The sequence below is a fragment of the Clytia hemisphaerica genome, unplaced genomic scaffold (genome assembly GCF_902728285.1).
Source record: "Clytia hemisphaerica strain Z4C2 unplaced genomic scaffold, Clytia hemisphaerica genome assembly, whole genome shotgun sequence".
Lineage (NCBI taxonomy): Eukaryota > Metazoa > Cnidaria > Hydrozoa > Leptothecata > Clytiidae > Clytia > Clytia hemisphaerica.
The window spans coordinates 582-64984 of record NW_027103388.1 but is presented as its reverse complement, the minus strand read 5'-3'; the positions used below and the strand labels follow the sequence as shown (position 1 = coordinate 64984).

Sequence of the window (64403 nt, the reverse complement as noted above, 5' to 3'; positions counted from 1 at the left end):
CAAAAATCATAGGGTTAAAAATTAATGAAAATTTTAGCTCGAGAAAACGAAGACCTGTTGTATATTTTTGGAAAGCTCTCAAAAAATTAGGATTATAGATATATTGCAAGTATAGGTGATTTCAGTACCTAACTCGAGATATTGAGCTCCAAAAAGCGCAAAAACTGGACAAAATAGCTGTTTCTGGCTGAAAAACACGGTTTTCAAGGGTTAATATCTCGAGTTAGGTACAGAAATCACCTATACTTGCAATATATCTCTAATCTTAATTTTTTGAGAGCTTTCCAAAAATATACAACAGGTCTCCGTTTTCTCGAACTAAAATTTTCATTAATTTTTAACCCTATGATTTTTGCCTGAGACCGTCATATTTGTCCGAAAATCACACCAAAGTGTCCGAAAAAAAATTGGAAACATAGTAATTTCGATTCCCCTACCCCTTAGCTTTCCAAAAATGTATAACAAGTGCTTCTAACAAAACAGTCAAGCGATTCCAAAAAATCGAACAAAATTCCCCCTACTACAACATGACTTTTTGAATTTGACAAAATATCATGGGACCCACCCCCTAATTTAGTACCAACACCAATCTGACAAATTTGAGTTTAAAGCTGCATCCCCTCCCACACAAACAGGGTACTAAGAGAAACTTCAAAAAAACTCATTTTTGAAATACTCTTTCTTCAACACAACACAAATAGAAAATGACTGAAAACTGACAATATAATAAAAACAAACCCAATGAAGCTAGCAAAATCAATCTGAATCAATATTATCTGAATATAATTGATGTGCAAAAACTAGGAGAAGCTATTATTAGTACATAATTTTAGAACAGAATAGATTCACTCATTACCAAATGCTATCACAGAAAAAATGCTTTTGCTTCAGGCTAGATCAAAAATAAAGCTTGAAAATATCGAAAAAAGTCCAATATAAACAAACTTCAAAGTCATTTAAACTTATTACTCATTTACAGTCATTATACTCAAAAGCTAAAACAAATCCAATTGAAACCTGTTTAGACTGATATATACCCCGGGGTATTTTCTAGCTATAAGGGTTAAAATTAGGCAAGTTTTGCTGTCATTTTGATATGTATACCAACTTTCTGAATCATATTATTTAAAAAAAGGGGTATCCACCCCCTATTTTGGTATCAATACCAACTGAGGATAACTCTTTTTTCTAAAAAAAGGGGGACCCACCCCCATCAATACCAACTTGACTTTTCAGACTTTAAAAGGAAAAAAAGACACCACCACCCGGCTATGGGTCTGGTATCTGGATGTTGACCCCCCCTGTGAAGATGAGTATCGAAGCCAAAGTTGAAATCTGATTCTACCAAACCTGAAAGATATCTAAAAATGCATGATTTTTACGCTGAAAATCTAAAAAGAAATGCAAAAAGTAAATCAATTTAGAATTTCAAGTTTTTAATTTTGATTTTTTAAATATTGCTGATGGTTTTATCTTGAAGCTTGCCCGATGTTTTTGATAGTGGTTAAATTCCTATTATTTTATTTTTCCTAGTCTTAGATAGTAGTAAAAAATGATTGATGATTGGAATGGCGTCAAAAAACCTCCCAAATCACATCAAAGATGTATAGTAGTAAAGATCATATGTGGAAACATTCAAGTTGTGAGTGTTCTTTTTCTACGTGTTTTATGTCTTTTACTTTGTTAGATCGTGACTTTTTATCGATGAAATCATACCTCGAGCCATGCTCGTGTTTTTGATAACTTTTATTGAAGTTGAACATCCTTCGAAATGGAATGACAATCGAAACGTGTCGCATTTTTTAAATTAACGGGTGACCTTAGAGCCAGGGGGGGTACTAGGGTTGGTGAATGAGGGGTATGTGCGGACGGGACCTCCGAAAACCGACCCTTAGAGAGACCAAATTTTAGTGAAATAGTGACCCTTAGAGAGACTTTTTCGAAAAATTTTTCCCTGATTTTCAAAAATTTCCTACCCTTAGTGAGACTTTTTTGTAATTTTTTCTCTCAAAATCAAAATTTTTTTTCTAAAAATCGTGAATTTTTCCAACCCTTAGAGAGACTACTTTGAAATTTCCTGATTTTTTTAACCCTTAGAGAGACTTTGAAAGGTGAAAAACCCGACCCTTACCGTCCGCACATACCCAGCACCTATTTTTGCCTAAGTACCCCCCCCCGGGCCTTAGAGAAAAAAATTACATGACTTGAAATTCTAATATTTTAATGTGCCATTAGAGTGCAAAACTTTAACTATGTTTTCAAAATTCTTATATAGACCCAATGGAAGGTTCAAAAGTAAACCCGCAGAAAAAAAAAACGTCAATTTTACCAAGTTAAAAAGGAAGATAATGAATTTGTACTCGCCTAAAATTATGTCAAATTTTTTCTAGGCCACCTGGTATAATCTCACTATGGTCAGAGAATCCCGAGATACTGTTCGCGTATTGAGTCTTCTTTACCCAAAATAATCCGTTTCAATTATGATTTAATTCAGGGAAGATTGACCAATTATCATTGCTGAGATGGATTGGTTTTGATCCTGGCAATTGTTGGTCTTCAAATCGTTGCAGTTAGAGGAACATTGCAGTGATGGTAAGGAGCTCTTCTTTTCAGGCCTGTCAAATAGAAATCGGAAACACTTCCATAATGCAAAGTTGGGAGGAAACGATGTCAACGAAAACTCATTTTCCTGCTATGTTAGTGAAAAGGGACTTTGGGACAGAATACATTTCCCTTTCCAAAGAAAGCTGTAAATTTTCCTGATAGTTTTACTTTCCTCAAAAAGGTTTAAAAATTTGTTTTGGATACTTCTCATTGTCTAGAGAACCGATAGTGAAAGTATTTCGATTAAAGTCAGATAATAGTTTTAAGTTTGAGATTAAAAGAAGGCGATCTTTATCTGACGCAATACAAAACAAAAATATTCAATACTGACAATGCTTTATTAAAAATAAATTTTCATCGTTAAAACATTTTCGTGAGTATTGTTTTCATCTTTACAATATTTTCTTCGAGCACCACTGGAGGAGGAGGGTATGGCAAGAAGTGCTTAATAATTGAGATTATCACAATAATAAAATATTGAGTATTTTTATATTTGTCTAAAGTTTCTTGAGTGGAGTTTGCTGCTAGTCTAGATTGAAACTATACAGGAATTATTTTCTACTTTTTATTATCTTGAAATACAGATTTTCTAAACAATGGTACTACAGATGTTTCGTGAGCCTAAGATTACCTTAAAAGAAGAAGTTTTGGCAGGAAGAAATTTTGGCGTGAGCTCATTCGTCAATTTTAGTGCAATTTAGCGGAATTTATTTTGGCGATTTAATAAGATTTCGAAATTAAGCGATAATTTTGGCGAACGACCCATTTTTAAGCTTAAAAAGGATGAAAAAGGGGTTTTTAGGAGAAAAAGAGATTAGTGTGAAAGAAATTTGAATTTGGCGAGAATTAATTTTGGCGAATGGTCATAAATATAAATTTGGCAGGAAGAAATTGTGGTGAATTTGGCAAATTTTTGAGGCAATTCGCCAACTTCACCAAAATTTCTTTCCGCCAAAATTTCTTCTCTTAAGGTAATTCTTTTTTAATGGACTCTCCTTCATAGATCACAAATTGTGTACTATTTGAATAAGTTTGAGAATGGCATGGTATCGGCTATTGTCGTTCTTTTTTTTTAGTTTAGTAACTAACTCGCAGCATTGAACGATCAATATTTGGCCATACTACAACTTTAACACGACTCGACTGTCTTGACAACCTATTTTTTTCTAACGAAAATAGTTCGTCTTTTTTCACCGCTTTCTGTGTTTTTCTTTTTGAAAGTTTAAAGAGGTTTTCAGCCGAAAGAGAAGATTTTGTCGAGTACACAAGAGGAACCGTTGCATTGTATATTCCTTTGAAGTAAGTCACCAAATTATTAGTTTTCAGAAGTTTAAATCTCAGAATTGACCTTTTAAAGTCTATAAATACTGCGCTATAAAGGATAGACCTTCACCTCAATGTTGTTTGCAATTCAGGCAACACCATTTAGAAAGTTTAGCGGAGATAACTCAAGAAGAGTAGACTCGAAGAGTTTAGCGGTGATAACATTCTTAGAGGGATATCCAAAAATTCTGCTTTAAAACTAAAATGCAAAGAGACATAACGTCATAACCGTAGCATAGGGCAATCATGAAACCGACAGTCATTTTTGAAGAATAGAATTTTTACTTTTTGAAAATAATAGTTTTCGCTGTTGAGGCACCTTATTCTACGTACGAGAAACGAAACACGGAATTCCGGTATTTTGGAGAACGAAAAATCACAACTTTGATAAAAATTGTGAGAAACAATAAATCAATTTCAAAATAACCTATTGAAAGAATGATTTAGGCTTCTTTTAAGTGCTTGAATTAAATTATTGCTTTATTTTCACAATTGATATCAAACTTGTGATTTTCGTTACCAAAATTCCATGTGTCAAGTGCTTCAGGAGCCTCCGATAGAAATACTTCAAAAATCTGCCTCTTCATTTATCAACCTAGAATGCCATGGTAAAACACTCTCTATAATTCGATTATCTCTGTCATTCGAACAAACAACGAACTTTACTTCTCGTTGGAGTTCGAATTAGTGAGAGTTAACAGTGCCACTCAATAGTTCATTTCTGTTGTTGTGACTTTTTAGAGTTCTTCCTTTAACTTATCAAGATGGGAAGTTGGATATCATTCGATCGAGACAGTGGATCTGTGGAGGAGGTCAGAGATTATTGTAAATCCGTCATCTTCGTCAAGTTCTATGGGCAGACCAGCTCCATGAAGGTTTGCACCACCGAGTGTTTGAAAATACACTCTTCTTATTAGTTTGTCTCAGTATAATCTTCAGCGGAAACAAAAAAGGCTGGTGATTTTCGTAAAATTAGAATTATGAACGAGCCTAAAATTGCTATCTAATTTGAATATTCTATCAAAACTTTCACTTTTCGTTGCCGCTGCAGATTGTATCGAGAAAGACTTTAGATGATTCCAAAATCAATGAGCCTTCTTTTCAAACGGAAGCTAACTTCAAATAATATTTATATACTCAATATATATTTTCAGAAGACCGTTATCGATTTTGATACTAAATATGTTTGTCTAATGACGTTTAAAGTATTTTAGCAACAAGACAAGACTTTAAACGAGAGCCGTAATCAGTAGCGTGGTCGCTTGGCAAACACTGGGGAGGCAAAATAGAAAAATTTGCAATTTGGTGCCCCTTTTCTAGGACAAATTGTGGAAAATGACGCGAGCGAAACGAGCGATCTTTCGAAATTTTTCCTTTTTTAGAGCTAAAAAATGACATTTTCGAAGTAAAAAGGGGCGCCGAAATCAGTGTTTTGAAGAGCCTTTTTGCGCCCCTTCCTTTTCGGCGCCTACTAAAAAGTGCCGCACTTTTCTGATTTAAAATCAGACCAGTAACTTTGCCTACATGGTTTTCTACCTTGCCTTTTATGATGAGTTTGTATATAGATTTTATTCATGTGTGTAACTGTATATCTTTTTCATTGAAAGGGTGAAACGGATAAAACGATTGACGCGATTGATGGATGTGAGAACCTCGGATCACTCATCAAAGAACTTCACGAGGAAGTAGCAAAACAAAAATCAGCAAAAAATTTCGAGATTACTGATGATTTTCGATTGATTTTACGAAAGATTGCTAACTTGCGATTGTGTAATAAAGATTGCGAGACAGCAGATCATTGTTACGAAAGATTGTTGAAAAATGCAGATTTGTTTGCGGCTATCTACAAGAAACGAGGAAGTAAGTACGGGTTGTTTGGTGCATTGAGTTTCAAGCCCGAAGGGCTAGAGGTCAATCTCTAACCTTTCTCAGGCAAGAAAAATTGAAGCCTTAAAATATGCGCTGTATTTTTGATGACGGATTGAATCTAGCAATTCCTTTGTTTTCGAGTGATATATTTTTCGAAATTAAGCGGTAAATTTTAGTTTCAATCTGTCATTTGTGTAAAAACCAGGCGGGTCGCTCAAGGCCGCGCAACTTTGGTAGGATTTGTTGGCTTCAAATCCTACCAAAGAGATTTGACCTCTAGCCCTTCGGGCTTGAAACTCAATGGTTTGGTGCCTTGATGATTCAGTTACAACCAAAGAAACCCGGTTTGGAGCCAAAAGGCTTACAATCTGTACTTTTTTTCTGACCATATGGTCAATAGCCATTGCTGGACCGTGAAGTTTAAGATTTATTACGAAAATATTGGTTTTAATCTCGCATAGTCTGTCTGAATGGTATTAACTTGAAAGACTATGATCCTAATTCTCTAAAATCGGTGTACTTTACAATCAGTGCCATAACATATTGGCAATTTTACCATTTTTTGTAAATTGAAGTTCGCGCAAGAATGTCAATTTCGGGCCTTCAATATCATCGAATATTTCGATCTTGGAGGTATTTATTGGTTTCTAGAATATATTATTTCAAGCCCTACCGGACCATTTTTGAAGTTTTGGATCCTCAGATCCTAAGATCCTCCTAAGTCTTAAGTCTAGCGTTAAAACTCAGAGTTAAAACTCTACCTTTCCAACCTAATTTGGAGCACTTACAAATTGTTTGTGGTTATAAAATCTCGTGGGGAATTTCCCTTTTGTGCCAAGTATTTTGGAAACGATTGTAGTTTACAACGACATCAAATTGACGATGGCGATATTGAAAGCAATATTGAAAGTAGTAGATGATTCTATCAAAGAGTGATAGATGACCATGACCAATGTGTACAAGAAAAAACAAAATTGAATTATGATATTGAAAGCATCACAATCATTTCTTTTCTCATATATGACTGTTTGCCATGATATGGCCTAGCTTCATATGTAATTGTCATGGCTTCTTGGAAAGTCGATACTTTACTTAATAGCCCAGTAATCAAGGACTTTTAGCTCCTGGCTTGTACCCATAATGGCTCAGACTAGTCGGTCTTTTTCTCCATATCGCTGGTCTATTTATCCTCTTCTCGTCCACTTATGATTAAATTTTAACATATTTTTCTACAGAGTTATCACAGGGACTTTCCGAAGAACACGACCACTATTGGGGTACACGTCAACAGATGATGTGCGGAAAAACTATCGCTGATTGGTTGGAAAAGAGGGAAAAGAAGGCCAAAAACTCCACTTATGATGCCGATTCATTTGATCCCATCTTTGGCGTTTTGTTGAATCCAACAGGAGGTAAGACGATAGCGATGATATTTTTGGAAATATGGAGAGTGGTCAATGTTTTGGTGGCGGTCGGCAGACCCTTAACCCTATACATACTAGGCTTTTAGGGCTGGTTCATTACAACCCCCCCCCCTCTTGTACGAAAAGAGTTAAAACTTATTTCAAAGAAGAACACCATTTCACGTTTCTCTTACCATTTGCTTACACAAAAGAAAGAACAACTTCCCCCTTTCGACATCATCATGCGAGCACAAAGAAGTTCTCTCGTTTACTCTGCTTTGTTAACATAAAGGCTCTTTTCTATATCTTACAAGTGTAGACTGGCATATTTGTACTGGAGCCTTATCCGAGTGCTTGCCTAGCAGACGAATAAGACGCAGCGAGTGAGTGAGTCTAGACTACGAAAGGGACGGGCTAGAGGAACCTAGGGGAGTAGAACCTAATCCTATTTGCAGACAGGAACGGGAGACTATGCAGTTACAATAAACTAATATTTAATAATGACAACGCTCTACAATCGTGTTATAAATAAGAAAAGGATACTTACAAACCTATGTCCTGAGCAGGTCCGCCGCCGATCGCTGCCGAAACAACACTAAAGTTTAGGAGGGCTGGACAGCAATTGCTAAGTTGCTGCCCAGTGGAGCGTGGAAGGCGTAGTTGGGCGTTAGAAGGGCGCTAGATACGATCAGTAAAGGTATAGCCGAAGGAACTTTTTAGTACATATTCCTACCTCACTGTACAGTTTAATAGGACCTAATTTGGATTTCCAGCGTATGTTCTATTCATATCGTATGAAAAGTCCAATTTTCTACCAAACCCTCTCCGTTCATTTATGCTCGGTATATCTCAAAATGAACTCTCATAATTTCTGTAGGTCGGGTTGGTCCGGGAGACACAAATTGGATGCACGAGGCTTTATTTGATGATCTTGGTGCCTTTGCATACCATTCTGCTGTTCATGATGGTTTTGGCTACCTAAAAACCAACCACAGTACTGGACCTGGGTACAATTACCTCAATAAGGGTCTCTTTGGTGACAGCAGTCCTTTGGGAGGACAAATCAGTGGGATTTCATTCTGGGAATCAACATTAGATGATGAAAAACCTGAAGATGCACCACTTGACAAATTCAATTTCAAATAATTTTATGGGGGGTAGATAATTCAAGCTCAGTGCTATACTATGGAAGTCAATTTTCCAATTGGGAGAAGGTTGCGTTGAAAAGTAACAAAATTTTGACCACATTCACCTGGTATTCTCTTGTATGTAAATATCAAATTACAGAATATTTATTTTTAATATTATTCATTCTTAGAAATATACATTTAGAGACATGTTTTACATTTTGTAGAGAATTTATTCCATTTTATCATCTAGAATTATTTCATATACATTGGAAATATTTTCTGAATTGCTTTTGTCCGCTTCTTTAGAAATTACATAAATCAAGATTCCCTTAAATATTTTTAGTAATTTTTATATTCTGTGCTTGATGACGTTGATGACGTCAATTGAAAAAAAATTTAAAATCAACTGGGTTCATAATAATCGTAAAATTTGGCATACCGTATTACTTTGAATAAACACCCGAGGCGTTTATTAAAATTTTTAGATACTAGGAGAGGCAAAGCTCTGATGCGGAGAAGGAATTATTCTACTTAGGTCAGCAGGGTTAAAAAAGGAGGATAGAATCGTCAAAAGTAATTGGAATATCAAGGATTTTTTCTTGAAACCTTCTTCTTTCATTTTATTATACAACCCTGTCTTGGATTGGAGAAAATATATTACCACACGGAGATTTTAGATTTCAGGTGCCCCAGCAGCAGGGATGGGGGGGGCGGTAGGGCCTTGGCCAAGCCAGATTTTGTTTGATAACCGTAAAAAGGCGATCGTTGGCCCCAGCTACAATGCTGGACAAAAGGTTTGTAGACTTCTGCAATATTTGCAAAATACTTCAATATCGATCAAAAACAAGTTCCCAAGAGGCTCTGGGTGCTTTCCAAACTTATCCAAAGCTGTTCAGTCTTTGAAAGTCACCCACTGCAGTCTAACCGCAAGGGCAAACCACAAGGGCTTGATTTAACTGGCTTACACCAGTATCAAAACGCTGATTTTTTGCTTCTGGTTCCCTCAAAAGCAATTCAAAAGCAAGTGTTTTTCTTGACTTCCATCCCCTTTCAGACACATTGAAGAGTCATTTTGCGCTATTTCTCATCATTTTTCACTGAAATTTCATTTGTCTACTAGCTTTTTTCCAGCATTGTATAGTGGCGCCTCCTTAGTCGGTATATCGTTGCCCAATCACTTTCAAAGTGCTGCAACCAGGCCCTGAGTTGATTGTTTTTGAATTTGATGGATTTGATGGGTAGGATTTCAAATTTCTTTTGTACTTCCGCCTTCTTATTAACGAGTACCTCACTAAAAACCGGGATTTTTCATCTCGTTTCTTAGTGAGTTCCACTTTGACGATTTTCAAAAAATAGAAGCCTTTAAAGTGCTTTGACGCAAATTCGATTTTTTCAAAGTGGAATAGACGTTAATTGCGTAAAAAAACGCGGGTGACGTTTCGTATAGGCTACCTTCTTCTTACAAACTCAATGGGATTAAAATCTTCATATTTTTATGGCTAGGGATTTCAATTCTTTTCTTTTCAAGACAAAAAATTCAGTGGGGATGGGAGAATAGTAAAACATTTTGCAATAAGGATTGGTTTATTTGATTATTTTCAGTAGGGACAAAAATGGGAGGATGATTTTCCACCTGGGACGATGTTTTGGCCAATTTTTCCGGTGGGAATGGGTCTGTGAGAAGGGGGTGTTATCATTTACAAGCTCAGAATTCAGTAAAAAAATTTAGAAAGGTGTCTACAGTATTTTCTTTAAGGAACCTTACCAGGTCTACGACGACACGGGTGTATTTTGAAAACATGTAAATCTCTCCTCTAGCAGCAGTTCAACGTATTGTAAACAATATGGGAAATTTGATGATTAAAAGAATTAAGACGAATTGTCTGTGATAATAAGGAATAAAAGAGGAATTTAAGCTATCTGTCTTTTTTATACATAAATTTTTACCCAATTTTTATGACCAAACAGTTTGTCTCTAGTCGACGATCACTGAGCCTCAGAATCTGTTCATCATACAGCTCAGTACATTTCCTTCGGAAAAAATGAAACACCATGAATGAATCCAAGGCAGTATTCCTTTGCATTCTCAAACTCCATAAAAGCCCCCAGGGAATCACAAGACTGGGGTACTAGGGTTGGCGGATGAGGGGTATGTGCAGGCCGGACTCCGAAAACCGACCCTAGTGAGACCATACTCTAAGTGAAAAAGGGTTTCCTATTAAAAAGACTTTTTTGAAAATTTTCTTCGATTTTTGAAAAATACCCTTAAAGAGAGACTTTTTTACAATTTTTTTTTCTCGAGATCAAAAAAATTCCTAAAATTGTGAATCTTATTCCGATCCTTAGAGAAACTTTGAATAAAGAAACCCACCCTTATTATCGTTCTCACATACCCAGAACCCATTTTTGCCAAAGTACCTCCCCCCCGGGGGGTAAAAGTCTCATTTTTGATCAGTGTGTTCCGAAACGAATGCAAATCTCCGCTAGAAATTTGATCTGCTGTTTGTAGTTTCAAAAAATCAGAAAACCTTTAGGTTTAGAAACACTTTAGGCCGAGTATTAAAACTGTAGGTAAAACATAAAGCGAGTGATATTTTCAGGTACTAATTATATTTCAGAATACTTGGTGCGTGTTGAACCAAAATAAAATTGCTTTTCATTATATATACAAACTTGGACCGTAAAACTGGTCAACTGAATAATGGTACAACTAAATATCCAAATAATATATTTACACGTTTACATTGCCATCAAAATAAAAAAAATACTCAAAAATGAAAATAAAAACTTACTACTTGAAATCATAGAAAAATAAATTGCTCCAAAGTTGCTCTATCAGGATGGTATTTTTCGCATATTTTCTCCCAATATTTGATGCCATAAAGTTGGCCACCAAACGGGCTCCAATCACCAAAAAGACCTTTATTGAGGTAAGCGTACCCAGGTCCAGTCTTGTGCTTTGTTATTAAGTAACCAAAGCCGTCGTGGACTGCTGAATGGTAAGCAAAGGGACCCATATCGTCAAAAAGGGAGTCGTGGAAAAATCCGGTATCGCCTGGACCAACTCGTCCTAAAAAAACATAATTATATCAATTAAAGTATAGTTATATAGTATAAACAAACTCGTCATACATAGACTTTAGCATAATCTTATTGAACTACATGTCCTATTTCAAAAGGTATGTCATCATGTGATTCTAAATTTACAATAAAAACAATCAAACCTACCTCCAGTCGGGTTAAGGAGAGTACCAAATATAGGGTCCATCGGTGCTTTTTCACTATCTTGCGTCGCAAGCCAATCACAAATGACTTTTCCGAATAAAAGCTGTTGTCGTGTACCCCAATAAAACGAGTGCTTTTCTTCCAGAACTTCCGATTCATCTGAAAAAAGATTGTTGTAAAGATAAGTAAAGTGAGCTAAGTTAAACAGGGTCAATACTACGAACCAAAGCGCAGACCTTTTTCACGGGAAAGTGGTGATTGATAAATTCAAACAGAGCCTTATCTAACTTTGAGGTAATCTATGAAGAAATTTTTCATGCATACTTAACAAAACATGGACGTTAAGTGACTTACGGCCACGTTTTTGGTAAATCGCTTGGAATCGTTCGGCATCATTCAACAGCTTTTGATGACAATCTTCGACAGTTTCACAATCGGCCATGCAAACTCTGATCTCTGCCATTTTCCTTAAAATATTCTTCATTGATTTGGTGATTTCTAATTCCTCGATTTTCGAAGCCTTCCGAACCTCTTTATCAAGTTCACTGAGCAAGTGGCCAAGCTCCGATTTTGGTTTTCCATTGATGCTGTCAGTGGAACCCTGAATAGAAACACAAGACTGGTTCTCTTATTTTTCTGAATGACACTTTCCTTGCATCTTTAGACCATTTCAAACTCGCAAAGCGTAATGGGTAGTCAGAACCGCTGTGCGTTAATGACGACTTACTATTAGTCCAAAGTTTTAAAAAAAAATTATAAAGATTTTTGCGTTCAGCGAAATGGTCGTTGTTAGAGCGCAACAAGTCCCGATTACTCATGATTCATTTTAACTGTAAATGGCATATGACGATACTGTCAGATGTCAGCGTACTCCGAGGAGACGCAAACATTTCGGAGTTTTAAAGTGTTGAGACAGGATAGCTACTATCTCAAAAGATCACGTTGAACGAAAAGACGATAGTGAAAACATACCTTTAAGTCGTTGGTCTGTCCGTAGAATTGCACAAAAACGACCGATTCACAATATTGCTTGACTTTCGCAACTGATTCGTTGTCTTTATCGAATGAAATCCAGCTTCCCATTTTCTAAAAATATGTACTTCCAATTCAAATGTTAATGTAGCTTGAGTAATGTTTGGCTTGTACACCTTCTTGTACTGTTTGTCCGTTTAAGTCTGACTTTTCCAAACCAAATGTAGTGCTTTTATAATGAGCCTCATTTTCCTGCTTTCAGTACCTTGTAATAATTACGTCTAATTTGACGTACAAACTTTTCGTCAAAAAACAGGTTTAGCTTGTCTTTTCACTTTTTCATGACGTATTCAAAACTGTCTTCAGACAAAAGAGAGACGTCTGTCAAAAGTGTTTTGACAAATAAAAACAATTTCTGTAAGAAACTTGATGAGCCGATTAAAAGTAAAACGTCAGAAACATCAATCAAAAACGACTTTCTCTTTCGCATCCTATGTAAATTAAAAGAGCAGTTAATGTAAAGTGTACATATTAAGTAGTCTGGACGAGAGATCGCGTCATCAATACCAGAAAATTCGATAATTCGAGTTTTGAGTGTAGACTTCATTAGAACCAAAATTGAAGGGAGATTATGACTGCGTTAACGAAATTTAAGGTTAGCTAAAGATGTACTAGCGAGTTTATGTATGCGTTTTTTTCTGGGATGGAGTATGTTAGTTGTCGATTTTTATAGATCATGATTGACTGAGGACAACGGTTAATCAGCACTTTTACCTCCCTCTCACACCCCTGTCTCAGTGCCCCGGTAGAACCTTTTCCCTCAGTGGGGATGGAAATTTCTATCAAAATGCCAATGGGGATAGAAAATATATTGTTTCCAGATCGGAAATTTCAGTGTGCATGGTTTTGGAGTGCAATTTTTTACATTCGGTTTTCAATGGGGATAAAATCATAGAGCAATTTTTCAGTGAAATTATAGGGTATTTTTTCCACCGGGGATGATTTTTTGGCCTATTTTTCCATCAGGATGGGGGATCCACCGGGTCTGTGACACAGGGGTGTCCTCTCTTTTGTGGGTTAGAACTGCGCAGGTTTCCAAATCGTTTCAAGCCACTCTACCGTCTTTAAAAATGTGAAAAACCAATACAGAACTGTTGATTTAAAGACCAAAATATGCCTATCCAAAAGAAACTGAACCCCCCCCAAAAAATAGCAAAAACAATCCAAGGAAAAAATATGATAAAACCAGTGGTAAAAAGCAACATGCTGAATGGACTTACCTGATAAAGGTAGTCGGAAGCATGCTGAATGAAAATGAAAATTTTCGAGCAAAAAAGAAAAGATAACATCATGAATGCATAAGCTTGACAAGATGATGCAACTTGTTTTAGCGCTAAGGTGTTTTGGGTAAAAACAAAAACAATCCTTTATTTTCTGTAAAGATAACTCCAGGGTTTGAGATAACTTTATCCCATTAAGGATAAAGCTGAATGAAGCAATCCGAAATTTGGCCCAAATTTGCCTAAAAAGTTTTCTTTTGAAAATCCTGAAGTCTCACATTTTAAGGGTTTTGCATAACTGTGTAAAAAATCTGCCCAAATTCATCCAAAAAATTAATAAATTTCAAAAATCGTGCTCCATCAGATTTCAAACATAACCATTTTACATCACCGTGCAAAAAATAGAACAAAATACCAAGGTAATCGCAAGAAATTATAAAAGGGAATTTCTTCAAATAAGAAAATCCGATTTTTACAGCCAAAAATATTTCCGGAAAACAGTTTCAGCCACTTTTAGAGGCCCTCTAGCTTTTTGCATAAAATCAGAAAAAACTGATGAAGTAATCTCAGACAGAGTCCAAAAAACTATTTCCAGGCACTTTTTGGCCTAAATTTGCCCAAAAAAGATTTTTTTCGTCACTCTTTGGGTACTGTCGATTTGCATCACTATGAAAAAAATCACAAAAAAACTAATGTGCCAATGGGCTTTTCCAGACAAAAACCGTATACCCCCCGTTGAGGAGGTCCACCCCTCTGTGGCTGGAAATACTGTAAAAACCCCTGGAATTCCAGGCAATTTCAGATTTAAACCCCTCTGGAATTCTGAATTTTAGTAGGGTTTGAAAAGCTACCCCTAAGGAATTCCAGTTATTTTTGACAGATTTTTATATATCCCTATGGAATTGCGCCACATATCAAACCTTACCCCCTTGGAACGGAAATGGACCTCCTCAACAGGGGGTATACGGTTTTTTTCTGGAAAAGCTCAATCCCGAGAAAAGCTAATAACAGACGAACGGACAGACGGACGGACGAACAAACAAACAGGTAGGTTTAGAAATCAAATGATGGAAATAGTCCAAAACAAATACTCGAATACTGCCACTATCTGAGCCTAGTGTAAAAACTACCTAAGCAATACACCTTAATAAACATTTCCATCCAACACACAAAGTGTAAAAGACAAATCAAATAAAATGACAAATCTGATACTAATATTGTAAGTGTACATAAGTAGCTCACTGTCGGCCCTTGTTGCTGGACTGACTTGTGTATCTGCGACACAGATAGATGAAAATACATAAACTGGCTACTGGTTCATGAAATCAGGGAGTGGACCAAAACAGGGAAAACAGATTTTAAGTTCTTTCTGGAAGGAGGCATTTTAACTAAGCCGACGATTGATATCCTGAAAAGCCGAGTGGAAATTGGATTGTAAGAAAAATCGAAAATGCATATTTTCACATTTCTGAAAATATGTACTTTGTTTCTGGGGGACTTTCTGAAGACTATGGTTCGTCCAGTACCATTCGAAATATCCAAATAAAAAAAGAAAGAAATATAAATTTTATCTTGAGAACCAGTTCTTCTCATTAATAAAACTCGACGACATTAAAAAGGAAATGCTGAAACGCATTCATCGTAATCCAAATTTTAAATGCAAATTATTAAAAAAATTACTAGCTAAGTCATAATGTTTTGAAATATCATTGATGAAAAAAGTTCTACGAAAAAAGTTCTAGAAATTCAGATTATGCCGGTTAGATTTTCATGAATAATGTCTGAAAGGTGCCAAAATCTAGCATAATATTTCACCTATATGCCACATGGTCTAAGAAAGCCTTTATGGTAAAATATTTAATGAAAATTACAATTTTATGTTCCTCCCTAACCCTTTTTCCCAGAATTTGACATCTCGGCTCAGTGTTGGATATATTTGACACCGTGTACTGTTGAATGACATTTTAAGATTTAGATAGATAAAATATAAGAGAATAAAAACACTAAAAATGGTCAGTATAAAGTACCAACACTCAAACCCAGCACTGCTGAAAGAGCAACGAAGTTCGACTTAGGTAACGAGGAGAAAAAGGTGTTACCTATGCAACGGTAACCTTTAAAATTCCAAATATCTAAACTAATCAAATCCGACCAACAAATTTTCTGACAGATTTTGCCATTATTTGAAGATGAATTGTTCGTTCAACGCATTCAGAGGACGTAACTCCTTACAAATCCCTTTCCAAAACAAAATACCAAAAAGTTGGCCCCCGAACGGACTACCATCACCAAAAAGTCCTTGGTTAAGATAAGCGTACCCTGGTCCAAGATTATGATTATTTTTCAGGTAACCAAAAGCATCATGAACAGCTGCGTGGTAAGCCATCGCACCCATGTTATCAAAAGTTAAATTGTGTAAGACGGTGTCGTCACCAGGCCCAACGCGTCCTGAAAATAACACGAAGATGATTTAAGTAAACTGATGATTATAAAATAATTTTTTCTCATTTCTATTAATCAGAAGTGTAGAATAAATTTTGATTTATTAAAAGAAAGGGCTACCCTGAATGTTTAGACAGTCATATTAGCGTTGAAAACTAGGGTATTCCAGAAAGGATAGTTTATTTTAGTGTAAAATCTGGAATTACTGGAATAATATATTCTCCTAAGTACTCTAGCTTTGCTTGATATTCAAACGAAACGGTCCCAAATCGTGGGAGTTAAAAAATTATTGGATAAGGAGGTAATAATATATAATAATAATAATAACAAAATACAACCGAACAATCTGAAAATCTTAAGCCTAATCTGTAATGCTACCTATTCAACAAATTCATACCTCCTGTAGGATTCAATAACGCTCCAAAGACGGGATCCATCGGGTTTTTGCTCTCAGTTCTACACGCCAGCCAATCACAGACCACTTTACCAAACAACAGTTGCTGTCGTGTTCCCCAATAGAATGAGTGCTTTCCTTCTAAAACTTCCGAGTGCCCTTTTTCTACTCCAGCTTAAAAAGAAAGTGGAAACGATGTTTAAAAGTTATGTGTAAGAAAACAGGAGGGTATCTGTTATAACAAGCCAACTGGAAATTTCTAGCATCTAATGGTATTTTTGTCTCGATCTTCCGTCCGATATGTTATAACAACCTATATATAGGTTGAATAATGTCTTTTTGAGGGATTAAATGCAAGTTCTTTAAATTTTTGTAGTTTTTTAGTCCATCACACATTTATTTTTCATTAGAAATTAATTTAAAAAGTCTTTTCCCAAAAGTGTACAGGACTTTTTAGGAGGCTCTCTTAAGCCGTTAGATCACAAAAGTAAGAAAGAAGATAAAGTAACATATAAGTAATCTTACAGGTGCGTTTTCGATAAAAGTGTTTGAATGTGTCGGCATCCTCAAGTAAGCGTTGGTGGCATTCATCAATACTTTCACAATCACCAGTACAAACTCGAAGCTCGGCTAGCTCCTTTAACATGTCTTTCATTGGTTGTGTGATTTCAAACTGATCACTTGAAACTCGTCGGATTTCTTCATCCATTTTGGAGAGAATAATTCCGAGATGAGTTTTAGGTTCGTAATTGGTTTGTTTATTTTGTTCATCGGAAAGCGATCGACGGAAGAATTGCCAAGCTAACGACCAAAATGTAGCGTCATCTGGGATAGGACGACCGTCAGTTCTGCCCTGAAAGAAAAGTTAATACTTTATGAAGAAATTTCAATACATAGTTTGCCAAAAATAAATAACTCACCAAGGGATCAACATGAACATATAAACAACTGGACATCCATCCTTTATTATCTCATTGAAGGATTGAAGCAAGCTCTGTTGCTGCCTGTATTTCAAATTCTAAATACGAAAATCCGTCAAAAATTTAAAACTTTGATAAAAGCTTGAAAACTACTGGTATTTCACGAAAAGGCTTCTCAAACTGTCTCATAATTTATTGTTCAAATTTTAATTTAAATGCTTGAATTTTAAGTACACTGATGTGATGTATCAAGATTCCCAAATATCAAATATGCAATTAAAAAAACCAAAACATATTTAGTAGTAAAGTACCCAAACGCAAAAATTGCAGTTTTAATCGTGATAAAAAGAAGATAAAATACTTGAAAAGTACAACAAAAAAGGTTTCGAGAGCAAGAAGTACCAAAAATGGGTCAAAATCTTTCAATCAGTCAGCTTGATGATTTGATTTCGAGCTTAATAAGCCGAGTTACACAACCATATTGACGCGACAGAGACATAATTCCACAAAACTAATTCTCCCTTGCATCGTTCATCTTTGGTTGGGTTAACACTGTATACCTTGTCAAAATTTGGTACCCAGTAAAGACAGAGGGTGTTAGTGACATTTATTAACCCTTATTTAAGTACCAATGACGAGTATACTAGACATAGGCTATAAAGATCGTCATTTTTGGTCTAACTCGTAGGAATTGCATTGGTTTCATCGTCAAGCAAAACAAATTCAAAGTGAGTCTTTCCAGCGAGATTTTAAGCCAAAAAGTAAAAAAAAAAATTGCAAAAATTTGACAAAAATCTACTTTCTTAAGATTTTGACCGTTTTTTGACCATTTTTGTCAACGAGAATTGTCAACAAGTGATTCAAGAACCTCCAAAATTGGCCCTGCTTGACTTGATTCTGTACTCTAGCGAAATAATTTGAAACAGTTTTAAGTTTTACTACTGGGCACCTTTCTAGCCATTTCTACCATTCAGGCATTCTGACTGCTTTAATTCCCCTTACCCACCCTTAAACACATCTAAATAGTAAAATGAATACTGTAAAGCCTTACATCCAATTCTGTGGTTTGTCCATAAAACTGGGTGAAAACAACTGATTTGCAATATTGGACGACTTGATCCGTGGGATCGGTATCACGATTGAATGATATCCATCCACCCATTGTAATATTGTTTTCTAAAAATCTCTTTTCCCCCACTCTGAAAAATATCAAAACCACTAATGTTAAACATGCTTTATTTACTTTACTCAAGGAACTTCAAATATTTTATTTAAATTCGTCCATTGCTTTAATGTTTGGTCTTTTTTAATCAACTATTTTACTTATAATTCAAAAGAAAATATCTCATAACTTATGATAGAAAGCAGACAGACAAATCAACAAATTTCACATTTAGTTGACACAAAAAACAGTAAGTTTCTCAGGCCCTTTAAGTGGTTCGGAAATGAATTAATTATCTTTGTCCTCTTTTCTACGACCTATCTGATTCATTCTAAAAAAACCGTTTTTCTGGTCTGTGCACTTCAAATAAATACCGAAAGCAGCCGGCGAGGCGACCTTTTTTTCCGATGTGTTCTGAAAGCATATTTCAGCTAGAAATTTTGATCTGTTCTGATCAGACCTTCGAAAATTAATCAGCTAGAAATGATGATGTGTTCTTACGAGACAGGGGTATAATCAAAGTCATACATCTAACGTGTTCTTGTTGCCTAGGTAACCCTAGAAAGCTTCAGAACACATCTTTCGTGGGGAAAAACAAATATCTTAAAAGTTTGTCTTGGTGAACTGTTTTTCCTAGATTTTAGAACACATCAAACCATAAAGTAGTGATAAGTTTAGGGAGACAAATAGTGCGATAAAGGTTTCTTAGAAATCAGAACACATCATTTGTATAAAAAATTGACAGGTCATAACATTTGGTCTCCTAGAAGATACACATATTTCTAAAAATTTGCTTCGCCGGCTGCTTCTGAAATACCGACAGAGTTGTAGCCAGTTGTTGGTTGTATGTTCAACGAAAAGATTATTCTAAAAGATTTTTTTTTTCAGACAGGGAAAAGCACCATACATCTACAAGATCTTTTGCTCATTCGTTTAGGATTATCTAGTCTAAAAAGTAGAAAAAGTAACAGATTAGTCAAGTAAATCAAAAAATCAAAAATAACAAACCAGAAATTCACTATGCCCTCTTCCACGAAAAATCACTTAAAGAGCCCCCCCCAGCGGACCCAAAATTCACGCCATCAGGCCAATCTTTTTTCGATTTCACGCCATCACGCCATCACGCCATCACGCCTAATACTGATAAATTTGATTTTCACGCTCATATTCTCTGGATAGATTCAGTTTTAGACCACGTTTAGACCCATTGGTATGGATAAAATGCCGTTATATAAACTTAATTTTTTAGGTGTGTGTTTGGTCGTCAATTAGTTTTTTGGCATTCTCATACACGTAAGTCAAGATTATATCATTTTTCCTGAAACACCCGAAAAATCAGGAAGGAATTTTACCTTCTGACGTAATTTTGACTTATGCTTATCAAAAATAGTTTGACAACTGGTGGGTCACATCAAAGGGCCCTGGTTTGAGGGCTAAGGTATATTTGAGTAAATTGACAAAGCCCACCATGGTTGGGCAACGAAGAAAACTTTTTAATTTTGAAGGGTTCATAGTGCTATTTTAAGAACCCATTTCAATAGCATACCATCGCGAATCTAAAAATAGACATTGATTTTTTCAGTTTGACCGAAATTCAATCCCATCACCCTTTGCGTTAATTACGCTTGCATGCAAATTTCACTCAATTACAAAGAACAAGTAATAACTTTCACGACTTTTGAATTAAGACTAAAAGGATTGTGGGATTGAATTTCGGTCAAATGAGAAAAGTAACAATCATGACGTTTGCATGACGAAGCGCTATTCAATTTGAACAATAATTCATACGTAAAAATAATGGAAATCTTTTAAAAGTACCGGGTGCGCCACAAAAAAGTTTCTCTCTTTGAGACTAATTTTCTCGAAATCTAAAAATTTTAGAAGAACCACTCCTATATCATTGGAAAGAAGAAAAATAGACTTAAATTTTGATGGGTCATTTATTAAATTCGATTAACTTTTTTATTCAATTGAGCATAACTTTTGATCTAATGAATCGAGTTCAATAAATGACCCATCAAAATTTAAGTTTATCTTTCTTCTTTCCAATGAAATAGGAATGGTTCTTTTAAAACTTTTAGATTTCGAGAAAATTAGTTTTAAAGAGAGAAACGTTTTTGTGGCGCACCCAGTAAAAGTAGTTTTTTTTTGGTAAAAACATGAGGGGCAATGCTCCCTGCCCCCCCCCCCCACCAGGGGCATTAATTCGTTAATTGTGAATTAGCGTAAATAGTTTTCAAAAGGGTAAATTTTCAATTTTCAATTTGATTTTGATTTTGAGAAATTTTCAATTTAGTATGGCTACAATCGCCCTCGTTTATTTGATCAATGCCAATCTGCTCAAAATTACACATCATAATAGACCTGTTGCTTCTTTCTGTTTAAAGGCTTTGCTACAAATATATATTTTCCTGAAATAAAGGACCTGATGTCTTTGATGCTTCTAAAAATGAGCATCTAAGAAAAAGAGGAAAATGTTAGTTACACTGTCTGCACCGCAAAATGTTGGTAAATTTTGTTTTTCTTCTGACGCGAAAGAAAAGCTTTGGAAAGTAAAAAATGGACTTAACTTATAACTTATTTACCCCCGTAAGAATCTTTCCTGGTGCATTATTCATTCTCAAAGTTTTTCAGATGATCAATATACAAGTTTGAAATTTCATATTTTTACGTCACTGCACCCCAAAATGTAGGTTCACTTTTTCATTCATAACTTTCTAAAAAATCGACCAATATTCATGGTTTTTGGTACGAAAGTGTCTGATAGGATTGCGAAACGATATACCTTCTTGGAATCGATAAAGGTAGGAAAAAGAAAATGACTAAGCAAAGCTTCACCTTGAAAGTACAATGGTGTAATGATAAGCGTAACCCACATCATGTTAGTGCAGTTTTTAATTCTTTGAAAAGAAAAGTTTTAAAGGATGGAGAATTGGAAGAAGTAGTGGAATGGTATCGATTGAATAGTTGTCGTGGATGGAAGGCAACAAAATCTGGCCTTTTTCTTACGAACAATTAACGCACGTTTAGATGGGAAAGTTGAAAACAAAAACGAGCGCAATTACTGCAAAATTCTTACGGAACAAGAAGAAGAATCGCTTGTCCGGTATATGAAGAACAGGAACCGATGTCTACAGTCTTTGTCAGAAAAAGAAGTTGAAAAGTGTGCTTTGACCATTCTACAAATTCGAATTTTACAAAATAAAAAGGGCGGAAGGAAATTTGTACCGTTATTAAAAAAATGAAAAGTTATTTAACGAACTTAGCGACCTGAACCGTGAATCATTCATGACAATTCTCGCAGAAATGTGGAACAAATGGGCTACGCCTGATAACATCATCAATGCAGCCAGGCGTGTTGGAATATTTTCGAAGGGATTAAATATCAACTGGATGCAACAAGATGAATTTGATCGTGCTCAAGCCCTTTTGGAGACACCCAAACCCTTCTCCAACTCTGCTTCTAAAATCGATGACCTGATTGGCTCACCCATTGGTGTTCAGAGAGGAAAGGCATCTTATTACAAAAAGAAGCACACCATCCAATCTCTCAAAGCAACAACCGTGAGCCCAGACGACATCGATGGTCTTCTACCGTTGAAAAAAATCGTTCTCAAGAAAACGAAAGCAAAACGAATTACGCAAGTTTGTGGATCGATGCGAGCTAAAGATATGGTGTCCAAAGTCAAGGCTCTTGCTGAGGAAGAGAAAGAAAAAGAAGAAAAGAAAATAAGAAAGAAGAAGAGAAATCGTTAGGGTAAAGAGGAGATGAAGCATACATTCGTTGTCGAGAAGGTTGTATCTGTTTCGATCAAAATGTTTGTTTGGCCAAAGGTCTCAAAATATGCCCGGTTTGTAGAAATGTTTTGCGGTGTGTTCGAAAGCCAGCTGTAAGATTGAGGGTAAGAAGCCAACCATGTTAGTACCCACAAAGAGCACTGGTGAAACAAAAGGGACAAAGCGAAAACTTCTGTTCGATTGTGATTCTGATTGTTCTGATTCGTCGCTAGACTCCATTGACGATGAAACCTCTGACGATGAAACATACTTTCATTAACTGCTTATGAATGATTAATTGATTGAAAATTGAATTTTTTTGAGTTTGATTGGAAATAAAGATTTGATCAAATATTTTTTCAACATTTATGATCTTTTTAAATTATAGAAGATGAATAACACGCACGTTTGAAATAATATTTTGAAGTTTTCTTTTGACGTTAATTCTTCTAAATTCCAGACGTCAGAATTTTGAAAAAATACACCCCAAAATGTCGGTCATTATTTACTAAGATATCTTGTTTTACACTAAAAATAGACAAAAATGCTTTTGGAACAGATCTCAGTATACATGTTGCTCCAAAAAGAGCCCTGGTTTGTAGGACTTATCTCTTAATGGTGAAGAACTAGGCGCTCGGAAACCCAAAACTTGATAGAAAATTTATCTCTTTTTTCGGAAATATCCTCGGTTGATGGGGAAAATGGGCAAATCAAGGGAATAATCATATCTATAATCATATAGCTATCCATTACAAAAGTTTTCGGTCAGTACACATACGGAATAAGTTTTAGTGGACGTCAAACGTCATAAATGAAACGGTGCAAACAGTTTTATTCATCTGCCTTCATACTTGTAACTTCTAATTGTACACCTACATTTTGGGGTGCAGACAGAGGAAGCGCAACCATGGTTTGCGCTGACGGGATAAATTTTTGACCCTCTCATAGCATTTGACTTTATTTTGAAGACTAGCTATAGCAACCGCTAAAGACAATTGGAGGATACAAGGATGAAGGCAGATGTTTTAAAATTATATCTATAGGAGGCCCCACAATAGTTGGGGCTGACCAAGAAAATTTTGAAATTTAAATCCTAAATTTAAATGGACATAGACTTACGATTCAAGTAGTAGTAAATGTAGTTTTCGCGATCACGCTGAACTGCAAATTTCACGCCATCACACCTAAAAAAACTCGATTTCACGATCACACCGGCACTTCATTTTCACAGCATCACGCCACGAAAAACCCTCCATCACGCCATCACGTCAACCGCTGGGGGCCTCCTTAAACAAGTATGAAAGTAAAGATTTTTTCTGTACGTTGATATATCAGGTCTGTCTTTAGAAATTAATAATGACTCTTTGAGTCTCAAATGAAATTTATTTGATGTGTGTCCAACAATTCTAAAGTCATTAATTGAGCAATTACGTCGGTTGTCATGGACATAAAGATTAATTAATAAACGAAATTTAGTCTACATAATATACAGCTCCAGGCTTTTAGACCTTACTCGAGTAGGAGTAGGAGTTTTACACTCGAAACGAAGGAAGATATGACGTAGCCTAACGAAATCTTATTCTTGTGTGAACATTCCTTTAGAAAAAAAGGAGAGAGAGAGAGCCAATGGGTTTATGCTCAAAAGAATCGAGTCTTCCTTTTAAATTTGTTTACTGGCTTATTGCATAAGAATCATCGTTATGCGCAGTTTCGCGATTTTTGCGTAGTTTTGTAATTTCTGCGCAGTTTTGTAATATTTTTGCGCAGTTTTGTAATTTTTCTGCGCAGTTTTGTAATTTTCGAGCTGTGCACTTTTGTAATCAAGTGGCTGCGCACTTTTGTAATTTTGAAATTTTGTTATCTTCTCACAAAATTTCCTTTGTAATAGTAGATAAAAATCTTAAAGATTTCTTGTAACGGAGTTAAATCGAGTTAATCCGAGTTTTAAGTTTTGAAATGTGGGATAATTTGTATAATTAGTTTCAACGGTAATAATTAACTTATTGCAAAATCTTGACTTTTCTTCCTTATCAGCACATTAGCCATAATTTTTATTAAAGTGCCAACGTAGAAGAACGATCAAATAAATTGTTGAATTTGGAAAGAAATGTTACTGATAGCCGTTACGCAACAGATCTGAAGCAAAATTTAGCCTACAAATATTAGCAATTTGTGTCCATCTCATAGATATCTTCTTATAGAGATAAGGTACTCGGGCAAGTTAAGGCCTCTGTGCAAAAAATTAACGAATCAAATGATGCATGACGGCCAGTTGTTCCATCCTATTTTCGGAAAAGATTTTTGGTTTTTCTCACTCGTCATATTAATGCCTTTTCAAAAAGTCCTGGGCCAAAAATTGTGTTTCAGCCATTTTGGTTAAATTAAGGAAAAACACTTTTTGCTGACGTCAGCAAAAATTTAAACTGCTAATAACTTCTGGAATATTTATTCAAATGAGCTCAAATTTGGTACCAAGGTAGGGTTTATAAATATCTCTCGTTTCCAAAAAAAATTCTCAAAAAATTGAAGACCTGACAAAACAGCAATTTTCTTTTTACCTCAAAAAATGCTGACGTCATCAATTTTTAGGGAAAAAGTTTTTATGGAAATGAAAGATATTCATGAACCCTACCTATGTACAAAATTTGAGCTCATTTCGATAAAAATTCCAGGAATTATTGGCATTTTAAGTTTTGAAGTCAAAAATATCCATCATTTCCATGGTAGCCAACACAAAAATCCAACAAATCATAAAACTCGTGACGGCCAATTGTCCCACCCCTTTTCTGGAAGAAATTTTTACTGAGTTATGTTCCTCATATTAATATGATAATGNCCCTTAAGTAGAGGTTTCAATATTTTAAGCATTTGTTGAGAGATAAAACCATAAGGGAACTGTTTTATAGGACTAAGAAAATAGGGTTTTACATTTCCTCTTTAAGGAGACAGTGATGAAAAAAGCTTTTTAAGCTGCGGTTCTAATGTTTACTCTTGTCTCCCGAATAGACGTCTCCCCCCGCTAATTGTTAAGAGAAAAAAATCCACCCTCCGCTCTTAATAAGACCCCCCCCCCCGCTGATTAAGTTCGAATAATTCAATATTTTATTACAGTGTAGATAGACCTTAAACTTGTTAAAATTTTCCTTTTTGTTAGTATTGGTTCTTATTTTACGTGTTCATTTGCTAAAGTTTCTTTTTTATTGTTGAAATTGATGTCAGTTACAAAAATTCTGTCTTCAAAATATCCCCCCTCTTATTCCATCCCCCCGCTTATTAGAATTTAGAAAATTTTCCTACCCCCTGCTTATTCGGACCCCCCCCCTCCGTCTATTCGGGAGACAAGAGTAATATGATATTGGATATTATCAAGATCATTTAGAGGAAAGTATAACCATTTAACTTTTTCATTTGAAATTTCAGTGCGGAGGAAGTGGATCAGAAGATTGAAGAGTTTATTTTGTTCTATCAAGACAAACTGAAGAATTTCACTCCAGAAGAATACGATGGATATGTACGTACAGCTGACTCTCTAGTTCGAATCGAACGGGGAATCTTTGTTCAGGGACTGGAAACAAGTTAAAATTATAGAAAGATTCGAATAATAAGTTCGATTAAGCGAGAGTCTTTTATAATATGCCTTTGTTATAACCACGTTGCAGCCCTGTGCTAAAGCCTCCTAAAACTCGAAACTAGTTTCTAATTAAGCACTAAGGCATGCAGTATGATTCCTTAGATTTCCATTTACTACTGATTCAAATCAAAAAATTGGGCACCGAACGAAATCGAGATTTTTATGTCCATGTACGCTCAGAGGATCGTGATAATTGTATCTCATTGCTACCATTTTTTCTTTGCAGGTGCAAGCCTACATCAAGAAAAGTCAGACGGCTGATCTTTGCTTATCCGACGAAGTGGATAGGAATTGGCATACGATCAGAGAAGGGCTCTATTTATTTGACTTGATCGAAAGGAAGGTATTTCAATTATTTTTCATCTTCAAAATAGTTTTTGATACAGCGGCATGGCACAAAAAATTTCACTGCATCGATCTGATACACAATGGTGACGTAATATTACTGTGTTACCACGAAAAAATATGAGAATGTGAAAAAAGACTGGTGAGAGTGTAGGGATTGAAAAAAAATTGATTAAGACGTAAGTCACAAAAATTGTAAATGGGCTAATTCAGAATAAATTTGTACCCCATATGTTGAGGAGGTCTTTTTTGGAAAGTGCCCCCCCCCCTGGATTTTTCAATTTTTTCAGGGCGCCTTGGATTTCTTTCTCAATTTTTGCTCCATCTTCATGGATTTTCCAAAAACCAGCAACCTGGATTTTTTTATTTATTCCAAACCACCCAGAACGCCATACCTCCTCAACATAGGGGTATAGACTATTTCTGGAATAGCCCGCCAATATCATTTTGTTAATTGCTTATAGTGCGAAATAGCATTGACCATCACAAAATGTGAAATAGAAGAGTTTTACCAACGATACTTTGTGGATAAAGATAATGTGAAGAAGCTGTCCTGCCAGGTATCTAATGAATAGTAAACAAAATTGCCGAGGATGGGTTGGCGTGGATTAATCTCCAGCCTCTTCACATCCATCTTTACGGCGACTGAATCTTTTCAACTGTCTTCCCCTGGCTTTTTTGATAAATTTTTACAATGCTGAGTCCACTGAAGTAGACGGGAACGCTATCTTAAAAGAAAAACACAAAATTTCCCAAATAACAGAAGAACTGCTTAACATGCATTTTATGCTGATCAATTATTCCTGAGGCTAAAGGGATTCAACTGTTTGAGATTAAGAAAACCTACTCAGTAAATGCGATTGGTGTTTCAGGTCATTGGGCATCACGACAACTTGTCCGATGATGGTGATGGTGATGGTGAAGAATCAGATGATTGTGGTGATGGTAATGAGGAAAGTGAAAACGAAAGTGAAAGTGGAAATTCATCGTCAGAAGCTGACGAAGCTGACGAAGCTCCACAAAAAGTGTCTTGTCCTGATGATGTTGTGATTAAAGGATATGAACCTGTCCCTGTTGATTTAAGTAAGTTGTTCAGACCTTTGTTTGTCTGCTTTATAAGTTATTCGCAGAGTATTCGATCTAAGAGGCTAAGCTTGTGATTTAGAAGGCTAACTTTTTTCCTGCTTATTCCAAATATGCATTAAAATGAACAGAAAGTTTGCTGTTCAAATCCAATGCATTGTTCATCAATTCAATGACTTCTTACAACTTTAATCAAGCAATTAGAATATTTTTCGAATTCTAGTTATTCTTTACAATATATTTGAGTACCATGGTCCGCATCTGCAAGTGGTTTTCTGGCGCTTGAATATTACAACTCCTCTTTACCTTTTGGACGATTTATTGACTGAAATATATCTATTGGTAAACATGTCTGTTTGTAGGAGAGCGATACGATCGTTGTATCACCGACATCAAAGATTTTCAACAACAATGTGGATTCCATGACTATGTTCAACTCAAGTATGACAGTTGAATGTTTCGATGTCTGTTGGTTACGTACGTACGGTTTAAAGAGAAAGTGCAGGAGAATATCGTTTTGTTGCTCCCGTTAGCCTCTGATCCGGAGTCACTGCCTACAAAAGTCCAGTCTAAATTCTCATGATCACGTGATTAATGTTATTAACAGAGGAAAAGTTTGTGGTTAAACAGTCATGGATTAGAAACGGAAACACATGCACATGCATTTAGATTTGATCTAAAGATTTTTGCGATTTTGAGTTGCTAGCGTATAGTGGTTGAATCTTTTTTTAAGAATTCCATTAATCAAAGTTCTAATCACATGGGTTTGATATAGTAATCTTTTTTATGACATAGAAAAAATATGAGTATTTATTTCAAAGTTCCAAATTATGATTCATATGAAGATTTTGTAGTTTTTAAGAATATTTTTACAATTTTAGTAACGATTTATACATAAATTGATATATGATTAAGCCAAAGTTATTATTTAAAACTTAAATCGCGTTGTTCCGGAAAGTTTGTATGTGTCTTTTCTTTTCAAAAAGGTCAGTAGACCTTTTCTTCAATTATTTTTAGCTGTGATTTTACGGATTTTTGGAATTTTCCTAAAATTTCGATCAGGATGTTACCATCCTTCAAGCATTTTTCAGCCTTGTCGTCCTCTCGATCTAAACATCTCCGAGCCAGTTTTTTGATTTTTTGTATGCTTATAAAAAACATGTATCTGTCTTTTTGTGTGGTAGAATTATATTTTAAAGAAAACAATTCTTTAAAATATTGAAACTCCAATATAGTTAAAGAAAACAATTGCTTCGGTTAAAATATTGAAAATGCAATATAGTTTAATTTCCAGTCTGAAAATCTAAGGAGGATTCTTTACCTCTTTTTATTTTAGAGTAACGTGTTTATAATCTTCAAGCATGACTTGGTATCATTTTGTGGCTAGTCTTTAATCTTAACAATTTTCTTTTTGTTTAGAAAATTACCAAAATCAGAAGAAAAGTTTAATAAAGATTCAAACAGCAACGAGACAAAGGTCAGAATTTGGGAAATGTGATTTTTCAGATTACATGCCATCTATTTGAAAAAGACATTGCTATACGGAGATTACTAGATTAGTAGTTTCAAAAACTTGCTAAAGAAAGCCAATGAAATTCGAAACCAAAAAAACCTTGTTCAAATCTGTCTTCGTTAGATAATCTGAGAAAATAAAATTTCTTATACTCATTTTACCCATTCTATTATTTGACTTGCTATTAGATACGAATACTAAATTTACCAAAAGGACGAACCGTCATCCGCCATCTTGGTTTCAATAAGAAGGATCCGAATACCGTCATTGAGAACTACTATCAGGTATATAAATTCTTTTTCGTACGCATCCTCACATTTCAGTAAATGTTTTTCTTAATGTTTTCAATCCCAAATATAGATGCTGTAAATAAAGTCTACAGAATTTTATTTTTATTGACTTCAAAGGATTTTAGGGAGCGGCGCTCTATCTCAAAATCGAAAAGTGCTATACGGCCGTTCCATAGAAAAGGGTACGTTACGCATCACGCTCATTTTTGTCTGGATTCCGCCGGTAGCTATTTAGAAGCACTGCGACCCTTGGACCATTTGATATAACCCATATAGACAGTTCATTCGGGCATAGACATTCTCTTCCTCGTTTTTCTTCACTTTCTTGGTAAAACTTTGAAAAAGTTATTTGTGGAATTTATAAGCGCATTTAAATATCTTTCCAACGTTACCAAACTTTTTATCATACGACAACTGGTTGAAAAGTTATGGCCCAAAATAAAAAGACAGCTCGCCTTTTTGGCATACAGACATTAGTTTTTTTTTATACTGGCTTCCAGACTTCCAGACTTGAATGTGAATTTGGCTAGAATGACCTACTGGTCCTGTCAAGGAGCTAGTGTTGTAGTAGCCAGTGGCCGATAAAAATTTGTCCCATATTGGGTTCTCAGCTCTTAACTGTCTGCAACCCTTTGCAGGAACTTGGTAAATAAAACCCTTTTCACGAATCTCAAATCATTCTAGAAACACGAGCAATTTAAGGTTCAATTGGCTGGTGAGATAATAAAAGGCAAGTCTGAAAAAAGTTTCATGGTTCTTACAAGAAAAGTGCATTTTCAATTTAAGCCTAACAGTGAAATAACTTTTGAAATGATAAATTTAAATACAACAATACAAACTAAATTACCACACTAACAAGTTTTATCTTAATTTCCACTCGTCCCTAAACCCCCTCTATTTTAAATTACATAATATTTTCAAAACTTTTCGTACAATTTCACTTTGTCAAAAGGCGTCAATATTTTGAAAATGCAGACTTCTAGGAGTTTGTTTAGAGCAAGTTCAAGCTAAAAAGGATCGTCTTTTACGTAATAGTTTTCGCACGGTTTAGATTTTTCTTCATATTTTCTGAGGCGAGGAAAATATAGAAAACTCTGAAGTCAAAGAAACTATACTGGGTTATTTGAAATAAATTAGACTGTTTATAAAATGTGCTTACGAAAAAATTACGTTTTATTAAAGCGCCTTAAAATGGTGTAGAAATTGAATAACATTTTATTGTTCATACTCTGATGATACTGGCCTTCAGTTTTCTTTTGCCAAAGAACAATCACTCATTAGTCCCACGTTCCAACTCAATCACGTCAGTTTTGTTTTTCTCATTCCGTCGCTTGGTACCAAAGAACATTTTTTTGACCAAAACAACACAAAGCAGTATTAACAAGGCCGATAAAATGATGACCGTAATACCTTCAGGCTTTTCGGCGAAACCAGTGCCTGGTGCCGATGTTGGTGGCGGAGTGTCTATAACAATAGGATATAAAAAGGGGAGATAGAGAGGGAATATAGAAACAGTGTTTTTTATTTCGAAAATGATAACCATACGATGGGTTGATTTTGTCTTGTTAAAGCATCATTATAAAATCCCTATATTTAAGGACTGGTGTAAAGGTTTAGTTCAGCAGATTTTGAAAAAAAAGACTCAAATGGACATCTGCAGAATTTTTTAAGAAGATAAATTAGTAGGTGGATTCCATTTCATTCTAAGACACTACACCACTGTCTCAAAGCCCCGGTGAAACTTTTTCCTACAGCGGGGATAAAAATTTCGAATGAAATATCAATGGGGTTAAAAATTATATTGTTCCAAGGTAAAGAAATCCAGTCCGGATAGTTTTGGAGTGCAATTTCTAAACAATGAATTTCGAATGGGGTTAAAATCAAAGTCAATTTCTCAGTGGGTTGAAATTCCGTGAAATTCTAGGGTATTTTTCCCACCGGGGACAAAATTCTCGCCACATTTTCCAGTGGGGCTGGGGCCCCAGCGGGTCTGTGACAAAGGGGTGTCACAGTGCAATCCGTTTTTAGACACAGTTCGGCTTTAAATTTTGGAGATTTTGCCATGGAGATGTTTTTAGTATACTCTACTGTTTTTTGGTTTCTAAAAAAAATTAAGAAAATTGGAGGTACCTTTGTCTATAATATAGAATGTACGGGTAGCTGTTTCTTTTGTAATTTTCTCTTTTTCGTCGTCGATATTCCTTCGTTTACGTTTGTTAGTTGTTTGTCCACATCTTTTACACTCTTCATTCAAATCTCCATATGGTGCATTGTTACAGATGGACACTTCACAAATGATTTTGATACCATCAGAATCATCGAAAAATCGACCTACAACCAACTCCCATTCAAATATGTGGATAGCATTGCTTGGTGATAGGATTCTTGTGCCAAAATCAACTGAGCATCTAAATTGGAATGGTTTGGTTTTGGCGAAAAATGAAGGTTACGCTCTATTCGTGGCAGCTCTTGAATTAGCTTCAAAAAGTATATTCTATCAAAAAATCATTCTTGAAAAAATGAGCACGGATATTAAATGAAGATTTAAAGGAAAATAGTCTCAGTCAAAATCACATCATTCTGAAGTTTCTTTATCGACTATTTTCCAACGATATTATCTACTTTGCCAATTTTTAAAACAGCCCAATATGTTCCAAAAGTGAAATTTCATAAACTCACCTGTTTTTAATAAATTCCTTTCTTCCAGTTCCATCTAACTTAGTTGCGTAGCAAATTTGAGGTGATGTTTTCACCGATGGAATAGTGTTAACCATATTAATCTCCATTTTGAGTCGGTCTCCAATACGAATAAGTCCCTCGACTTCTTTCCCTGTACCAAATTCTGTCACCTCTGTTGCTTTGAAGCCTAACTTGTACACGGAGTCGTCCTCTGAAATAATCGATGAGAAAGATTTAACATTTCTATCTCGGTGCTTAGTACATGTTCTATGGAATTAAACCTAAAATACCTTAGTTTTGCCCTAAAAGTATGAACAAGAAGATGAGAAAAAAAAATAATAGGCACAGCAGAGCAGAATTCACTGGTTTTCATAAAAAAAGCTAAAGTAACGAAAGATCTCGATTTCAAGTTTTCAAAGAAACGTACCCTTTGTTTCATTTGCTCTATCAGTGACAAAGATGCTCAATGTTTCATTTAGTCTACGATCGAATACACATTTCATGATGTATGTTGTGTCGAAATCTCTCTGAAATGTTGCCGAGTTTTGCAAGAAACTGCTTCGGATGCGAACAGTTTGCTCATGTACCATTTTAAACCCGTCTTCGTAGCTTCGGAATCCACAGTCATTGAAATTCGAGTCCACCCAAACTGTTCCATTGACGGTCTGTCGTTGAATATTAATGTTTCCGTTGATGTCGTTTGTAATACATGAACTATCACCGAAGTGGATTTTTGTGACATTGTAATAACTGTCTTCGAAGTTGGTCAAAAGGAATCCAGCTTTAAATCCATCTGGATTGCATTGTAAATCTACAACCTCTGGAGGTGCAACGGTTGTTGTTGTTGTTGTTGTAGTTGTTGTCGTCGTACTTTTAATGGTCTGTGCAACAGATAATACAATTCCTTTCAAATCAATTGTGTTATTGGCATTGAACATATGCGAAGGATTCGTTGCCATGATGTTCAATTCTGTATTATTCACATGTGAACCAATCCCGATTGGGATGACATCTACACCGTTTTGATGTAAAGCATTTGACTCGTTGATCAATAAATGTCTGTTGACACTAACCCCGTCCGTCATTACAATTAGTACCTTTAGAATAGAAATAAAGAAACACTAGATATTACATTTGATGCAAATTTTTTTACATAAGAATGATGTTTCACCTCTTCATGGATATTCAACCTAAATTTAACATGTAATACATATCTGAAGCATATAGTTGCATTTTTGTAAAAGTATTCAGCCTTACTGGCACCTGATTGGTAAATCTACAGTTAAAAATGCTCTCAAAATAGTATTGTTAGAATCTACTCCCGAATTTTATTATGATTCTTAATTTGTTGGCCAATTTTCATCATTAATTTTGGGACATTCCATTAAATTACCATACACGGGAGTGGACGAAACCTATCAAGCCAAAGAACGTTTCCTGGATGGATACTCTTTGGAAAATGGTAAAATTTGCAAACACTCATTTAGACCCCCTGGAAATTCTACTCAAATTACGCCCTGGGAACGTTCTTAGAAAGAAAACGTGTATAGCCATAAAAATAACGAACATTTCAAAAAACGAACATGTTTGGGGGCCAGAACACCCGAATTACAAAAGGCCAAGTTAACAAAACCCGAGTTATCTTTGCGAAACCAAGTTGGCTAAAAATTCTGAAATTCATATAATAAATGAATATACACCAGATTCATACTTAAAATAGAACAAAATAACAGGCGTCATAAAACAATGAAGTTGCTTGATCTTGCAAAAAATGATGCACATGAGCGCAGGTAGTGGTGGAATTTTTCATAATATCTGTTCTTTATTTTCAGGAGAGGGAATTTCGTAAAAAATCTAGGAAGGAGTATGAAATGTCTGTTCCGAAAATCGAGGAGCAATAAATTAGAAAAAAGTTGCATTTGCTTTTCCAGGATACTATGGATGTCCCCTTTGTAAAGAATGCAGGACCAAATTCAAACAAAGAGCAGATGTTGTTTTTCCAAGAGCCAATTAAACTTGGGAACACTTTTTATGAAACATCCCGGGTGCTGAAATCTTTACAAAAGATATCCTTCATTCTACGTGACTCGATATTTGATAATCAGAAAAAAACATTTTAAATTGAACGTACATTATTATCAGAATTTGGAGTAAACATTCTTGTTCTTGCCATTTCCAATGCACGATAGGTGTGTGTACCTCCTCCTGTTTTACAAAATAAGAAAATATAGTTTGTTTTAAATTGGTTGGTTGGTTGGTTGGTTGGTTGGTTGGTTGGTTGGTTGGTTGGTTGGTTGGTTGGTTGGTTGGTTGGTTGGTTGGTTGGTTGGTTGGTTGGTTGGTTGGTTGGTTGGTTGGTTGGTTGGTTGGTTGGTTGGTTCAAAACATGAACGTCAACATTGTGTTTTCGTGGAATTCGCTTGGTGTATTTTTTTGGCTACTTAACCCTTGCCAAAACTCAACTCTGCCGTTTGGAACCCTCTGTCGAGCGATTCCGAGATAAGATAAATACAGTTGACGCTCTCTAATTCGATTTTCAAGGGGTATCGGATTTTCATCGAATGCGGGAGCGTATCGAATAGTAGGAAGTCTCCCTAATCCGATAAACACAAGGTGAATATCAAATTATAGAGCTGAGAAAGAAAAATATAAGCGAGACTCAATTGGTTTGAACGCGAATCAGGACAAATGTCTAAGTTCTTGCTGAAAACCTAAGTTCTTCGGAAGAAAACTTTCGATATTTGCCTGTTTTGAAAAGTTTTGAGGAATCGAATTTCGAATTAATTCAAACGCAAAAAAATCGAAAATTTGAATTTCGAACTCCGTCCTAAAGGCCCTTTTACACGCTAGAAATCGAATAAGAGAGCGAAAAACCTTCAAGGGACTTCAAATTTTCATCGAAAACGGGAGCTTATCGAATAATAGAATGTCGAATAGTAGAGCGTAGTTTATGAGAGTTTCTTAAGGAAATTTGACGGTGACTTTCAATTTGATCGAAAACGGGAGCTTATCGAATAGTAGAATTATATAGAGAGCTATTAATTAGAGAGCTTCCACTAAGCGGGGGGGGGGGGGGTTAGAAATGTCCTGGGTGGAAAACTTTCGAAAAGCAGGAGGCTAATAAAGCAGAATTCAGATGAGATGTAGTTTTTATAAGATACTTTAATGATTGGTCATTTGAAATAATGAAAGCGACGCGTTCTTTAGAAAAAGTAACAAAATTGTTTTATTACTGGTTAACGACCAACCAAATTAATTAGGAGCTTGTTAAAACTCAATCTCGTACCGCAGAATTAGGGCACAAACGGGAACTTTCACAAACATTTTCCCAAAAATCAATAAGCGGGGGGACATGAATAAGAATGTCCAGGGTGATAACTTTTCGAAAAATTAATAACCTTTCTCACCTCTTCTAGACACGTTGGAAAGATATTCCAACAGCTCAGCTCGTTCCAATGAAGCAAAATCGTTAAAACCAAAATGCAACTTGGAATCACTATTATATGTTATAAGTGAAATGTTTGATGTTTTGAAAAGTTGAGCAAACGTTTTCACAAAAATGACCATGTTTTCAAATTCTTCGTAGCTTATAGAACCAGATTCATCGAGGACAAATCCAAGGTTAACGACACAGTCTGTAAATCTGATGTTATTAGCTGTAAAAAGAAAGTGTCAATGTCAACCTCAAAATATTTAGAAATAAGTTAAAGGCGTTCTTTGCTAAGACCTGGCAAAAAGGAATTTCGGAGCAGAGATTGACGTCACGGTCAAAAATCATAAAAGTTGTAAAATAAACAATCGACAAAACTTTCAAATGTTTTATTGAAAATTAAACCATAGGTAAACGTACCATACCACATATACGAATTTTTGTCAAAATTATAATCGAGCTGACTAAGTAATTAAAGTTTTCAACGACCGTATCCTTTCACCTATACTTAAAAAAGACACTTTATTGGTAAATTCTTATAAATCGTGTGTAAAGTTCCTTAAAATACTGAAGATTGATTGGGTATTAACTTACTGCATCCATTAATAGATGAGTCCTGAGAAAAACCTTGACAAAGATAATTAGCTGGATGAACCGATGTTGTGGTCGATTGTCGTGTAGGGCCTGTTGTTGTTGAGCCAGCAGTGGTAGTAGGACTAGCCGTTGTGGAAGCGGTGGTTGTTGTTGGAGTGGCAGTTGTTGTTGTTGTTGGAGCGGTCGTCGTCGACTTTGGTGTTGTTGTTGTGGTCGTTTGTCGTGTTGTAGTAGTTGTTATTGTCATCGATGTATCAATATAGCAATGACGCTGTCTTGTCTTTGTAATTCCAGAACATGAACTCCATGTAGACCATTCACCCCAATTGAACGCTTAAACATAATGGGGAAAGGGCTATCATTTAATATTTATCTCATTAAATCTTAATATTTATTCCTCAAACTAAAATTCTTTGCTTCCTTTTTAGAATTATTTACTTGGAGTAGTGTTGATGAGTTTTTACTTTTATAACAATATTCCACTCCTAGTTGTCTTTTCAACGAGCACAAAATCGCTACTTAATTCAAATTCTATCAAAAGTTATTGAGGTTACCATCTGGTGTAGCTGGAAGTGATGAAAAAGGAATGAGTTTGGAAGGTCCATAAAAAGTGACTGGACCTCCCAGTGGAGGTCCTATAAATTGACCCATGTTCGTTCGTGGGTTTGTGCTTTAGTTATGAGCTTTTCTCAAGATTTGCTCATTCAAATTTTCCGATTTTTGGATGGCACGTAGCTGCATGACTATAAACCCTCGAATGTAACGTAGTCCGATTTTCGAAAAAAACAAAAAGTTTTGGTTAAATTTGGCCATAAAACGGCTAAAAATGGGTTTTTGGACTTTGTGAAAAATTGCATCGTTAGTTTTTTCGATTTTTTTGCAAGAAAGTAGAGTATCTATCATCGTAGGTAAAATATACCTGAATCAGATTTTTGCAAAAAAAATTTACATCCCTGAAAAACACTTTTTAAAAGTATAGGTACGAACTTACTTAATGGTGAATAGGCAGTAGTTGTTGGTGGAGCGGCAGTTGTTACTGGAGAAGCAGTTGTCACTGGAGCAGCCGTTGTTACTGGAGCAGCCGTTGTTACTGGAGCGGCTGTTGTTATTTGAGGCGGTGTTTTTTGGACTGGAGCGCCGTTGTTACTGGAGCGGCCGTTGTTACTGGAGCGGCCGTTGTTACTGGAGCGGCGGTTGTTATTGGAGCGGTGGTTGTTACTGAAGCAGCGGTTGTTACTGGAGCGGCTGTTGTTACTGGAGCGGCCGTTGTTACTGGAGCGTTGTTACTGGGTTGTACTGGAGCAGCAGTTGTTACTGGAGCGGCCGTTGTTACTGGAGCAGCGTGTTACTGGAAGTTTGTTACTGGAGCGGCCCGGCAGTGTTGTACTGGAGCAGCAGTTGTTTTTGTTACTGGAGCACTGGAGGTTGTTACTGGAGCAGCAGTTGTTGTTACTTGGAGCAGCAGTTTGTTTACTGGACCGGCGGTTGTTACTGGAGCGCGTTGTTACTTGGACCGGGTTGTTAAGGGAGCAGCAGTTGTTACTGGACCGGCCGTTGTTACTGGAGCAGCGGTTGTTTGGACCGCAGTTTTACTGGAGCAGCAGTTGTTACTGGACCGGCCGTTGTTACTGGAGCAGCGGTTGTTACTGGACCGGCGGTTGTTACTGGAGCAGCAGTTGTTACTGGACCGGCGGTGTTAGAGCAGCAGTTGTACTGGAGCGGCCGTTGGGCAGCGTTTGTTTACTGGACCGGCGGTTGTTACTGGAGCAGCAGTTTTTTCTGACCGGCGTTTGTTATGGAGGGGGCAGCAGTTGTTACTGGACCGGCGTGTTACTGGAGCAGCAGAGTTGTTTACGGACTGGGCGGTTGTTACTGGAGCAGCAGTTGTTACTGGAGCAGCGTTGTTACTGGACCCGGTTGTTCTGGACAGCAGTTGTTACTGGACCAGCCGTTGTTACTGGAGCAGCAGTTGTTACTGGACCGGCGGTTGTTACTGGAGCAGCAGTTGTTACTGGAGCAGCGGTTGTTACTGGAGCAGCGGTGTTACTGGAGTTACAGTTGTTACTGGACGACCGTTGTTTACTGGACCGGCGGTTGTTACTGGAGCAGCAGTTGTTACTGGACTGCGGTTGTTAGTTGGAGCAAGCAGTTTGTTACTGGACGGTTGTTACGGCGCGTTGTTACTGGAGCAGCAGCAGGTTGTTAGCTGGACCGGCGGTTGTTACTGGGAGCAGTTGTTGTTACTGGACGTTGTTACTGGGGCTGGTTTGTTACTGGAGCAGCAGTTGTTACTGGACCGGCGTTGTACTGGAGCAGGTTGTTACTGGGAGCAGCAGTTGTTACTGGACCGGCGGTTGTTAGCGGGTTACTGGCAGCAGTTGTTAGCAGCAGTTGTTACTGGACCGGCCGTTGTTACTGGAGCGCAGTTGTGGACGGCGGTTGTTAATGGAGCAGCAGTTGTTACTGGAGCAGCGGTTGTTACTGGACCGGCGGTTGTTACTGGAGCAGGAGTTTGAGCAGCAGTTGTACTGGACCGGCGGTTGTTACGAGCAGCAGTTGTTACTGGAGAGCAGGTTGTTACTGACCGCGGTTTTACTGGAGCAGCAGTTGTTACTGGGGCAGCGTTGTTACTGGACCGCGTTTGTTACTGGAGCAGCAGTTGTTGTTGTTACTGGAGCAGCGGTTGTTACTGGACCGGCCGTTGTTACTGGAGCAGCAGTTGTTACTGGACCGGCCGTTGTTACTGGAGCAGCAGTTGTTACTGGACCGGCGGTTGTTTACTGGAGCGCAGTTACAGAGCAGTTGTTACTGGACCTGGACCGTTGTTACTGGAGCACCAGCAGTTGTTACTGGACGGGCGTTGTTACTGGAGCAGCAGTTGTTACTGGAGCAGCAGTTGTTACTGGACCGGCGGTTGTTACTGGAGCAGCAGTTGTTACTGGACCGGCCTTTGTTACGGCCGTTGTTACTGGAGCAGCAGTTTGTTACTGGGACCGGCGTTGTTACTGTTGGTTGACCGGCTGGAGCAGCAGTTGTTACAGGACCGGCGTTGTTACTGGAGCCAGTTGTTTTACGGGTGTTACTGGGACAGTTGTTACTGGAGCAGCGGTTGTTACTGGAGACTGGAGCAAGTTGTGTTACTGGAGCAGCAGTTGTTACTGGACCGGCGGTGTAACTGGAGCGGTTGTTACTGGACCGGCGTTGTTACTGGACCGGCGGTTGTTTCTGGAGGCAGCAGTTGTTACTGAGGCCGTTGTTACTGGAGCAGCGGGTTGTTACTGGACCCGGCAGTTTGTTACTGGAGCAGCAGTTGTTATGGACGGCCGTTGTTACTGGGCAGTTGCTGACCGGCGTTGTTACTGGAGCAGCAGCGGCGGTTTGTTAAGGGAAGCAGCAGTTGTTACTGGAGCCGTTGTTACTGGAAAGCAGCAGTTGTACTGGGCGGTTGTTACTGGAGCAGCAGTTGTTCTGGACAGCGGTTGTTACACTGGACCGGCGGTTGTAGCAGCAGTTGTTACTGGACCAGCCGTGTTACTGGACAGCAGTTGTTACTACCGGCGTGTTACTGGAGCAGCAGCGGTTGTTCTGGACCGGCGGTTACTGATTGTTACTGGACCGACCGTTGTTACTGGACCGGCGGTTGTTACTGGAGCAGCAGTTGTTACTGGACCGGCGGTTGTTAAGGGAGCAGCAGTTGTTACTGGACCGGCCGTTGTTACTGGAGCAGCGGTTGTTACTGGACCGGCGGTTGTTGTTACTGGAGCAGCAGGTTACTGACCGACCGTTGTTACTGGGGCAGTTGTTATGGACGGTTGTTTAAGGGAGCAGCATTGTTACTGGACCGGCAGTTGTACTGGAGCGGCGGTTGTTTTGATGAGCACGTTGTTACTGGAGCAGCGTTGTTACTGACCGGCGGTTTATGGGCAGCAGTTGTTACTGGAGCGGTGTTATGGACCGGCGGTTGTTACTGGTTGTTACTTTGTTATGGACAGCAGTTTGTTACTTTACTGGGACCGGCGGTTGTTACTGGAGAGCGTTGTTTCTGAGCAGCGGTTTGGTTTTTACTGGAGCAGCAGTTTGTTGGCGGCGGTTTTACTGGAGCAGTTTTTTACTGGCAGCGGCGGTTGTTACTGGAGCAGCAGTTGTTACTGGAGCAGCGGTTGTTACTGGACCGGCCGGTTTGTTTACTGGAGAAGCAGCAGTTGTTTACTGGACCGGCGTGTTACTGGAGCGCGTTTACTGGACCGGCGTTGTTTGGGAGCAGTTGTTACTGGACGTGGCTTGTTTACTGGAGCAGCAGTTGTACGGAGTTTGTACTGGAGCAGCAGTTGTTACTGGAGCAGCGGTTGTTACTGGACCGGCGGTTGTTACTGGAGCAGCAGTTGTTACTGGACCGGCCGTTGTTACTGGAGCAGCAGTTGTTACTGGACCGGCGGTTGTTACTGGAGCAGCAGTTGTTACTGTTGTTAGGCGTTTGTTATGGAGCAGCAGTTGTTACTGGAGCAGCAGTTGTTACCGGCTGACGGCTTGGAGCAGTTGTTACTGGAGCAGCGGTTGTTACTGGACCGGCGGTTGTTACTGGAGCAGCAGTTGTTACTGGACCGGTCGTTTTTACTGGAGCAGCAGTTGTTACTGGACTGGCGGTTGTTACTGGAGCAGCAGTTGTTACTGGAGCAGCGGTTGTTACTGGACCGGCGGTTGTTACTGGAGCAGCAGTTGTTACTGGACCGGCCGTTGTTACTGGAGCAGCAGTTGTTACTGGACCGGCGGTTGTTACTGGAGCAGCAGTTGTTACTGGAGCAGCGGTTGTTACTGGACCGGCGGTTGTTACTGGAGCAGCGTTGTGGCCGGCCGTTGTTACTGAAGCAGCAGTCGTTACTGGACCGGCGGTTGTTACTGGAGCAGCAGTTGTTACTCGAGCGGCCGTTATTACTGGAGCAGCTGTTGTTACTGGAGCGGCGGTAGTTATTGGGGCGGCGGTTGTTACTGGAGCGGCCGTTGTTACTGGAGCAGCCGTTGTTACTGGAGCAGCGGTTGTTACTGGATTGAGTAAAAAAATTTAATTAAAGTTACTTATTACATCCATGGCTAGAATATTTATAAAAAAAGCCAGGGCAGTTTTCAAATGATGATTGCGAAGGTGCTAGGGTTGTTTGAGAGAAGCTAAAGTGAAAGCAAAAGCATAACTTTTTTGGCACTTTGGCACGCCAAAGCGCGAGGGTACGCTTGCACCCATGGCACGCTGGCACGCATAGCACGCTGGACACGCGTGGCATGCACTTTAGCAGACTAATTTACTAACTACACAACCATAAAATAGTATATGCTAAAAGAAATATAAACCTCTTTAATACTCTTAAAACACCAAAACTATGATAAAAATACAAACAACCAAAGCAATTCTGACAGCATGCTGAAATATGTCATTAAAATAGACGAGCATAAAGGTGCCGTGGTATAGTGGTAGTCGACCTTGGCTTCTGTGCAGCACTTGTGGGCTGGAATCATTAAATTTTATCTTAGCCTAGCGAGTGAGTCCATACTTCACAATCTTCAAGAATGTTCTAGAAGTTTCCAACTGCCTTCGTTTTCTAAGTTTCCCCCCGGGGGGGGGGGGCACTCATATGATCTGGCCTACGTCGTGTGCCGCGCTTAATGGCGGGGTTTGTCAGCCTCCCAAAATGCACTGTAAGGCACTCGGGTGAAACAAGGCATGTCCCAAATATATTTTGCGTGACGCCCACCGCTTCCAATGATTCCTTAACGTTCATATATAGCTCAAAAGAATCATATCAACGAGAGGATTTCGAAAAGTGCTGGGTCAAAAATTTGCATTAAGCCAATCTCCAGATATCGGTCAAAAATTGATTTTGACGTTATAAAAAACATCGAAAAAACACGTCATAAGTAAGATTCAAATGACGTCATTATTCAAAAACAGCGATAACTTCAATTTTATTAATGCAATCAACACCAAATTTTGACTGGAGTTGTAAATTAATGATTCTGAAATATTTGTTTAAAAATTTTCAGAAAATTTGAATGACGTCATTTGCTGTCAGGAAAAATTAAAATACGTCAAAAATTGCTGACGTCATCATTAATTTTCAGATGTTTTTTCATGAAATTTTTAGAAACGTTAATTTACATCTCCAGTCAAAATTTAGCTTTGATTGTAGCTTTGATTAATATTTTCTTTTTGACGTGTTTTTTTTATGTATTTTATAACGTCAAAATCAGTTTTTGGCCGATATCTTGAGATTGGCTTGATGTAAATTTTTGACCCAGCACTTTTTGGAATCCTCTCGTTGATAATGATACGATTCTTTTGAGCTGTATATGAAAGTTAATGAATAATGGGAAGCGGTGTGCGTCACGCAAAATATTTTTGGGACATGCCTTGTTTCACCCGATCAAGGGTGTGTTTTTGTGAGATTGCACTGCAAGGGTCAAATTTTAAAACAATTTCAAAATAATTTTTAAAAAGAAAGGCTTTTACTTCTCGTTTGTTTGAAAAAGTTTTTTATTGTTTGATAACTACAGCTGACAAGAATAATTTTCTCAGTTTTTATTTGAAACATAAAATTTCCCAAGCTTCTTCTACTACGCAGATTTACAGCTGAGAAGTATAGTGCACTATAAGGTTTGGGTAAATCAAGAGAAAATGCATTGAAAGGGTAGCTTTTCAGCCATATTGAACTGCACTGTAAGGGTACAATTTTGAAAAGCAAATTTTGTGCGGCACATACCGTTGTTTCGAAATCGAGTGACCCCTCCGGGTTTTTTCCACACCGACAACCACCGCGAAATCCTATCGCTATACTTTCGCTAATTAACAAGTATAAGAATTGTAGATAAATAGAAATAGACTTAGTCTAGGATAGGATGTACTTTTTTCTGGGCTAGCATGGTGTCAATTGTAAAATAAAACATTGCTATAAAGTAAGTCTTTTCGACGCTTATAAAATGGAATTTCGAGTCGCACTTTTAACAATCTCGATGAAGTTTTATAGACTTTCGTTTTCGTTTGACGTGAAGTCATTACGCTAAAAAAACAAACGGGTTTTCATCGCCAGGTTTGTCGGCTAACTTACTTACCAAAGATGGATATCTGCTGCAAACTCACAAGGAAAAGGATCAATAAAAACCCTCTCATCATTTTGAATTGATGCTCCCAAGCAGCAAAATTATTTACTCTGAGTTAAGTCACCAACTTGCTTGCTTCTTCTATGTTTCTTGTTAAGTGAAAATTTTCGAGCGCTCGTAAAAATTTATACCAATTACGCAAGTCCGTAAGGGAACTTTTTTCTAAATATAGGTAATTATTCATTTTGCCATTGTTCTGCACTCAATACTCGTCAGACCATGCATATAGGCATATTTTTAGTTCATTATAACGCCATTAAATGAACGTCAATAGAACGTCTTTGGGTACTTTTTATCATATTTTATAATCCCTCGACGTCCATTTGGTATTCCCTACTTCTTAAACTTCCGTCAAAGTTGGATATTTTGAATAGAAAGACTAATCAGCTTAAATCTTCAATACCTCTATGTTGAGACCGGAAATATTTAGCTAGTCGCTTGCTTAATCAATTTGTGTATTCATCTGATTTTTTTAACAAACAAAAAGATCTCAATGCCTTTATATGGTACCGTCAAGGTTTAATTCTGATTGTTTTAATTTTTCCATAGAACATTTAGTACAATAAACCCGGCCTGATCATTTCATTTGTTCTTTTATCCACTGCTTCTGATAGTTGAAAGTTCAACCTTTTCTGATGAGTTTATATCAATTTCCCCTTAAATTCTAAGATATCATTCTGTCGGTAATTTGACGGAATTCTCATTGACCAGACTTCTGTAAACCGATCCTTTTTCAATAGAAACTAAATTTTGACGAATAAGCTACCCGAAATCCGCGAATTAAAAATGACCTTTGGGCAATTTATCAAAAGTTTTGCAAACATTTAGAGTGATTTTTTGCTTTTTCATAATTTGGTACCTTTTTCAAAAGGGAAGATCCTGACCCTTAGAGACTATTTTAACTTTTCTTGTTGGAAAGGTTATATTTTTTTCCAATAATTATATATATAAATATATCTTTTTAAATTTTTTTTCGATTCATTCTTTATGCCCTGTCGTTCTAGTTTCAGTTTCGGTATTCACTCTTGTTCTGTTCATAGTGGCCCTTCGTGGAAACAATTCTCCAGCTGCCTAAAAGCTTTTGAATTTTTTGGAGCACGCCACTTGAAACACACGTTATTATATCATTATTAAAAAAAAAAACGACCGTCGGCACGTACATATTCTTTGCTTTAGTACCACCCCGGGTACAGTTAAAAATAGTTTGACATAAGGTAACGTCCCTTCTGAAATGGTTGTATGTTTTTGAAAGCTGTCAAAACGTAAAGGCTAGTTTCTGTATCAGTTTCATAGATTTTGTTTAATGGTTCCTATTTATTTTCAGATGGGGCCAATCACCATGCGTCACCGAACTTTGTGTCAAATATTATCCGTAAGTTATCATTTTCGTAACCTTCAAAAACGATACCGATATACTCAAAATCTCCTTTAACTCGAACAAATTGGCGTCCCCCGTGCGTGTTCGAGTTAGAGACTCGACTGTATTTATTGAATATTTGGAGTTCCGTCGTCATTTTTTTGACGACCAAATGTAGCAATTTTTCTTTTCAAGTTCATCGTCAACTTTTTTGTCTTGTCGTTAAAATAAAGAAGGTCAGTTTTAATAGCACAAATGGGCTTCCGTGTTACGAATGTTGTCTTTGATGTTCCATGTGTAAAGTGACTTGAAAGATCTCTGGCATGGAATTTAGGGGGAATGATTTTGTGTACGAAAACTTTCGCAAAACTAAAGAAGAACTAACAAAACTCTTCCTTGCATGATATGCCAAATCTGAGGGATGTGTAAACGTACCCAGCCTAGTTATCAGTGAAATGCTCTTAACATGTGATTATCATAATAATGCAATACTCTTAACACATGACTGTCATAATAAGGACATTATGATCACCATTACTCTATTAATTAATCCGTTTTGATCAATCAATAAGGTATTGATTTCATTTATAAAGGCAATGCACTTTTGCTGAAAGTTAAGTTTGTATTGTATTACTACTTTCATAGGTCTAGGAAATAGCTTTCTCAAAATAAACCTGTTCCCCATTTTAAACTGCTTAGTTCAAAGAAATCTCTTGATTTTCATAAAAAATTGAATGGAGTTGGTATTTTTTAAACTTGGAATTTAAACCATCTTTTCTGGCCAGTTTTCTTTTTTTGTTTTTCTTCATGACTTATTTTGATTATGATTTAAATACCCCCATTTTACGTGTTTTTACGTTTATAAAGAATTTAACATTTCATAAGTCGGGAATTTTGTTAAAGCTATATGATAGTTCTGCCATATCCCTGACGATAAATAATATTTTAAATAGCTTACTATGGAAATAACGACTGAGCTTTTAGGCAGATCAGCAACTGTTTGGCCACTGTCTCCCGCAAGGGCCACTGAAAAAGGAAAAAAAGCTTATACTCTTAGGTGCCAAATAAACGCCCCCCCCCCCCCGCTTGTTAATTTTTCGATTTTTTCCAACACCCCCGGACCTTATTAGGACCCCCCCCCCCGTTTATTGATTTTTAAAAAAAATTACCAGATACCAAGAGGAAAGTTCCTTGTTTTACTTTAAAAAGCCTAAATTTAGTCTATTTTGACCCTTTTTAGGGTTTTTTTAAAGTCCATTTTCCACCCCCCCCCCGTTTATTTGGCACCTAAGAGTAGGTAGATAATTCAAATTTAATCAAAATTTGTCTCTCTCGTTTTTATAGAAATGATTTCAAACATTCACTTCACTTTGCAGGATATGATGTCAGAACAAGTGTTCGATTACTTGACGACGAGAGAGCAACTAGGGTATGTATATCTTGTCTGTTATTTTCAATCTCTAACGTAGAACTCGGGGGGGGACTCGATTTCCAAACGACGGCATGTGCCGACAAAAAATTGGCTTTCAAAATCGGAAACTTACAGTGCAGCTCTTGAGCAGTGAAAAATTACCCTTACAGGCATTTTACCGAACGTTTCTCGCCCGTACAGTTTAGTTTGGGTGCATATCTTAGTTTGCTTAAGCCCCCCCCCCCCCCCCCCAAAAAATGAACCTGACATACTGGCAGAATGTTGTAAAACAAATCAAAATGAATGCGAGTCGAAAGATACATCAGATTTTTACTGTCAGACTTGCAATTCAGCAGTCCCAAAACACACCCTTAGCCTTACAGCGTATCCAGTTAAAAGAAGACCCTTCAGTGCACTACACCCCTCCCCCCCCCCCCGACGTAGACAGCCGCCTTTCTGCTTTGTTGTTCATTCGACGTAAAAGACGACCAAAAGATCAATGGAAGTTGGCAGTTTTAAATTCATGCTTGAATAGGGTTGGAAAAAGTTACAAAAAATATCTGAATATGAATTGACATCAAAAGCACGCGCATTCATTGAGACCCCAAAGGGGCTATTTCTGAACCTTTTGGACGGAAAATAAAGCCACTTACTTCCCATCTAAATCACGTGACTCGCGTGGTTTTCACACGAACGCTAGATTTTGAAAAATTTATCACTAGATTTTGAAAAATATGTTGCCCGAAAACAAAGAAATGGCTAGATTCAATTCACCATTTCTAAATGTGGCACAAATTTTCTTGTTTGTGAAAGGTTAGAGATTCCTCTCTAGCCCTTTCGGGGCTTTATACTCAATGATTGCATTGACTTTAGACTGTCGACTTATACCACCTAGACTTGTTTTTTAGTGAGAGATAAGCGCAACCAACACTAGTCACAACACCTTCTTTTTATTCACAAGATGTTTGGTAGGTGTATGTTAATCATGTTTAGCTAACTTTTCAGATATTATGTTGGTGGTTCTTACGAAGAGGATTGCGGTATCCTTGGCTTCTCATTCATCGTTCAAACACAAAAAGGAAAATTCAGGTATTGTAAATATCATCAAGTTCTTTCCCTTAACCATATTCAACCTAGGCTTTTAAGCGCGGTTAGTGGGTCTTTTTGGATGAAAGCACACAAGATCCTTGTCACATAAGGCAACTTTTGACAAAAATTCTTTTTGACGACGTCACTCATTATGCTCAAAGTGAGCAAAAACCGAAAATTTCCTTTGTTCTTTGAATAGCTATTGTATTCTAACAAAGGCTTTAGAATAAAGTTGCCGAGTCTAAAATGCTTATTTATCCTAAATATTCGATAAATTACAGTTTAAATGATATATTTGACATATAAAATAAATTTGCATTGGAAAAGTGTCAATTGTTGTGACACCTTACTGTCAGAAATATAATCATGCTCAATGTGTGAAAATTTTTAGGTGTGAAATTTTTTTTAAGCTAAATAAAAGTTAGGAATTTACAGAAAATTTCATGGAAAAAGCTATATTATTTCAAGAGCTATTACCAGTAATCTGACCTCCGAACAGAAACAGTCCCCCCTAGGACGAATAGAGTCTAGGTAATGTTCTAGTTGGTGAGTTGGGGAGTTGGGGAGTTGCTAGTTTCGAGTTGGGATGTTCGTAAAACTTTACGACGACCGAAAATTTTCTAATTCAAACTAATGTAGCCCAAAAGTACAATTTTCAAATTAGCCAGTACCAAACATATTATTGACTTTAAGATCATGAAAATGCTAAGGTGCTGGCTAGCAAAGCGTGGTTTAGGTTTCAGCGAAGCTCAGACTGCCATCTTCATCTGTTGGCGCCAGCAAAAAAAGGAACTGGTGTCCGTAGAGATGTATACACTCTTTTTTGAAGAGAACTAGCACATATTCTATTCATTGGTTCAAAAGAATGGGTGCCATCAATATGTCACGAGTTGTTTGAAACTGAGTGGATGGGGATAGGACAATTTCTCAGCAAAGGGATACAAAGATCCCAAGTATTTTCCAATCTTTAAATAGAATCAAAAACAAAAGAAAATGAGATTAATGCTGTATAATTTACTCACCTCTTGCCAACCATGGTGGTTTTTTAAAACATCAGATGATTTAGTGAATACATTGCCTTTAAAACCACTGGAATCTGATGTGAATTCCACGTTATTGATTCTATCATTAGCAAGGTACGTCGTATCGTTCCAATGGGATGAGAAAAGTTTCCAACAGTGACCGAGCTTCAGAGAAAGATCCAGGCATTTGGTTACCATTTGGAAGGGTCGAAAGTAGCAAGGTAGATATTCTAAAAGAGAAATTTTGTTTCTTCAGACCCCTCTGGGAACAAATGAAATAGTCAGGTAGATGCGATCACCAGAAAAATAGTGTGGGAGGAACGGGTGCGCATCCCATCTTGATGGTAAGTCCATTTTAAACTCTTTCATCTGATTAAATTTTTGTAACATACACCCCCTTCTCGCAGACCCGGTAGGATATTTTAAGTCAATGGGGTTATAAATAACAGACTGAAACTTGATGGGAATTGATATTCCATGTTTCCTAAGAGGCTGGATTTGAATTTCGTTGCATTCAAGTCAGAAAGTGGAAGTGGAAGTGCTAGTGGAAGAGTACTTTTGATGAGTATACCACAGATTTTTGCTTATTCCCCGCTGTTTCCTGCGAGTTCTCTCGATTCCCCTCGGATTTATTTTTCTCTTGTTAGAGATCTCCCGCCGCCGCCTGCAGGTTTATTAGGTTTTCCTGCGGGTTCCCTCGTTTCCCCTCGGATTTAAGTTTCTCTTGTCAGAGATCTCCCGCCGCCGCCTGCGGGTTTATTAGGTTTTCCTGCGAGTTCCCTCGTTTCCCCTCGGATTTATGTTTCTCTTGTCAGAGATCTCCCGCCGCCGCCTGCAGGTTTATTAGGTTTTCCTGCGAGTTCCCTCGTTTCCCCTCGGATTTAAGTTTCTCTTGTCAGAGATCTCCCGCCGCCGCCTGCGGGTTTATTAGGTTTTCCTGCGGGTTCCCTCGTTTCCCCTCGGATTTAAGTTTCTCTTGTCAGAGATCTCCCGCCGCCGCCTGCGGGTTTATTAGGTTCTTCTGCGGATTTCCTCGATTCCCCTCGGATTTATGTTTCTCTTGTCAAAGATCTCCTGCCACCGCCTGCGGGTTTATTAGGTTTTCCTGCGGGTTCCCTCGTTTCCCCTCGGATTTAAGTTTCTCTTGTCAGAGATCTCCCGCCGCCGCTTGCGGGTTTATCATCACCTATACAGGCGAAAGAGAAATTACAAATCTTTGAGTTATGGAGACATTAAAGTTATAAAGACCGACTGAAAATACCTCCGTGTCGTTCTGAAGGTACCAAAAGGATTGTTACAGTTGACGAGATATTTGATTTAAGGAGTTCGAGTTATGTAATTATAATGTACTGTAATAATGCTATTGCCGAAGTTTTTAAGTGTATTCTTAGGTTTTAATCAATTATATATTTAAAAATATATTCAAAGTATATTAAAGTTCATCCCTTATAGAATATTCATCATTCTAATAAGAATAACTTTGTTATGATATACTATAAAGCCCGAAATTTCTAAACCGTGTGCATTGGATCAAAAATAAAAGGTAAAATAGATATCAATATTTTATATCAGATATCAAAATTATTAGGGATTTGGATATTTTTTGATTTTGAAACAGGTCTGTATTACATAAATTAATATTCAACTCAACATATATATAACTTAAAGGGACCCCTCGCTTGTTTGTGATCTTTAGGAAATCAGACTATATTGGTCTAAAAACCCCTAACAACATATTTAAAGAACATAAAACTTACTGCTAGTTCCTGTAGAGATATCGAAAAATTCCTCTGAAAACAGAATGGCGTCTCCGTCTGACTGAAACCAACACAACCAGGGCTCATTGGGAGTTCTGAAGCCGATACTGATTCTCCATAAACCCGCAAATCAACTCCAAGCAAAGATTTTTTTTTAGGAGAAGAGCGCGGATTCTAGACTGTTCGAACCAGAGCTGGCCTCTACACTCGTAATATAACTTTCCCGCGCAAAAATGTAAACAACAAAACGAAAGTGAAAGTTCAAGTTTAGCGAAAAAATGTTAGCTTTTCTTACACAATAAGCTTTGCAAAGATGTGTTTTTTGGTGATGATTAAGTGATCAAAATGTATTGTGTATACCCGAAGTGCTCCAATACTAAGAAGCACCGTTTTCCTCAATGGCTCCTGAATGACTCAGGTGAGTTAAGGAAAGTCCAAAACCTATTTCCCGATTTTTCCACCGCTTCCCATTGTTCCTTAACTCTCGTATATAGCTCAAAAGAAGCGTATCAAGGAGAGGATTTCGGAAAGTGCTGGGCCTAAAATCAGTTTTTGGCCGATATCTTGAGATTGGCTTAATTTGAATTTTCGGCCCAGCATTTTCCGGAATCCTGTCATTAATACGCTTCTTTTGAGCTATATACGAGAGTTAAGGAACAATGGGAAGCGGTGGAAAAATCGGGAAATAGGTTTTGGACTTTCCTTAACTCACCTGAGGAAGGTGTTCTCCAGTGATTGGCTCTAGGTTCGGAGCCAATTAGATGCTCCTTTGACCTGAGCAAGATTACTTTTCTTTTCCTCTGGGGATAGACCAGCTCTGATATCGTTGAAAGATTGTCTGCGTTTTAGCTCTCTATCCTTCAGAATGGCATGTGTAACGATGTTCTCAGTTCTTGTTCGACTTTCACAGAATTTTCAAATTCCTGTCTGGCAGATTCTGAAAGAATAGGAATGCCTAGTCCACCTTAGCGTACCGGTAATGCAAGTAATCTACGTTCGATATGGCTGCATCGATGTCCTTCAGTAATAGCTGGTATAAAAAGATTATCTATTGCATTATCAAGAGGGGTAAGCCAGTCCTCAATGCCATCCAAAACTCTAAGATGATACGTAAATTTATGCATGAAACCTCCGACAAATGCACTGTAGGCGCATTGTGGCTGAGATTTTGCAATGTCACTTAGGGTCTCAATCTGCTTTACCCACTCAGACACACGTTCCTTGAAATATTCCTTCCTAAAGGCATCGTCACCAATCGTGCCACCTAAATATACTTTCTGCCTCGACATGTGATCTTAACATTAGTCCCTGAAAAGATCTCTTCTGCTTTTGCTTGGTCCTCCCTCTTTACAATAAGCCAAGACTTTGACGCCTTTGGATGGTAACCAAAGAGTGGACGACCGAAATGGACAATTGAGTTCCACCAGCGTAAGAGTTCCTCTAGTTTTCCTGCCCGGCTAAGTCATCTGCAAAAGCAACACTTTTTACTTTTTCCTGTATATGTTCTTGTAAGAGTTCTTGGAGAGGAAGCAGACCAATGGCATACGTTGTCATTGCCATGGGGTCACCCTGGGTGGTTCCTTCTTCCGACTGGATCTCCATACCTCCATCAACAAATAAACGAGACTTCCTGGAATAGCAATTATTGACATAAGTTGCGAGAGCAGGGCATAGTCTTTTAATGTTATTTAGGAAAGCTTTTCGATTTATCGAGTTAAATGCGTTTGAAGCATCCCCTAACATTATTTCATCAGTGTTCTCCTCGTTGAAAATAAAGTTCATTGCGTGGACAGCAGCTTCGCAGCCTGCTTGTTGCCCAGCACATACCTGTAAGGAGCCAGCAGCCTTCATTATATCATCCTTAATTACAGAGATCAGAGCCTTTCCAAAGATCCGTCTTAATACCTCACCAATGCCAATGGGTCTAACCGCAGGGTTCTTATCAAGCTAAAAACGATTCTATATCTCTTATATCTGAGTCTGGGTCAATAGATTGACGACATAAGATCTTCAGCATATTTGCGAGACAAGTTCTCTCCGGTTTTGCCATAATTTCGAGAAGCGAAAATCCTCCGCCAGCCATTTGCATCCATGCCCTGAAGGGCCGGCTGCGCCCTTGGTTTTAAGGGCAGCTGATAGAATGGCAGAGCTGTTGATTTGTTCGAAAATAATAGGATCAATCTCTATAAAACCCTCAGTTCTTAAAGCCTCCAGTTCCGGTTCTGTGCCGATAGGGTGAAGATCGCCAAGAATACCTTTTACATCCTGGTCGAGATTCAAGACCCCTTTCGATTCTGATGCCTCAAGTAAACGGATTGCAGCCCGGGTGTTTCCCCTTAGCATGTGCTTTGTAAATTACTGTGTAATGTTCTGATCAGATCTACGTGGAGCGTTTTTCAAGCGTGATTGAATTTCTCTTGATTCTCTAATGAGTTTATCAAATTATGAAATTTTTAAATATTCTACCGTTTTATTTTTAGCTGCGTGCGAGACGGGGTGGTACACACACCACAAAAAGAAGACATTCCATTGTTGCGAAGCGATTCGTATGTTTTGCTTTGTTGACATTCTATTGTTGCGAGCGAAGCACTTTAAAATGTTTTAATTTTGATTTGATGGCGATTTTTCTTTGCTGGGACCTGAACCTTGAAAGTACATTTTGCAGGGACCTGAGCCTTTAGATTTCAACTGGGACCTGAACCTTACTGAAAAGTGGGGGGACCTAAAACTTAGGGGGATTCTAGAATTCTAGATTCTGGGGGGACTTAGAACCCCATTCGGAGCCATGTGCCAGTGGCACTTGATGGGTTAGAAAAATATTAACCCCTACTCATACGGAAACAGTGCTTGTAGGTTTTTGAAATTTATGTTTCACTGGGTGTAGCCCGTGTATTATCTAAGCACCACTTACTCTTCTTTTAAGGTTCCTGCTGTGTTAAGAAGTATTCACAACAACATTGATGTTGCAGGTCGACTTCAAAGTTGTAATTCTGGTGGTCAAGCCAAATTATTAAAAATTACCATTTCTATGGAATCAGAAAATGTGTTGAAGAATTCTTGTCCAGCTGTCCAACATGCCAAGCAACCATGCAGCTGCCACAGGTGAAAGCACCCCCAATTCCCATCCGTACACATTTCCCTCATCAAAAACTCCAAATGGATTTGATTCAGATGGCTTCAAAAAAGAAACAACACATGATTTTGAATCCCTGGCGGTTTTCTTACATCCTTTCCGTCAAGTGCTGCTTCTCAAAGTATGGTTGGCTTTTCCCTTTGAGAAATAATTGATGGGGTTTACTTAGCTGTCAAGCTGCTATGTGAGAAGGAAGGGTTTCCTGAGTATATGCAAAGTGACAATGGCAAAGAATTTGTCAGCAATATCATCAAAGAATTTTTTGAAAGTCGAGAAGTCAGAATCAAACACGGTAGACCCAGACATCCACAAAGTCAAGGGCAAGTGGAAAACCTCAACAAACGGTCAAACATCAATTGAGGCGAATCCTGAGTGTCTTACCTGGAAAGGAAGAGCAAGGAAAGCTTTGGCCACTTCTTCTTCCAGGAATTGCTTCGAATTGTAATAATGTGTACCATCACACCATCAATGATGTACCCTTCCGTGTGTACCACAATCGAGAGCCTGGACAACTTAAACACTGTGTTGCTCCAGAAGACTATGACTGGTGTATGCAGGCTGGTATTAAATCAAAGTGATTAATTTTAATTTATTTGAATCATTTTGTTTTATGCAGGATATAGGATATAGTCGTCTCCATTCAGCGTTATAATCAAATGAGTAGATAATTTGTTGAATCAAAAGTAATGAACATTTCAAAAAATGTCAAATAGGTCAAGAAATATGGTTATTTTTTATTAAATAATTTTTTCTATTCCAGGACCAGTGGAGGAAGTGACGAACACTATGATGAAGACGATGAAGAAGAAGAAGATATGCCTGAAGAGGAAGTTCCACCCGTGAGCTCAGAAGAACAGATGATGTCATTGAGTGACCTGCTTCAATCTTGTGCTAGTGCCTCCATCTCAAGTGATTTCCTGTCTCAAAGACAAAATCAACAAACAGAGTCCAACTTTGATGATACAGATTTATGCTCCACAGATAACTTTGAGACAGTGAATTTTCAATCTTGCCTTTATTCGTTGGCAAAGATTTCTGAATGGTTATGTTATTCTGCTTTAGAAAATACTGAATATACATGCAATTCACCGTAATTTTAAACAATCCATGAAATCGCACAAGAACAGCATTTTCAAAATAGGACATCGTGTGCTCTTTCGAAACCCCAATCTGAATAAATACACTTACAAAACATTTTCATTTGATAAGCTGAACATTGTTGGTACTGTAAAAGAAGTAAGCGGACATATGTATAAGGTGGAGGTTCAAGAAGGAGAATCAAAATGTGTCAAGTCGGTGTTTAAGGGGGAAACGGTACCTTTGTCAGATGGAGATGAAGGTAATGGAGAAGAGGAAGAGAATGATCATAGCAACAACAACAACAACAACAATTTTTCTTTAACCAGTGTCTTGAATTCAATCACAGATGTTGGTGCAAAAACACGGGAGTCCATTTACAATCATTTTACCCGGTTTTGCAATAAACAAATGACTGACGTCTGCTCCTACAAGGTAACTTTGGAGAAATTATTTCATTATTTTACTCTTTATATCCTCCTCTTCTTTTGAATAAAACTTTAATGAAAAAGTATGTGAGCTCAAATGTCCTGACCAATTCTATTGGTATTTGAAAAAAGTTGGAATGAGTTAATTAACTATATATTTATCTTTTTATATGATTTTTATTTTTCAAGAATATGAAAAAAATTTATTTTAGATTTTTGCAGAAATTTAGACGCACTCTCCTTAATTTCAACATTTTATTTACCATAAGTGAAACATGAAAAGCCAAAAATCAAAATAAAAGAAAACACATTTTTATTTAGCATAGATACTTTTCAGCATTGGACAAAGAATTGTCAGCAAAATTGGCTACTGATCCTGTGCTTGCTGATCAACTTTCTTCAATAACTCATGATCTTTGGAAGCATGGATTTGTTTTTTTATGTACGGTTCGTGGGCTTGGGAAAATTCAAGGAAAGATATCCTACCGACACACATAATTGACTTTGTGAAAGATCAGCACCCTTTAAATGCAGTACTCCAAATTTTCCGCGCGGGATACACAAAGACATCACCTCAAATCAACCTGATTAATTTAGGCAAAACGTAAAATTTTATTCTAAATTCAGGCAAAACACTAAAATTTCACTTAAAATTTCATCTACAACGCAATACTCAGAGTTTCCCTTGTAAATACGCAATGACATCATCTCAAATTAACAAAACTTTAGGCAAAACGTGAAAATTTTATTTAAATTTATTTAAAACACAATACTTTATAAATACGCAATAACATCATCTCAAATTAACTTGTTTTTAATTGTGAATAAAATTTAGGCAAAACGTTAAGTTCAGGCAAAACATCAAATTTTTTTTCAAAATTCATTTAAAATTTATTTAAAAAGCGATACTCCAAATTTTCCTACATCTCAAATAAACCTGATTAATTTTGACAGGAATTTAGGGCAAAATGCTACATTTTATTCTAAATTCAGCCAAAACATCAAAATTTTCCTTAAAATTTATTTAAATTTAAATTTCCCTGGAAAATACGCAATGTCATCATCTCAAATTTACTTGATTAATTTTTAACAAAAATTTAGGCAAAACGTCAAATTTTATTCTAAATTCTAAATTCTGGCAAAACGTCAAAATTTTACTTAAAATTTATTTAAAACGCACTACTCCAAATTTTCCCTGGAAAATACGCAATGTCATCATCCCAAATTAGCTTGATTAATTTTTAACAAAAATTTAGGCAATACGTTTAATTTTATTATAAATTCAGGCAGGCAAAACGTCAAAATTTTACTTAAAATTTATTTAAAACGCAATATTCCAAATTTTACTTAAAATTTATTTAAAACGCAATATTCCAAATTTTCCCTGGAAAATACGCAATGTCATCATCCCAAATTAACTTGATTAATTTTTAACAAAAATTTAAGCAATACGTTAAATTTTATTATAAATTCAGGCAAAACGTCAAAATTTTACCTAAAATTTATTTAAAACGCAATATTTCAAATTTTCCCTGGAAAATACGCAATGTCATCATCCCAAATTAACTTGATTAATTTTTAACAAAAATTTAGGCAATACGTTAAATTTTATTATAAATTCAGGCAAAACGTCAAAATTTTACTTAAAATTTATTTAAAACCCAATATTCCAAATTTTCCCTGGAAAATACGCAATGTCATCATCTCAAATTTACTTGATTAATTGTTGACAAAAATTTAGGCAAAACGTCTAATTTTATTCTAAATTCTGGCAAAACGTGAAAATTTATTTAAAATCTTATTTAAAACCCAATACTCCAAATTTTCCTTATAAAATACGCAATACCATCATCTCAAATTAAACGAATAAAACATTTATTGAAAGTCAAAAACTCTCATGAATACCCTCATGAATCATTCTTATTACCCTCAGATATCCAACTCGCAAGATTCCGAATTCAATTTCACTATCAGTGACAAAGATATTTTCAAGATCACCACACCAACTACAACATCAACAAATCAATCAAGACGCTCTACGGTGGCAACCGAAACAACCGAAATCAAGTACCTCAAGCACACCCTCATGCCCAACTCACAAAATTCTGAATTCAACTTCACGATCAGTGACGAAGATATCCTCAAGATCACCATACCAACTACAACATAAACAACTCTAGTACCACCTACGCCCAAGAAAATTTTATCTTCAATACACCAATCAAGACGAGCTATTACCAAAAATAGAAAATTACCAAGACCCCCAACACCAAAGAATTGGCCAATGATCAAACGCCCACTCAAACGTCTGCAACAACAAACCACTATGAAAAACCTCTGATCATCCACCAACAAAAGACCAATCACCAAAACCACCACCATACAACAAGCCATCCCAACTACAAACATCACACCACCATCTCCAAAACGTATCAAAAGATACATGAATGCTAAAGAACCTCATTTTTTCGTGACACCATTTATTTAAACCTTCAAACTCTTTGATCATGATATGTAACTCGTCCGATAGTACCACATCTGACAACAACCCCAATGACTCAAACCTGCTGGCCACATCCTTTCCACAATACGCTCCGCCATAAAAACCATATGTTACAAGGAATAACCGTCGAAATACAGAACAAAGTCAATGAATAAGCCCGCAAATATCTTTATAAACATTTCTGAACACTAACTACTGACCATCTTATAATCTCTTTTTGCCATATTTAATATTTTAATCTTCTAATATATTTTCACATAGTTCCAACCCTTCATTATCTTGAAACTTTGTACACACACTAATGTTCAATACATCCGAACATATTAAGACCTCACAAGACACCATATTTCCTCTTAATGCGGAATCTCAAGCTCAAACACGTTTCTTCAAACTAAAACCTACCACCACATTTCTCTAAGTTTGACTCTAAGTTTGACCATAAGTTCTAAAAATTTCTAATACAATTTTTCAGCACTGAAATTCATCACACCATAAGGGTTTGCGATACCTTAATCGCTCAGATTGCTTTGGCATTCATCTTGCCTGTTATGCCACTCATTCCATACATCCACTTTTCAACCAGAATAAACATTCCATATACATAAAAAGTCTGAAAAACTTCACTCCTCTCGTTGAAGTAACTATTCCTCATCAAATCAACGTTTAAAGTTACAACACCATCTCCTTTATTATAGAATGGACTATCCTACATTTGCAAACTCACACGCCCACACCAACATGAAAAACCAATATATCCAAAGATCCTTCTCACGCCAACACAGGCAGTCAATTGTTAACACAATAGATGGGGACGCCTTCTTCCCAATAGACACATAGACACACAACATATAAAAAGAGCTTTTAGAGCTCAATCCATCAGTGATAGACAGGCGTTCCAACTAATCATCTTTTTCTTTGGAAACGGCTGTGCACCGGAGTTAGCTGCACACGTTATCTATTCGTCGCAACTCAATGAAAAGAAAAGAAAAAAAGTTTTGACCATTTCCGGTGGGTCTCTATGGTACTATCATGACGTACACCACCAATCCCATTGCTACCTGAACGGCACACCTAAAACTCAACAATGATAAACTCTATTCACAGATGGGTTCCTACAAATGGTTTTTTTTGTTACAAGTTTTTAGTATTACCAACAAATTTGTTAATAATTTGCCTTATAATAGTCTTATTATCACTATCATGATTTAACATTTCACACTTTATAACACTAAACTTTCTATTTGCCACAACAGAATGACAACCTACTCATTTTAAACATTGAAGTCTGCTGGGACATATAACATTTCATTTCCCTCTAATCTTACTAAATTTTAAAATTTTCTTTATCTCTTCCAATATTTCAAATATTCCCAAACCACAAACTCTGGTCCTTCTGTTTAAAATACATCCTTCTATCGCTATTATATATCCATTCAACCCATATGTGAGGATATGGTGGCAACTTCCTACTTGTTCCTCCACACTCAAGTTAGTTTTTGACACCACTTTTGGTTCATCCAATCACTTTTCAACCTGGTCCTCCACATCCAAGTTAGCTTTTGATATCACTTTTGTTTACTCAGCCACCTTTCAACTTACTCTTCTACATCCTCTAAATCCAGGCTAGTTTTTGACATCACTTTCTGTTCATTCAGCCACCATGCAAAGACCAAAAAACTACCACCCAAGAAGATATCATTTCCCTAACCTATTTCCACACTCTCATCACTGGCATCACCATAATCCAGAAAATCCCATCAGAAAATCGATCATCTAGGAACACACCAACACCTTCAACAACACCCTAATACACAACCTCTCCACCTACCAACTCTCAAAATATGAAATCAACATCTTGGCCAAAGGACTCAACTTCTCACCCAATATTCCATCATTCAAAAGACAGTCAAATCCAACAGAGGTTATTAAAGGCTTGAAAAGAAGAATTGACACCTCCCTATACTTCAACCAACTTAACCTAATGAGCCAAATCAATAACGCCCACCAAGAAAACCAAGACCAACAACCACCCGCAAAACTACCAAAAAAGGCCCTACCGCATGGAATCCCCCTCTCAGCAACCACCCAACTGTCAACAATTTTTTCCAACAACTCGATAATACGCCTCTGGTCCCATTCGAACAAGACCGTCATGCTGAGCACTACCATTTCCTCCTATCTTTTTTCAAATTAAAAAATAACCGGGACCTCATAATAAAGAAGGCCGACATAAGTGGTGGCATAGTCGTCATGGATAAAGATCAATACATCAACAAGATTCTTGAAGAGCACCTCAACGACAGAAACACGTATAGTATATCTGAATTCGATCCAACACCCCACATCACACATGACACCAAAAATACTTATCAACTTCCTTCATAGTAAACATCACATCAACGACCACACTGCCAAATATCTCAAACCTCATGATCCATCACGCACACCCATGTTCTATGGCTTACCAAAAATACATAAGGTATTTGTCTCTGGCTTTGATGGTCCCACCGACAACATTTCCCGCTACATTGCCCTTCCATCTACAGCCACTTGTTGAACACCTACCTTCACACATAAAAAACACAAAACATATGCTCACTATCCTCGATTCATTCGGCCCACTACCTTCCAATATCACCATAATTGCTGCCGACGTCATCTCGTTATATACCAACATACCTGATGGTGATGGACTGGAAGCCACCTCCCGACATTACAAACAATCTCCGCACCTGCTTCACCCAAATGCACCTTCCCCTTTTGCCATCAAAGTACTACTCGAACACGTTTTGAAACACAGCAATTTCCAGTTTTTGAATTCCCATTACATACAAAACAATGGTACCAGCATGGGAGGACGATACGCACCCAAATATGAAAAGTTATTCATGGCTGATGTTGAAGCAGCAATACATCACGCACACACATTCCTACCGTCTACAATCAATTTGGCGGAAGCACAAGACGAAAACTTTTTAAACGTTACCGACCTGGTAGTAGAAATATCTGCAAACAAACAAAAACCATCAGTACCTTTTCTTGCAAGCTTAGATATATTATACCGTACTCCAAAAGATGACCTGACAAAACTTCTCGAATCCTACTTTGACAATGAAACAATCTACACACTCAAAGACCAACTCTTTCACATGTTTATGGACAAATTTGACACAGTAACTCTCTCCAACCATGGCTTCAACAAAGTAGTCAACTCCACAAAAAGTCTCACCCAACACCTCAAACAGAGACAGAAGTCAGAGACAACAGTAAATGACATCTACATCATTGGACTAAGTTTAGCAGAGAAAACTATTGTAAACAGACTTGCCCATGACATCCTTAAACCGTCCAGCGTCACTACCGCCAACAACCAGAAACTCAATTCCAAAACGTGGTTGAAACAAATAGCAAAGAACTACTTTAACAAATTGCAAAGTTAACAAAAACAGCGGAAGTTGTTGAAAAAGATAATAAGGAACTAAAAAGCTATGTTATTGAACTTATACAGAAAATGGATCAACACTTCCAGAGACCATGAAAACGCCCCTCCAAACCACTCATCCCAACCAATTCAAACACAGAGTAATCCACATGTGGAAAACACCTTCAACCAATCAGAGAAACAACAGAACCCCGTTATCTTTGGAAACCGAATACCCGATCATAACCGTATAACTGGCAAACCAAGACCATACTCCCTGTTCGTCGGAGGCTTCACTTCTAACCTCTCAGTAGAGGAGGTTAGGGATATAATAGCAAATGACATTGAACTGAAAATTGTTGAAATCACTCCAATCAAACAAAACAAAAGCAATCAATCGTTTAAAGTTGATATTGACTCAACCGAGAAAAAAAAGCTTTCAACCCAGACATTTAGCATCATGGCTTAGTAATTAAGCCCTATAAAGAAAAGTTCAAGAGGAAATCACATCCCCACAACAAAAGGCACCAAACCCATGAGCCAATCTACAACCACAGAAACCACCAATTCCACAAAGAACAAGACCAAAACCAACAGGATAACCCCAGGAAACCCCATCCCAACCCTCGTCACTACGATAAACAACCAAACCAAAACCACCAAACAAACTACTACAAACCGATAAACCGACAACCATATCAAATAGACAATCAGCGACACCACCATCAAACCGGTAATCAACGACACCACCAAACCAACAATCAACGACACCATCAAACCAACAATCAACGACACCATCAAACTGACCTTGGACAACATCAATTTGACAACCAACAACTGCACCAAACAGATGACAAACAACTGCACCTAATAGACAACCAACAAATCCAATTTCCTGCCAATGTAAGACAACACAATCAGATCCTCCTTCCACATCCCGCTGCCTTCCAATTCAACAACCAACACCCAAATTTTACACATACCAACAGATTTGCATGCCCAGACCAACAAGACTCTTTAAATACTCAATCACTAAATTGCCATGGTCTAAAGGCAAACTCCAAATATATTGTAAACTGGGCTAACAAAGGGGGAGACGGCTCAGCGGAAAGAGCAGTAATTTAAGACTGTATATGGTTTTGTACCATCGAATAAATTATATTCTTAATTTCAACTTATAATAATTTGACAGCATTTAGTTTCATGAAATATCTTATAAAATAGGTTATACTCTATTCGTGTCTCTTTCAATCTCTGTCTTTCATCGTTTAAGTTGCAGCTTTTATAGCTGTCAACGGAATGTCGTTAGTTTTATATTAAGTAACAGATATTGGCCTTGGGCCGTATGAATCTCATTTGTATGTTTGTTGCGGTTTGATCGTCGATTGTTATATAAGGTATAATATCAGCATGTTTCAGCATTTGCGTAGGTTTAATCATCGATCGTTATGTAAGGTATAATTTCAGCATGTTTCAGCATTTGCGTAAGTTTTAATCATCGATCGTTATGTGATATTGGTCTTGGTTGAACCACTTTCTGATGGGGTGGCCAGCTGGCTTTAAGCTCCAGCTGACAATATTAACCTTTTATCTTCTACCTATGACATTATTTTTCTATCTGAAACATGGATAACTGAAGCTGAAAAAGTATTAATTCACAACTACCAAAAAGACTTCTATATCTTCTTCAAACCTGCACAGCAAGGCCTGTCAGGTCGACCTTTCGGCGGGACAGCTATGATGATAAAACGTACCCTACCTACCCCAGAACAAGTTACACTGACTTAATCGTAATTGGAGTCTATTTACAGTCAGTTTCAAACAACCCAACATACAAAGATACATATCTATCACAGCTATCAAACATAGGTGGAATTATTAAACAATTTGAGAACAGTTCAGAATTTATGATACTAGGTGACTTTCAATCATGCCCATCAACCCATCCATCAGAAAGACTTGGTAAACAAAACTCACTCACCGAGCCGTTAAATGAATTTGTAAGAGAGTACAACAACTTAACACCTATCGACATCACAAATGGCACTAGTCCATCCTACACCTACCATCATGCTACCTTACCAAATAAATCATACATTGATCATATACTACTTTCAAACAACATATTAAATAAAGTGACAAACACTAACGTATTACGGCAGCATTACCTTAACACAAGCGGTTAGTGTAAAACGCAGGTCACAGGTCACAGGTCGCAGTCAACAGGTCACAGGTCACAGGTCAACAAAGTGTAGACCGGAAAAAAAGATAATAAGATCATAACATAACATCAATACATAACGCATTAAATTACAAAAAAGTAATACATGTTATTTAGATATTATAAAATGACAATTGAATAGAATAACAACCTAGTGACACTTACTTACAAAAATAATGACAAAATCATAAAATATGATGCCTAACAAGACAAAAGCACGAAAAATATTTACTATACAAAATGTGATGTGGATGGTGTGGATGGTGTGAATGGATAAAAAATGGCACCAAACAGAAGCTTGCAAGGTCCCCAAGGTCCCTAAGAGAGTGGTTTTAGAAGGAGGGAACTAATTAATTATTCAGTTATTATTTTAATGTCTTAATGACAATTTTTGACAAAAATATTATGAATATTAACAGAATCATAAAATCTGATGCAAGAAAAGACAAAAACACGAAAAATATTTATAATACAGAATGTGATGTTGATAGTGTGAATGGTAATAAAACGGCACCAATCAGAAGCTTGTGAGGTCCCTAAGAGAGTTGTTTTTAGAAGGATGAAACTAATTAATCAGTCAATTGTTATTTTAATGACTTAATGACAATTTTTGACAAAAATATTGACAGAATCACAAAATATCATGTCTTACAAGAGAAAAACACCAAAAATATTTAGCATACCGAATATGATGATAACAATATGGCTGGATATAAAATTACACCAATCAGAAGCTCGTGAGTTCTCTGAGAAGGTAGTTTTAGAGCGATGTGTTTTATTATATGTAACCATCATATAACATTACAAACATTACAATATGTAATATACCTATTATACGTATAATATGGTTTCAAATATTTTCTGGTCTGCGTTATACACGGCGCAAACTGCGAAAGATCGATAAAAGCACATGGTTAAATTTTGATGTTTGAAATGGTTTTACATGGATGAAATTGCTTGAGAATTATGTTTTTGATAATTCTTTGTGTTTTCCAAACATTTTCCTCTGCAATGACATTGATTAGAGTCAACCTGTCATCACTGACCTGTGACCTGCGACCTGTGACCTGTTACCTGCGTTTTACACTAATCGTTAACACAAGCGACCACCTTCCACTAGAATGCATTATGCAAGCAGACTTGTCATCTGGATTCAATAATCAAATTAATGACCCAAGTATTATCCCAAATTACTTGTGGAAAAATGACATTTTCCTAAATAAATTCAATGCAGCTGTTTCAACACACCTACATCACTCAGAAAATTCCAACAGAAATATTACTGAAGAGATAACGCACCTGCATAACACTCTAAACAACTGCGCAACTGAAACTTACAACAATGTAAAACTCTCAGACTTTCATTTTATTAAAACAAAACCATGGTGGAACACAGAACTAACAAATAAGAGAAAAACCCTACAAAGATGCTTCAACGTTTGGAGAGACAACAACTTCCTACGAGACCCAACTAGTCCAGGCAATATGGGGCATGTACCCCCACCTTGGCGGTGAAAAAGGTTTGGCACTGTTTTTGAGTTCCAACATACCTATATTTTGAGATTCAGGATGGTTTCAGGGCTAACTAGGTGGCAACCTTGCCGGGTAGGGGGTAGAAGGGGGGTAGGTAGAAGAAATTTCGATCAAACCTAACTCCTGGGGTAGGTCACTAATTTGGTTAATTTCTTCAAAACTACTAACGATATAGTAATGAAATTTTATACATAGGTAGCAAAGATATCAAATAATATTCCTGAAAATTTTCAGGTCAT

General features: G+C 37.1%; 4 protein-coding genes and 2 long non-coding RNA genes across 6 annotated transcripts; 3 read left to right on the top strand and 3 right to left on the bottom strand.

Moving 5' to 3' along the window:
• The first annotated feature begins 3792 nt into the window (after positions 1-3792).
• LOC136824816 (uncharacterized) lies at positions 3793-8543 on the top strand. The gene is made up of 5 exons (XM_067080789.1): positions 3793-3903; positions 4669-4802; positions 5535-5787; positions 7032-7208; positions 8077-8543. Exons 2-5 carry the CDS (start codon positions 4692-4694, stop codon positions 8343-8345), a joined length of 810 nt encoding a protein of 269 aa, XP_066936890.1. The 5' UTR covers positions 3793-3903; positions 4669-4691; the 3' UTR covers positions 8346-8543.
• Positions 8544-10920: 2377 nt separating this feature from the next.
• On the bottom strand, positions 10921-12731 carry LOC136824815 (uncharacterized). Its single transcript, XM_067080788.1, has 4 exons — positions 12527-12731; positions 11909-12155; positions 11558-11713; positions 10921-11399 (listed from the first exon to the last, which is right to left on the bottom strand). Exons 1-4 carry the CDS (start codon positions 12635-12637, stop codon positions 11131-11133), a joined length of 783 nt encoding a protein of 260 aa, XP_066936889.1. The 5' UTR covers positions 12638-12731; the 3' UTR covers positions 10921-11130.
• A 2646-nt stretch (positions 12732-15377) lies between these two features.
• On the bottom strand, positions 15378-18757 carry LOC136824814 (uncharacterized). The gene is made up of 4 exons (XM_067080787.1): positions 18614-18757; positions 17168-17495; positions 16646-16816; positions 15378-16254 (listed from the first exon to the last, which is right to left on the bottom strand). Exons 1-4 carry the CDS (start codon positions 18722-18724, stop codon positions 15986-15988), a joined length of 879 nt encoding a protein of 292 aa, XP_066936888.1. The 5' UTR covers positions 18725-18757; the 3' UTR covers positions 15378-15985.
• Positions 18758-25917: 7160 nt separating this feature from the next.
• LOC136824813 (uncharacterized) lies at positions 25918-27393 on the top strand. The gene is made up of 4 exons (XR_010849174.1): positions 25918-26012; positions 26359-26475; positions 26942-27037; positions 27350-27393. It is a non-coding gene; the product is annotated as an uncharacterized lncRNA (long non-coding RNA).
• Positions 27394-28959: 1566 nt separating this feature from the next.
• LOC136824812 (uncharacterized) lies at positions 28960-47064 on the top strand. The gene is made up of 5 exons (XR_010849173.1): positions 28960-29037; positions 29262-29357; positions 44537-44584; positions 45946-45998; positions 46986-47064. It is a non-coding gene; the product is annotated as an uncharacterized lncRNA (long non-coding RNA).
• On the bottom strand, positions 30394-36393 carry LOC136824811 (uncharacterized). The gene is made up of 7 exons (XM_067080786.1): positions 36067-36393; positions 35450-35698; positions 34174-34247; positions 32470-33139; positions 32043-32253; positions 31494-31771; positions 30394-30827 (listed from the first exon to the last, which is right to left on the bottom strand). The coding sequence occupies exons 1-7, from the start codon at positions 36311-36313 to the stop codon at positions 30634-30636; spliced, it is 1923 nt and encodes a 640-aa protein (XP_066936887.1). The 5' UTR covers positions 36314-36393; the 3' UTR covers positions 30394-30633.
• Positions 47065-64403: the final 17339 nt, after the last annotated feature.

Excerpts from the sequence above, each read along its gene's own strand:
- LOC136824814 (XM_067080787.1), bottom strand. The coding sequence starts at position 18,724 with ATGGGTGGATGGATATCATTCAATCGTGATACCGATCCCACGGATCAA. Across the intron at positions 17,496-18,613 it reads GACAAACCACAGAATTGGAT|GGCAGAACTGACGGTCGTCC; the intron begins GTAAGGCTTTAC and ends CTTTTCTTTCAG. Across the intron at positions 16,817-17,167 it reads CTTTTATCGAAAACGCACCT|CTGGAGTAGAAAAAGGGCAC; the intron begins GTAAGATTACTT and ends TTTCTTTTTAAG.
- LOC136824816 (XM_067080789.1), top strand. The coding sequence starts at position 4,692 with ATGGGAAGTTGGATATCATTCGATCGAGACAGTGGATCTGTGGAGGAG. Across the intron at positions 5,788-7,031 it reads TATCTACAAGAAACGAGGAA|AGTTATCACAGGGACTTTCC; the intron begins GTAAGTACGGGT and ends ATTTTTCTACAG. Across the intron at positions 7,209-8,076 it reads TTTGTTGAATCCAACAGGAG|GTCGGGTTGGTCCGGGAGAC; the intron begins GTAAGACGATAG and ends TAATTTCTGTAG.
- LOC136824815 (XM_067080788.1), bottom strand. The coding sequence starts at position 12,637 with ATGGGAAGCTGGATTTCATTCGATAAAGACAACGAATCAGTTGCGAAA. Across the intron at positions 12,156-12,526 it reads GACAGACCAACGACTTAAAG|GGTTCCACTGACAGCATCAA; the intron begins GTATGTTTTCAC and ends GTTTCTATTCAG. Across the intron at positions 11,400-11,557 it reads TCTCCTTAACCCGACTGGAG|GACGAGTTGGTCCAGGCGAT; the intron begins GTAGGTTTGATT and ends ATGTTTTTTTAG.
- LOC136824811 (XM_067080786.1), bottom strand. The coding sequence starts at position 36,313 with ATGACAATAACAACTACTACAACACGACAAACGACCACAACAACAACA. Across the intron at positions 32,254-32,469 it reads TAGAGCAAATGAAACAAAGG|AGGACGACTCCGTGTACAAG; the intron begins GTACGTTTCTTT and ends CGATTATTTCAG. Across the intron at positions 31,772-32,042 it reads AAGGAATTTATTAAAAACAG|ATGCTCAGTTGATTTTGGCA; the intron begins GTGAGTTTATGA and ends ATTCCAATTTAG.